General features: G+C 38.8%; 4 protein-coding genes across 4 annotated transcripts; 3 read left to right on the forward strand and 1 right to left on the reverse strand.

The window, feature by feature from the left end:
* The first annotated feature begins 3,676 nt into the window (after positions 1-3,676).
* LOC140231497 (NF-kappa-B inhibitor epsilon-like) lies at positions 3,677-7,242 on the forward strand. Its single transcript, XM_072311634.1, has 4 exons — positions 3,677-4,191; positions 4,759-4,864; positions 5,194-5,449; positions 6,312-7,242. The coding sequence occupies exons 1-4, from the start codon at positions 3,761-3,763 to the stop codon at positions 6,704-6,706; spliced, it is 1,188 nt and encodes a 395-aa protein (XP_072167735.1). The 5' UTR covers positions 3,677-3,760; the 3' UTR covers positions 6,707-7,242.
* A 7,517-nt stretch (positions 7,243-14,759) lies between these two features.
* On the forward strand, positions 14,760-29,271 carry LOC140231507 (DNA polymerase alpha subunit B-like). The gene is made up of 14 exons (XM_072311645.1): positions 14,760-14,925; positions 17,846-17,970; positions 18,594-18,667; positions 19,116-19,289; positions 19,786-19,985; positions 20,431-20,519; positions 21,852-22,070; positions 22,524-22,688; positions 23,598-23,636; positions 23,871-23,944; positions 24,468-24,567; positions 25,444-25,550; positions 25,753-25,939; positions 26,569-29,271. The coding sequence occupies exons 1-14, from the start codon at positions 14,841-14,843 to the stop codon at positions 26,728-26,730; spliced, it is 1,800 nt and encodes a 599-aa protein (XP_072167746.1). The 5' UTR covers positions 14,760-14,840; the 3' UTR covers positions 26,731-29,271.
* A 982-nt stretch (positions 29,272-30,253) lies between these two features.
* Positions 30,254-51,018, reverse strand: LOC140231518 (uncharacterized). Its single transcript, XM_072311656.1, has 20 exons — positions 50,457-51,018; positions 49,715-49,919; positions 48,954-49,120; positions 48,038-48,164; positions 47,125-47,295; positions 46,481-46,566; positions 46,131-46,247; positions 45,324-45,438; positions 44,795-44,970; positions 43,072-43,317; positions 42,119-42,327; positions 40,578-40,715; positions 39,783-39,920; positions 39,010-39,238; positions 36,925-37,129; positions 36,163-36,363; positions 35,236-35,493; positions 34,088-34,242; positions 32,553-32,769; positions 30,254-31,592 (listed from the first exon to the last, which is right to left on the reverse strand). The coding sequence occupies exons 1-20, from the start codon at positions 50,616-50,618 to the stop codon at positions 31,453-31,455; spliced, it is 3,462 nt and encodes a 1,153-aa protein (XP_072167757.1). The 5' UTR covers positions 50,619-51,018; the 3' UTR covers positions 30,254-31,452.
* Positions 51,019-51,551: 533 nt separating this feature from the next.
* LOC140231530 (splicing regulator SDE2-like) lies at positions 51,552-60,579 on the forward strand. The gene is made up of 7 exons (XM_072311667.1): positions 51,552-51,697; positions 55,943-56,060; positions 56,546-56,657; positions 57,035-57,204; positions 58,491-58,608; positions 59,200-59,521; positions 60,237-60,579. The coding sequence occupies exons 1-7, from the start codon at positions 51,593-51,595 to the stop codon at positions 60,462-60,464; spliced, it is 1,173 nt and encodes a 390-aa protein (XP_072167768.1). The 5' UTR covers positions 51,552-51,592; the 3' UTR covers positions 60,465-60,579.
* The last annotated feature ends 369 nt before the right edge of the window (positions 60,580-60,948 follow it).

Consider the following 60,948-nt stretch of genomic DNA (forward strand, 5'->3'; position numbering starts at 1 on the left):
ACAAGCAAAGACACAAAACAAAACCCCCGAACAATCCTGCGCCATCTATATCAGGCGATGACTTCGTGGATTGGTCTGCTGTTTTATGCCTACAAATTGCCAGTCACGACAAGCATAAACCAGCTTTTATTTTCCTTTGATATTTATGCCACTGAATTATTTGATTGGGAGGGGGGGGGGGTGTGCATACTTCATTATAGCATTGTCATAACATCTCGAATTCACGGTTACCTGTCCCGAGGCTTTATACTGCCAGCGAGGAGATTATCGATACCTCCTTAATTGCTACCGGCAACCTGGTGATTTCAGACAATAACAGACAAAGGAGGTACTATCCCGTTAATATGGGCTCACCTATAGGCCTACGTATACTTAGTAGCCTACCCCTTTGTTTACACATAATGTCACTGGAATTTTTAGAACGTGCTGAGTTACATCATATCGTGTGAGTGTGTGTTTGTGTAATCATTGCAGTTCCGTTCGTATCTACGTTTACTCCTCTATTGTCAAGATTTGCGGGAGTTGGGCACTTTTTCACCACACTGCAATACTTGTATTGAAATTAGATTTATAGTTGAGATCCCATTCTACACCCTAATCGTATAATTTTGTAGTACATTATGAGCAGTAATGACTTTTGTTGCTCTTCTTTCTTGTATCTTGTCGAAAGTTTGCGTGATATGAAATACAATAACAATGGAACGATTGCGTACACTTTTGTGCATGTTTTTTCGTTTGTTCAAATTCGTATTTGCTATAATGCATGGTGAAGTGAGTGCAGACATTTCATAAGATCAAAGTACATGTGTGATATATGGCAAGAGTTCTAAGGCGAATCATTGATGAACGCTATTAGCATGATGCAACGCAATTGTTAAAATGGATGAATCATGCCTTATCAAAATAGGCATGATAATTTCTTTGACAACATACACAGGAAATCTATGATTACACTTGTCATGTCAAAGAATTCCCTAATAGACATCAGAACATGGTTGGAATTAAGTGTATTTTGATTGCGCAATATCATGCAATTCAACTGGTAGAGGGGTATAAAAAAGTAACAGGTATACTGAACAACGGAAATTGCTCCTGGGTAAGATGAAATTTTGCGACGCCATATGTAATGATAATAATAGTAATGATGTGGAAAATTTATATAGCTCTTAAGATTAAAAAATGTTACGAGGCGCTTTACAATTAACAAAAGAGACGGTGTAAAACAATACAAAAATAAAAGAAAATTCGACATATTTTCACTTTTCTATAGCATAATGAAACAGCACTTGACTTCTCATTTAGAAAGAAGGGAGAATGACATTATCCCGTTAGTATAATGTAACAAGTCGATGGAATTAAAAAAAAAAATGAAATGTGTAATTCCTTTACTGAGTTTCTTCACATCGTTGTACAAACGTAACATCATTACCTGTATGGAAATATTCTTATCAAGCGATGGCATCACCGAAACTTAAAAAAAAAAATGCATAAATTTTAATCGGAATGTCCGATTTTGTACGATCTTCACTAAAAGTGCTCTAATAGTATTGTTATATTCACTCAATCCACGCGTACATTTGGTTCCATTTCTCTTTTAAGATTGCGATGGTTTACGGTATATCATGGACTAAAACAAGTGCAAAAATAGGCCTACCTTCACGTGCCCCGGTGTCACGCTCATTCATGATTGGATGTATGTTATGTACGCACATTATACGTCATACGCATTCACAAAGTCGAAATTCACATAATTCATGGACTGAATTTATCAAAAATATCTTTGTGAAAGTAAACCCTCTCAGGACCTCATCCCATAATGTTATTGGTATTACAAAGTGCACTTAAAGACGCATAAGGTACTAGTAACCTTCCCCCACGCTATATTTAGTTAACTCTCTCCTTTAAAAAGCACCACTTATGCATCTGAAAGAATAATTCCCAAGATAGTTTTAATGAAAACCTTGTCTTCTCAAACAAGCCATGCTGCATGTGCAATGCTCGGTAAGATTATATCACGGCTTTTGAAACTTTATCATTTAAAAAGAAAAGACCAAAATACGTAGAATATTTCTTCCATCACTCAACTCTGTCATATGGCGTATTTAGCCAGATATGTGCGTATATTGTGTGTATATCGTTGCCCTTATTATCGTACCTCGTCAGATGATTTCTGGAAAAGTAGGGAAAGTCTTTGATACATCCTATTTTTAATAAAGCAGGAAATACCATGGAGCATGAACATCAGTTATCGCCAAGAAGATGTCTTACCCTCCAATGGTGAAGTCTTAAAAATGATATCATATTCTGTGCCAAGGATTATTAAAAAAATCTTTAAATTCTTACGTTTACATGACTGTGTGAATTTTTTTTTTTTAAATTTCATGCAGAACTCCGACTCTGCTCCAGCACATACAAATCAGTTTCTAATTAATATTTTGTGACTTAATTCGTAAGTCCTTTGAAGCAATACCATGGTGAAGAATTATTTGAAGGCATTCAAAACTTCGAAATGCAAAAGTCGCGTCTATCAAAAACAAAACAAAACAAAACAAAACAAGAAATAATGAACATTTGTATTAACTGCTAAATGTGTGACTAGCGAGTTATCGTGACCCATGAATATTTGCATAGTAGGCAAAAACAAAGATTAATGATACATCTTGAATTTTGCAGCTTTCGTAAAGTATGTCAGATTTCTAATCAAAATATCCATAAAAATGCTATTAAAGCTGCAATGCAATGTGACTTCACGAGCTCACTTTCGCCCCTTAGCTCCTTGAGATAACAAGAAAAGAAAAAGAAAACGCGAATCGAAAAAGCTACACCACTGAAGTAGTACAATCTACCCGGTGGGAAATTATCAACAAAGCACTGATGATTTCAAGTCGTGGAGTTGATACTCACTAGCCAGTGCGAACAGTTCTTTTTTTTTTTTTTTTTTTTCCGGTGGTGTAATGTATCGCGTATCGAGAAACAGCTTGAAAGTTCCATGTCTACCAAAAAAAACCCCAAAAGCACTCGACTATGCAAAAACTCGGCTTGCCACGCCACAACGGCATTGTCAAAAAGGGGAATCCCCGAATCAAAAGCCTATGATTGGCCAGATTTAATCATGTGACTTGAATAGCCAATCCACATTCCGAACTTCAGCTGGAAATCCCCGTTTTGTTCCTTATAACCCAACATTTCCTAGACGACCAGACATTTGCTTCAAATTACGGATTATCGAAGACACATCTTCTGTAGATGTGTCATATGGTCACTCGGTAATTATAGAACGTGTCTGCATAAATTATTGAATATATTGTGTCGTTCCATTTTGTAAAACTGCTCCAAAAGAAGAATTCAAACTGACGTGGTGGACTGCTGCTGCGCTGGAAGAAGGCTCTGTGAGTGTACAATACAGTGCAGTGTAGGCAGTATACGGGCGGTACGTGTACGTGGTTCTGTGGATTGTAGCTATTGTTCAACGTTGCGAAGCAGAGCCGCTTGACTTGTGTAACACCTCTTCATGCGACGATCTCCTTCCCAGCCTGGATAATTGCAGTTCTCCAGAAGAAGGTTCTGAAGTCGTTGCATCAAAGCAGGCAGTAAGGGGAATTTTCTTTTGTAACAGTCTAACACTGTTGGATATTGAAATTGTTGCTGACATCAATCACAACTAGAATTCAATTCTAGTAAAATTTAGGGCGTAGTAGAGACCAGAGTCTTAACTGCATCTGCATTGATTCTGCTGAGCTGCAGTGTCAGTGACACCACAATGGAAGGATTCTCGTTAGACTCCAATACAGTGAAGGATTGCGCAGAGCCTCCTGCTGCTGTGACAGCATGGAATAGGCAGGTCCATGCTCGCCATGCTCCAAGTGTAAAACCAGGCATAACAAAAATCTTCATGGACTCAGAAGAGAGAGTTGATTCAGCATATGGCTCTGAATGTTGCAGTTCTTTTGCAAGTGCACTGGCCAGATCAGGAGACGTGTCGGAGAGATTACAAGGACTGTGTATCGACCATCACAATCAGTCAAGTTTGGGACAGCCATTACTCAAGGGTAATGCCAATTTGAGTCAAATCATAGACTGTGAAGGAAGGGAAAGGCTATCAGCGAGACCTCAGAAAAGAGCCGCTGAGGAACTTGATGATGACATCGTATTGACCCATGATGCCTATGACCAAGATGAAGAGGGAGATACGTAAGTGATTTTCTCACTCAATTGAACAACTTTGTTAGAGATATTTTGAAATGGCAAGTTTTGCATTTGGCCTGTTTCAAATTCTTCGAATGTTGGATGTTCTGCTTTCCAGTCTGGCTCTGTAAACCCCTTGCACAGAGTGTTTTGAGTTCATCATGTTCCAACAACCACAAACTTGTTAGTAGAATGACTAGAACATCTCTCAAAGTCAGACAGACGTTGAAGTTTGTTTGGTAATATAGGTCTCTCAAGGAGTAGAACTTAAAAACCATAGAAGAGCATCGTTTCTGTGTATTGAACCATTGCATTTCATGCTCTATTTAATTTTGTAGCATTCTTTTCTGTAAAAATAGAGCCTAATATCCTTTTTTTCATTTTGTTTGAATAGTGATAAAGTGAACAGTAAGAAATGAGTCTTGCATAGATTGAAATAAAAAACTCAAATCAGATTACTGTCAAAGTTCAGTCAACAAATCAAATATAGTCCCTCTGTACATTGTGATTATGTTGTTGGATCGGTATTAAAATGATCACCATAGTAATAGCTTTCCTACTTTTGTATTGCAGGCCTCTTGCCCAGGCAATTATCCATGAGAGTCCTGACGTTGCTCAGAAGTTCATCAGGTACACAACAGATCCATCGTTATTCAACTTGAGGAATTGTCTGGGGCAGGTAAGCTACATTTGTACCTCATCATTTCCACTGTTATCTTTTAGTTGTGGTAGTAATCATAGAGGCAGCTATTAAGAGATACACTTTTATGTGTCAAGTGCCAAAAAGGTGTGAATGTGTACAGAATTTGACAAAGCTTGAAATATGCCCTGCATGATTAATGTATATTCAATTGTTACTTAAGTTTCTTGCAACTTGAAATACAGTATGATGATTTAGTTTGTGTAGAGGAATGAATGCAGTGAACTTTGATTAGTGGCAAATATTACATGAGCAGATTTGTCTTTCATAATGATTGTTTTATTTTCATATCTCTGTGTTAACAACAGACTCCATTGATGCTGAGCGTCATGACAGATCAACCCAAAGTGTGCAGGGCATTAGTTGTGGCAGGTGCGTCACTTGACATCCAGGATCCTCATGGCAACACAGCTCTCCATCTGGCTTGCCAGCGTAGGAACACGGAGTGTGTCCAGGCTCTGACGACCAGGGTCAACCCCGTTGAGGTCAAGAACACTCTGAGAAGAGGGATGCACAGAGAGCATCCAAATCTCACGCAGCAATTCAGACTGAAAAATTATGACGGTAAATATGATTGTTTGTGGATATATTGTTGAGAAGTTTTTGTTTGGTAGCAATCTTGTTGCAGTGTCAAGTGCAGTATATTGAAAGAGGTTGCAAATTCAGAGTCTTTTTCATATTGTGCTTGAGGAAAGAAAACAAAAAAAAAAAAAAAAATGGCTAATTGTCCGAATTTGCAGGCTTTCACATTGTGCTGTAATTTTCATTACACAGAAATCCTTTTGTCTAGATTGACATTGTCACGTGAAATAAAAAAATAAAAAACCCAATAAAATGCTGTGAGATGCCCCAATGACAGGCATGATTTTGCAATACAGTGTATGTATAGGGATATGGTAGGTGGGGTTGCACTTTGGACCAGTGCACTGCACACGCCACTAACCTTTGTAAGCAAATATCAGGCTGCACATGAGGTGATGAATAATTCAGCATCATGCCATATATGGCATGCCAATTGTGGGCGTGTGTAGCAAGTATTTGCATGTGGGGATTCCCCAAACGTATGTAACTGGCACTGGCTGGGACAGTTGCATTCCAGTTCATTGACTGGTTGTTCGGGGAAAGAAGGATGTTGAATATGACTAATTATCACATCATTTCTTTTCTGAAAAAAAGATTCCCCATTTCTATTTTGTATCTGATTTTTCATGACTTACACAATAATGTGATGGTGATGATTTGTTTTGTCCTGTTTTGCACCATTGTATTGCTTTAATCATAATTTCTGTTTTTCTTGATATTTCACTATCATGATCGATATCAAATTTATTGATTTTATTATTCATGTTTTATTTCCCTTTTGATCTTTCAAGATACTTGTATGATTCTGAAGATGTTTTCAATTTTTCTGTGTTGCTTCCAACAGGTCTGACATGCATCCACTTGGCAACTTTGATGAACAATGTGCGTCTCCTCCAGTACCTCGCAGCGCTTGGTGCCGATGTGAATGAACCAGATGGAAAGAGTGGTCGCACTGCACTGCACTATGCTGTAGAGATGAACGAGTTCAATCTCGTCCAGGAACTGATCGCAAACTTGAAGGCAAATGTTGATGCTGTTACCTTTGACCGCTGCACACCCCTGCATCTGGCAGCAGGGCGGGGCCACGAGAACATCACATACTTGCTGCTCGGAGCAGGCGCCGACACGCAAGTCCAGAACTTTGAAGGGCAGTGTGCCTACGATCTGACGGACAATGCTGAGCTGATGTTGATGATGGAGCCGCAGCAACAGCCTGATTACACAAACCTTGCCTACTAATGACACTAAACAGTGAAATGGTCAAGGGAATACTGACGAAATGGTGCTGCTGGCAGGCATCTGTGTAGCTTCCAAGGCTGTAGAAGCCATGCACGCGTAGGCATCGATGCAATGCTGAGAGCATTGTAAAGCAAAGCCACATGTACACAGAGGATTGTTGGAAGACAGGTTGAAAGAGTCTGCTTTCAAGTGTATGTATTAAAGTGTGCAGCATCAGAGTGACGCAGGGCAAGTGTCTCAAACATGATATAGTCCATCCTTGCAATCGACATCAAGTCTCTGTTGCTCACAAAGATTGTGTGTATAGTGGGAAGTCTGGATGGTACAGTTAGCCTAGTTACTGTGAGTTAGTTAGTGACAGAGCAAAATAGTTTTGCAAGAAGGGTTTAACCTGTTTAAAAAAAAAAACACACACACACACATACATATTTTTTTTTTTTTTTGTAACAGGCACCAAAAGCACTGCTTATGAGCAAATGGGATGTAGTTATCACATTATTTTCTCTCTCTTTTTTTTTTTTTTATTTCAAAGCATTTTTCACAGTTTTTGTAAATATATATATATATATATATATATATATATATATATTTCGTCTTACTGTTCAAAGACAGTGACACACGGAAGACATCAGGTGTGGCAAACTGAACCAAAGGCAACAATGATGACACTCACTGTAAATAAGTTTCCAAACAGATGTTTGGTGAGAATTGTATATATGTAAATACTTCATGTATATATTTGCCGATATGCCATCAGGAGTGAATTTCAGAGCAAACCGGAATTGTATTCAAACTGACTCTATTACATTGTATGATGCTTATCATGCAGATGAATATATATAAGTATATGTTTTGAATATACAGTGTACCAGTATTTTAACTTACTCTAGTCTACCACCTCCCCAGCCGCTTACTGCAAAGGCAGGCAGCATCAATCTTCTCACCATTATTTTTCTTTAATGTATGTGTATATTTGACAAATCTGTTACAAGATTAAGTCAGACAATACATTTCTACCTGAAAGAGAACATAGTGGATCTTAGCGCTCAGCACAGGAGAAGTCTGTCTGTCTGCAGTTATAATGGAAAATTAGAAATGAAATGCTTGATGTGTCATGATTAGAAGATATATTTTTCATGATGTGTGTTGAATTAATTTGTATGTTTTCTCTTTGTTGCTGTAGGAAATGGGAAGATTCCCTTCCAACTGAAATAACCCAAGTAGCAAGCAAAAATGAAAAGAAAAAGAAACTGTTTACTTAAAAGAAGTAGGAAAAACGTGACAATAAACTTTTTTTCCGCGTTTCGTAAAGTTGCATCTGTCCGAGTGATAGGGAAGAATTTTTGAGCAGCATGACAGAAAAGCACATTTTATATTGATTTGTGGCATTACAAGAGTGATGTGTCGTGCTCTTGTAGTGTTGATATGCTTTACGTGAAAACCTAGGTTTGCATATACTGTGCGTGTACAGTACAAATCAAGAGATATCCTTGTTGAAGTTACCAAAATTTGAGAAAATTTGTGAAGTAGGAACTTCAAGTTGTAAAGCAGAGTATTTGTAAATACGAAATTCTCTTCTCATGTAACACCTGCACAGAAGTTCAAGTTTGTTTCATTCAGTGAAGAAGTGACACATTATTTTTAAAGAGTTATCCCAAAATTACCCTTCATGTTATAGAGATAATTACATACATTGAACATACTACCCTTAGTTATTTTCAATAAAATTTCATCATCAACCTCATGATCTTTTATTTGTGGGACATACATTGTCTCTTTGTTGATTGAGACCTTAATAAAACATGAATGATGAGTTGAAAATGTATCTCTGGTGTAGTAACTGTATTTATTTGTACAATTCTTGAGTTGTGCAAAAAGTTGTCCTCAATTATGGCAGTTTGATGTTTCTGTGTTTGAGTGCCTGTGTGGTATGATGTGTGATTGAAATTGCACTGTGTCTCTGTTCATACATATTTAATATGCTGAATTGCTGCAGATGATAGAGGAAATGAAAGAAAAGAGCGTGTGCTACATATTGTACAAAGGGAAATATACAACACATGCTGTCCAACCATGAGGTGTAGAATCATTTCTCATTGAATGATACACACATTGGCATGCCTACTACTTCTTATTTAATCACACCAAGAAACGGAGGAGAAAAAAAAAAAAAAAAAACCCAGCAACAAACAGGTACATACGCCATGTACATTCACGTTCTCAGATGAAAACACAGACATTAAAGATAACAATGAATGGAAATGGGCACCATCTACTTGCTCAATGAAAGTCAGTAAAGCGTTTTAGTATACGTGTCACCCCTAGGGCAAAGCAAGTACACTGTACATGCATATATATTGCGCGGGAAAGAAGGAACACGTGTGACAAGCACACGAGGCTTAAGAGATTCGAAGCATAATGCATGTATAAAGTACATGTATAATTAAACCGCCATATTTATGCGAACGGCAGAAGAAGGGAAATCCCCGCCACATGCCCAGCTACAGTGCAAACAAGGATGCGAAGCCAAAAATTGCCAAGTTGCTAAAGAATATGCGGCATGATTATACAGAACACCCCTTCAAAGTCTACAACCAGCCTCTCCCCCCCCCCCCTCTCTTCCTCTTTCTCTTTCTCTTATAGTACGTGCTAGTGTCTCTTCATCTGTTTCTTCCTTGTTCTTCTTTGTTTTGACTTAATTCATCTGGTTGGCGGTGGACTGTGGGGTATGTAAATTCTGATGATACACTTTGAATAATTAAAGGACAAGTTCACCTTCATATACATGTGGATTGAGATAATGCAGCAATATAAGTGGAACGCATCAGTGAAAGTTTGAGGAAAATCAGACAATCCGTTCAAAAGTTATGAATTTTTTTAAGTTTCTCCTCGCTCAAGGCTGGATGAGAAGACTACTATAGCTTGTGATGTCACATATTGTGTACAACGATAAAGAAAGAATGAAGAAAATTCAACATATTTTCACTTTTCTCACATAACAAAAGAACACATGACTTTTCTCTTTCAGAAGGTAGGGGGAATAATATTACCCTTAACATATGTCAGTAACAATTCGAAGAAATGTGCACTTTATTCAGAAAGTGAAGTTTTGTGAAATTCTCTTTTTATTTTCTTTATATCGTTTTACGCATAATTATGACATCATACACTGTGGTGGTCTTCTCATCCAGCAGTGACTGTGCAGATACTTTAAAAATTCATAACTCTTGAACGGATTGTCCGATTTCCCCCAAACTTTCTCTGATGTGTTCTACTAATATCGTTGCATTCACTCAATCCACGCTGAAGGTGGACTTGTCCTTTAACCTACAGATGGTTAATTGAAGGCGATACAGTAGGCCTACCTCCAAGTGACATACAAAACGAAGTGTCTGGATTTTCCCTATACATTTTTCCCCTCTCTCTCGTTATAGCAGGAAGTCAGGTAAGTAGTCATAACCTAGAATGATCAAACAAGAGATGATCTAAATCAAGCTCCAACGCGCCAGCACTCCAAGAGAGAAAAACAACAGCGCGAAAACGAAGTCCCAATCCTTAGTATGAAATAAGATACTGAGTACATGTAGTTATAATTATGTTTAACAATACACATTACACAGTAATAGTGGTCTCGTTGTATAGGCTGGAGCATCTGTATAATCTGAATCCAATATTACTGTGCATGTGTGCCTTTACTGCACTGCGGGTTAATACGAGATAATATAGCAGCTGCTATATACGTTGTCTGTAAGCGCCATTTTGATGCCCAAAAATGATAAAATTACATGGATTCTATGAACCGAAAATGCTTTCCAAAAAGACCTCGACGGTTGAGTACGCAATGGTCATAATGCCTTTCCGGGAACAGAGAAACATCCATTCATGCATGAACGATAGAACGGGAAGCGCATCTGCATGGGAAGGAGAAGGGAACTTTTGCAACAGAAGGTTGCAAAAAAGAATTTAGATAGGAAATTAAAATAAGATATATAAAGCAAAAACAGTGGATTATGCAATTACGTCCAGAAAAAAACCCAAAACAAAACAAAAACTTAAGTTGCTCTTTTTTTTTATTAATGCGAAAAAGTTCGTGCATACAAAAATTGGATATCTGTACACATTTTTGATTTATCAAACAGTTATAATTTTCCAAATGAAGCCATCTGGTTAAAGTATCAAATTATATGAATTACACATTATTCTCTCAGGTGTTTATGTAAGACTGATGATGAATAAGGTCGAATGGAATTCATGGAATACCGAGGAAACATCGAATAACGTAAAACATTAACAGTCATTTCGTTGTCTCACAATCAGGTCCGCAACATAATAATATAAACTTTTATTTATAGGGGGAGGGGGCGTCAAAATTGGAAAAAAAAAAGTGCTCCCTTACACATGCACATTTCTAAATCTTTAATTGATACTATTATTATCATTTTTTTTTTTTTTTGCGTATGAATCAGCCATGAAGAAAACTCTCGAGGATTATCTCAATTAGTGTCTTTATATTCAGTGATATTATAGTTCTATCATCTATTATGTACTGTATATCTATACCAAGTTCAGCATCGTGGATTCGTGTTGCGTGAACGTAGATGCCAATCACCTCTTTCAGGTTGACCACTTTCTGGTATTATGAATGTGAAAGAGTGCAAGAGACTTTCGTCATAATGGCCGTATCCGCAGAAATGTTCTTGTGGGGTGCAAAAAAAGAATTATTTTCAAAATCGGGGGAACAGGCGAGAGTTGGGACTGTGTGCAAGGGAAGAAGTATCCCCTCCCACGCGATGGGGCTTTTGAATGTACTTATCAAAATTCAACGAACTTTGGCACACACCTTTAATGGAATGTTTGGGACATTTTCAGTCAAAAAAGTACAATGGCGATATATACGTTGGTTAGTCATGCTTTGTGTGTGTGTGTGTGTGTGTGTTTGTTTGTCAGAGATCCGGAAGTGTTGCTTAGTAGCTGATGAAACCCGGAAGTGGAACCAGAAATATAAAAACGCACCCCCATGAAAAAATGTGTGCAGTACGGCCCTGCGCAGCGACCCATATTGGAGAGGTGTGTGTGCGTGTGTGTGCGTAGAGAGGAGGATACCCCTCTCCATGAGGGATCTTCTGCATTTTTAGAATTAAAAGGAAACCCAAACCCAAAGAAAAATGTGGATTGAGTGAAAGCAGCAACATTAGTAGAACATAATTATTTCTATTAGTGAACGTTTGAGGAAAATTGGACAATCGATGTAAACGTTATGAATTTTTAGAATTTTGGTGTTGGAACCGCTGGATCGGGAGACTATTAGAGGTTATGGAGTCAAGTGTGGACAACAATAAAACATAAAGAGAATTCCTCAAAAAAACCCTCATTTTTCATGAAAGTTACATATTCCATCAACTTGATACTGACATGACTATGTTGAGGGTAGCAATAAGATTTGTCGCCTGCTGAAAGCGGTTAGGCAAGTGCTCTTTCATGATGTTAAAGAAGTTAATTTTTGTCAGTGGAATTTTCTTTATTATTTTCATTATATTGTTGTCCACACTTACTCTCTAATTTCTTAGATTGGAAACCCATCTATGGGATTGTGATTAGGGACAAATCTAAAATTAGATTTAGAAAATAAATTGACTTATAAGTCTATTAGATTCAGATTTTCAATCTTATTTTTGATTTGTCCCTCATTCCAATAAGGAATTTAGAGAGTACGTCATAACCTCTAGTAGTCTCCTCATCCAGAGGTTCCAACACCAAAACTTTGAAAATTCATAACTTTTGCATCAATATTGTCCAATTTTTCCTCAAACTTTTACTGCTGTGTTCTACTAATTTTTGCTGCTTTTACTCAATCCACGTTGCTCTTTGGGTTTGTGTTCCCCTTAAATGAAACGATCCAAGTCGGTTATACAATACGATATTATTATCTAAAAAAGTTGCAATTAAAAAAGCACCAAACAAAGTAAATGCTGCATCTTTTTCATGATTTTTTTTTTTCGCAACAAGGGGGGGGGGGGTGGGTGGGTGCAGGATATGACTCATACACGAGGGAGCCTATGCATGTTCATTTATGGGAATTTCACCGATCTGTTGCATATTTTGGGTGCCCTGATTTTGGAAATTTCGAAAGAATAAGAAAATAAATATTCAGTGATCGGGGGAGTGTTGAGTTGAGTTATGTTCTCATTAATTAGGGCCTTCTGCATCTGATTGATCTTAGCGCACTTGGGGAATGAGTTGAAGGAGGGGGTATGCCCCCTCCCATACGAGGGAGCTTTTGAATCTTTATAGAATTGAAATTCGGCGATGTGGAGCAGACGTACATAGTATGGTGAAATATTTGGGAAATTTTCAACCAAAAAAGTGTGAAAATTAATACTAATGGAAAGTGCGAATAGTTAATCATTGTCGGTCTTTAGGCAGCACGATAGGCCTATTCTACCACCTGCAGTTAGTCTGGTCGTCTTCACTTATGTATAGGCCTAATATTACAGGCAATGGGTCTATTTTATAGTCCAAGGAGGTGCCGATGGGGCTCATTGGCAATGACAAAAATGCATGATAGTAAGTGGGCCTATGTAAACGGCAGTGAATGGATCACGATAATTAAGCTCCCTGTATATAAGGATAACAAGAAATGAGATTAGCGGATAGGGAAAAAATAGACTGTAGGATAGTTGCGTGTTTTATTATTATTATCATTATTATTATTATTATTATTATTATTATTATTATTATTATTATTATTATTATTATTATTATTATTATTATTATTATTGTCATTATTATTGTCATTATTATTATTATTATTATTATTATTATTTTTTTTTTTTTTTTTTTTTTTTTTTTTTTTTTTTAGGGGCGGGGGGTTCAAAATGATTTGCCCATTTCACATCGGAGTCCAAGGAAAAAAAAAAAGGGTTGTAAAAACTCCTTTCCCCGGGCAGCTGCGTACGGCCATGGTCGAGTTTGGAACATAGCTCTACTGCCTCTCAAGATATTTCTTAACACTTCTATAGCCAAGACGCTCAACTATATTATTTATGACGCCGATCACCGGGGGCTCAACCTGTTACTTACCAGTTTGTTATTTGTATGGATTTAGATTTGTTTGTTTATGTGTGTGAGTTTCTTTTCCCTTTTTAAATAAAAATACTGGATCTTGAGGAAGAAGTTTTCATCTTTATTTCTTGCAATTGATTAATCAATTAATCTTATTTAATCGATCGCGCTCGCCTGCTGGGGGTGGGGTGTACAAACCCCCGAATCCTTCCCCCTCCCCCGTTAATCAATATCATGCAGTTTTGATGCGAATCCACCAAGTTCTCTATCTCTACGGGGATCTGTGGAAAACGTTCATTCAAGATCCCTGATGTTTATTTCAAGCTTTGATCCTCCGTGAATATGTGGACTTAGAGAAACATTGATTTCTAGAATTTTAAGATACCACTACAATCTACAATACATGGTTCGTCTAACGGTTGATCCCGGTGGCTAGTTATTTTCGTCAAATTTTCTATGTGCTTGTAAATATCTGTAAATAAACTGTATTATAATGTAAATAGCACAGTCTGCAAGAATCTTCAGCCGACTGAAGGAGGCAGACTTAATCAGAAGAAGAAGAAGAAGATGATGATGAACCCAGGCTGTAAAGATCAAGAGCAGCCGAAAAACATACCCCACCCACTAACCCGTGCAAACATCTTTTTGCTTATAGGCAGTTAACGCGTAGACAGTTCCGCGGAATAACCCCGCACTTGCTGTACGTGCCACTGGGGAGATCAGTGGTACAGGTACGTGCCATTCTTCTGATGCTGTCTATTATCTTCTCGCCAATAATGTACGTGTGGCCGATTTCTGCATGACCCGGAAGTGCGCACTAGGCGATTCAAACGCGGGAAATAAGAAGAGCACTATTATGTGAGTGGGACAGCAATCCCCGTGCGTGGTACGTGACGTGGTGGCTCAGCTGGCTGGCTGAACCCGTCGCGGCCGTGGCGGCGTAACTATCCTGGTATCCTCCGTATCATATCAACTCGATGAGCCAGCGGAGCTCGCGGAGTTACGACCAATCCAGTCTGTACCCAACTTCATCTTTATAAATAGACTAGCTCAGTCACTTCACGAGTTCAACATGACAGACATTAGCGAAAATGAACTCTCTGAACAATTTGAGACATTTGGGGTGACGATTGACGACCCAGATGTTGTAGACAAACGTAAGTTTATGATGAATTCGTACATCGTTCAAAGCAAAAAGGCGCGGGTGCACTCGGGGCAATGCAATGCCAATGGCAATGCACTCACCAGCAGGCCAGGCAGGCCCAGTTTGTGCCTGATAATTTAGCTAGTCTAAACGTTCATGGATGGCACGGGTATTGTACCTTAGTCCTTGTCCTTACTTGTCCTTACTAAAATACCTATGTCTGCCTGTAAGTAGAATTTTTATAGAGTCTAGTTGGTAGTGGCATCATATCATATGGAAGCTAAAAATGGATAGGGCCTAGAGCTAGAGTAGAGTGTCTATTAACTTGTTAGAGTATGTAAAAATGTTGCCACTGGGCACTGAGCTGTATTTCTATCGGAATCATTTCATCAGCTATGTTGTAATATCCCCTGTGCCTATATTTACATTAATTTACTGTGTACTGTAAAAGAGATTGACTCAAGTGATACCAGGAATCAGTAATATTTTGATATGATAACGATATATCTTCTTTGTAAACTTCTTGTGACTTAGCCAATGCACGTAGAATCACCACAATCTTTATATCGTGTAAAAATAGATCTCTAACGTTAGATGTAACGTTAATACGATTTTCTGTTTGTATTCTACTCTATCGTATGTCCGCTTGTATTGTATGTTGAATTTCCAAATCAATTAAATGATGATAATGATGATCAGGGGCGGATCTAGCTTTTTATAAAGGGGGGGGGGGGGGTTGGGAGCAGTATGCGAGGGAGCGTAGCGACTGAGCCCGAGCGAGCGGAGCGAGCGAGGGGGGGAGGGTGTTGGAGGGGGGTGTCCCCCCTCCCACAGTAGGGAGAATTTTTGAAAATCTGTGTGTGAAACTGGCATTTTCTTGCATCTAAAACACCACTATTTTTGGTATAGAGGTCATCGCCAAATTAACCCCCCCATGAAAATTTGTAAAATTTAGTTGCATTTTCCTGCAATGTAAGGCCAGTTGACAACACAGATACAAAGAATTGGGGACCTTGGAATAAGCACTGTCAGCCTTATATTTATGAACAGCTTGTCACTGACACTCACTGGCAAACCTCAGTCGAATATGATGGACTGGCAGAAGAGACGTCGTGGATGTTTCTGCACAAATCGCTGAACTACTTTGTTGGAACTTTTTTTTTTGGGGGGGGTTGCAACCCCCCCAACCCCCCCTCTAGATCCACTTCTGATGATGATGATGATGATGATAATACTACTAATAATGATGATAATGATAATAGTAATAGTAATAATAATAATGAAAAATAATAATAATAATAATAATAATAATGATAATAATAATAATGATGATAGTAATAATAATAATAATGATAATAATGATAATAATAATAATAATAATAATGATAATAATAATAATAATAATAATAATAATAATAATAATAATAATAATAATAATGATGATGATAATAATAATAATATTAATAATAATAATAATGATGATGATAATAATAATAATAATAATGATAATAATAATGATAATGAAGTACTCTTAGTCGGTCAGCCAGGTGCCAGTGCCTGCCATAATCGCCTGATGAATGATGCAGACAGATATTCTCCAAAATAGCACAGCATGGCATGCTAGACACTCTACTACAGTAAGGATACCGGTTTTCGACACTTTAGCACATTTCCTTGTTTATCATCAATACTGCACCATTTTACCTCGGAATTTCGATATGAAGTTGAGCTACAAAGGCCAATAATAATATGCCTAGAACGAATTCCCATTTGAATGCACTCGTGTTCATTTTTAAGCGATTTCCGTCACGCCGTCGCTGGCATCAGATTTCGACACCCAGCATCATTTTTCAACACAATCATGCAGCGCGCATCACACAATAATCATGTGGCGCGTACAGCACGCTTACACTGCATTGTGGACGCAAACCAGCAATCATACCAGCGCAAGAACTTGTTGTTTTCTCTATAACATGTCTTAATGTGGGAATGTCGAAATCTGGTGCCACATTCTCAAAGCCAACTCTTTCTACAAGTTTGCTCATTTATCACGAATTCAGCCATGAAATTACTAAAGACGATTATGAAATCAAACATCAGGATTTGGCAAACAAACTGATACTAAAGTAAGATAACTGGCATGGGTGAATTTCATTTTACGGCGATGTATACAAAATGCGTCATATTGTTTGAACCCCTGAAAATGGCCGACATCAAAATTTCTGCTGACACTGTGTTGCTTTTCTCCTAAATATTCTACCGTCGGATTATGATGACAAGTGACAAACAGTGTTTATATAAGACTAGAAATGTGATTGATAACTGGGTTGATTGTTGAAGTCAGACGTTTGTATTGAGTATAAAATTTAATAAGAATTATCTGTTGGGTGTCGAAATCTGGGTCCTGTCGAAAACTGGTGCAGTAACGGTACTATGTCTCTAGTTCCAGTCTAGACACCTAGTGACCTAGTCTGGTCCTAGTGTTTGGCAATCTAAGTAAGTTTAAGCACCTTATTAAGATAGGGCTCTTGACTTCTTGGTAACATAACTTTTTTTAGACATGATGCCACTTGTGAAGCAGTGTTAGCTGAGTTGATAGATACCCTCACAATGTACACACAATCTCATCAGCAGTTAACACTCCCTACAGTATCTTGAAGATGTACAACCTTGTAAGAACACATTTCTCCGAGGTTTGGGTAGATCTAACCATATGTGTATTTTGGTAATAATTTAATGGAAAGAAAAAATAGCGAGGAGTACTTCTTTGGAGGAATGAAACAAACCCAATAATTGTCATATTTTTCTCCAAATAAATAGGCCAACGATGAAAACAGGACAAACTTATGGTTGGAGCTGAAGTGTAAGCAATGGCATTTTGCAATCTTAGTTAATTCTACTCACTGCATGCTCTTTTTTTACACTTTTCGCAGTGAAAGAGTTCTGTATTGTGTATAAACTGACGGTGGAAGATTGCGTAGCAGAATGGATCGCTTTCTCCACAACCCACAGTGGCCTACCAATCAATGCAGACACCTTGGATCAGTTAGAACGTGAGGTGAGTATAAAATATGTTTTTGCAAAATATGTTTTTGTTCAATCATAAAGCAAGTGTATCCCCCAGCTGTAAAATTCATCATTGCTGGGTTATTGCAACACATCATTTAATTCTTATCTGAAGGATATATCATGATTTTTTTTTTTTTAATGTTGATTTCAGAAAAATAAATTTGGTAAAGGTGTGTGTGTATGTGTGTGTGTGTGTGTATAAATGGGGGACGTGTAATGCAATACCATTATTTCCTCTTCTAAACTGAATATTTAGTATATGTGGCTGTGATTGATATCAATGTTTTGTGAAAATAAAAGACTTTAAAGTTTTATAATTATCACTAGAGGTCCAGATTTGGTGAAAGCTGTATCATGTCTGCCTTTGATTTTGTTCTTAAAATCAGTTTCTTCTGATAATCTGAGAAAATGCAATTACTGGTATTTGAATTCTGTGTGTGTGTGTGTGTGTGTGTGTGTGTGTGTGTGTGTATGTGTGTTTGAGTGTGTGTGTATGTTGTATGCGTAGACATATGAATCTACATTAATTTGCTTTTGTAACATCAAGCCGTCATCTTTTTATCTACATGAGCATTTATTTCTTATTTATTTTGACCCCATCCTGCCCACCAGTCATTAGGGAAGAGACTCAACCAGGTGAAGACTCCCTCCAGTCAGAAACCAACAACCCAGCAGAGCTATCAGATGTATCCTTTTCAGTTTCATCTTCATTTTGTTTTCTTTTTGATCACAAGGAGGATTTGCTGCGTTTTGTATGTTGCAGCAATCTGATGACAGTATTTTTTTTTCTTTGTCATTGGCAACATTTGTTTTGAGGAACAACATTTTCAGTGTACATGAATCTGACATCATGGTATATATACATGTAGGTATTATCTTTCATTTTGTATTTTGTTTGAGGATATTCTTTATGTGACAATTCTCCATGATCTTTTCTAAGAGCTTCTCTGACCTGATGCTGTAAATTCACGAAGAAGTATCATAAAGTGAAATCAAAATGCCAGAAATAAATGTCAAAATTATGCTTTGAAGAAGAGCATCTCATGTTTTCATATGACTAATTCAATCTATGGCACTAGTGAACTGTCCATCTTCTTCAAGATGTTGTTTCCATGACAACACCACCCTTTTAAGGCTGTTGGATGATGACGAGTCTGAGGATCTCCTGGATGCCTACACACCGGGGCCAAAGGCGCGGCAAAAGAGGGTCTTGACCACTCCAGACATGTCCAGTAATAAAAGGACTCCACTAAGAGAGCAGAACAAGATGGATGCCAGCCCAGCATCCTCCAGTGGTTCCATCTCTTTGTAAGTTGGCTGAAATATTTACTCCCCAGACCAATTGTTTCCCATTCACATTCTGCATCAAAAAGGATGGGATCTATCATGTTGATATCAAATATTTTCTTATTTTTCTGTTTGTTACAGTGATTGATTCTGCTTGAAATAAAAATAAATAAATAGCTTCAGTCTTGCCCCACATTTACTCTGTGCTGCAAAAAAAAAAAAAGGCAAAACAATGCTATAAACACCAGTGTCAACTTGTGGTTAGGCAAGGTTATGATTAAGAATGGAAAGAAATCTGATATTTATTTTTGAAGCAGGTTGAGGGAAATCGCAAGATTTGCAAAATCTATGAAATCAACAGTTTGGCAGTCTGGATGGAATAAATCTTTGGACCAGATTGAACTTGGTTCTACACATCTGACTCTTTTAAGATTGATCAATGAAGACGTGCTATTCATTTCTTCTCCCAATTCAAGTATGTCACATGGCAAAGATATCATGTTTTTTGTTTGATCAGATCGTCAACTCCCTCACAAAAGTACAGCAGCCGCAGCAAGTCTGGGGAGGTTGTGGCCAGTTTTGGACCGGTCACTACTGTGAACTGGGAGGGCTCTGGTCTTGGCCAGTGCTGCGTGACCCGTGGTGAGATGAGCCCCTGTGTGCAGAAGTCAGAGAAATATAAGTACATGATGCAGAAGATCAAACGCAAGGCTGAAGGTTTGTTTGTTTGTTTGTTTGTTTTATTTTATTTTGTTCACTCAGGCAATCAAATATTTTTCAGAGAGCAGTGAATACAAAATTTCAACAATAAAAACAACAACAATGAGCAAAGCTATCAATCAATCAAATCAAATATAGCCCCATACCCTGTGCTGCTTTACTGCCAGAAAGCAGCAATTGCTTGCAAGTAAAGAGACCTTGATTTTCAGAGTCGGGTTGTTTTCAGACATCTTTGTCCTGAGTGTCATCTTCTTTCCTGTGGAAGTATTGTCATTCTGTAGATTTCACACTTTAGGTGCATCACAGGCTCCCAATGTAATGTCATGTCATATTTTTGTGAAATGTCTCGTTTGTAATAACTTGTTAGTAATGTTTTGTGTTTAAGTGTACCTGAAAGACAGGAATCATCATTGAAGTTGTGCAACAATTCTTTTTTTTTCAGTGCTGAACGAGGTGATAGAGGACATGTCAAAAATGTTTCAAGAGAAATACAGCATTGAGAATGTGGCTCATCTAGCATTACCTATCCAGGTAAGTTTTTATTTTCTCTCTCTCTGTCTGAAAGCTTGTTTGGGCATTGAATTGATATATTGAATGACCTAAAAAGTATACCATGCAAACCATGGTTCATGGTTGGCATTGCATGTAGAGAGTGGATACGTCATGCATATCTATACTGATATTGGGAGTAAATCCATAAAGTCCCATAAACCACATCTCTGTTGTTTGATGTTGTATTTCTTTTTTTTTTAACTATTCATTTTGGATGTTTCTGAAGCATAGCATAAGCAAATTTCATGTCATTTGAGTCCTTTGGTGTTTACATATAATTGTTTCAATTCGAGAATTTTCAATAGCCGTCTAATCGCTAAATTTATAATTGATTCCTATATTGGCAACACAGGAGAAGTTCCAGCTTCTCCCCCAAATAGACAAAACATTTGTATGTTTTTTTTTTGTGTGTGTTTTTGTTTAGACTTAATGAATTGAACCAGTTCCATCAAAATTTTCTCCCATACACAATATGCAGTGAAGTTTAGAGTTGCCAACTCGATGATGACGAGATGGTAGTTCCTGCAAAAAAAAATCTCCTAAGATTTGATGGGCAAAATGAAATATTTAAAAGCTATAAAGCAATGGAAGGCATTTTTTTGATAATTCATACTTAAACAATTTGGCAGTGAATGGATGCATTTAAAATTAGTGGTCATCTTATGTACAAGTGAAGTGCATAAGTTGTTTGTTTGAATTCACTTCCTCCATGAATCATAATCACACCTCCACTGATGAGAAATGAGTGACTACATATGATAGTCTGTTAGATGTAAGCATTTGTGCCCATTCACTAAGCTTAAATCGCATGGCTATTGAGGGCTTTTGGTTCATTTCCTAACTCCTCCCTGGCTTAACTTGGTCATAATGTCAATAAATCCACACAGTTGCAACATATATATTACAACAGTACACAGATACCACAGAATTTGAAATGATCATGGAATCCGTAATTAATGGCAGTTATCTGATCAAGGTCCTGTTTAATGAAGAGTTTAAAATGATTATAATTATAGTTTTTGGTTTTTTTTTTCTTTAAGTCTTTATTGATCAAATCAACAAATCAATCATACATAATCAAAATATTTAACTGTAAGTCTATGGCAGCCAGTGTGGTAAGGAAATTTGAAATCGATTTTGTCTTTTGAGAAAACTGGGCCTGGATGTTTGTGTTGACAGGTGGGTGGAAAAATAATATCGACATGTTTGCTGATTGATACATCCATAAAACTCTAGGAGGACTGCTGTATGCCAGCTCAGCCATGAATTACTGGGGGAAGGTTTAACTGTTAGTTTGTTTCTGATGAATAGGAATCAGAGACTATCATTGGTAGGATCTGCTGTGACAGCAACGGGCGACTCAATGCCCAGTCCGTGATGATGGAGGGGTCGGTGGAGTCATCGGCGGGCAAACAGACAGCCATCAGCCTCACAGAGGTCAAGGCCTACTCGCTGTTTCCGGGTCAGGTCGTTGCCATGGACGGTGTCAACAGCGCAGGGGTGAAATTTGTGGCATCTAAAATCTACCCAGTAAGCTCTATTCCAGCTTTTACACGCAGACATCTGTTTCTGTGCATTCCTATAGGGAGGCCTGTTTACTGAGAGCACTGCTAGCTTCTGTATGTCGAGATTCCTGCAAAGGCACAGCAATGAAACTAAAAAATTGATTAAGATCAATGGTAGGGCAGCTTTCGAGCCTCCCTGTCTTAAAGTAAACTCAGAACATGCACTATGTCCATAATTTAGGTTGACAAACACTTTAAACATATATGTGCATATCTATGATTGAGCATGTGCTTTTGTATCTGTCATACATTACCCTCCAATGTAAACTCTTTGTTTGCATGGGTTCTTAATACCCATCATAATAAAAGTCTGTTTGTTTGATTGTTTCGATATGGGTTGGAGTGATGACATTTGAGATGTAACCATGAAGAAATGCTCTTTGATATTATGTAAACCTGCTACTGTTCTCTTTTCCAGGGGGTGATGGGCGACTTCCGGCCGATGAGCGAAAGTGATGGTCAGAGAGATGTTAATCTCCTCATAGCAGCTGGTCCTTTCAGCCCGTCGGACGCCATGAGTTTGGAACCACTGGAGGATCTGGTCCGGGTCATAAAGAAGACCAGGCCTGATGCCTGTATTCTGGTAAGTGGTCTCATTTGGACCAGTCTTCAGGAGTCACTTTTGACTGGAGTACCGATATATTGTTGATGCATTGTTAATTCATTACCGTAGGAGTGTATCTCCTCTTTATCAACTTATGGTGTATCAAATATTGAAGTTACTAGCATGTGCTATTTCCAACTTTATGGAGATGATTAGTTGTTTTTATCTAGGCAAAAGTCTGAGGTCATATTTCCCTGTTCATGAATTTATTTTTCACTGTGTAGATATTATTTGCTATTTTGTCGCTCTCAGCAATGATATCACTCTAAACCTGACCTTGTGGATACATCTCCTTCAAGTTCTCAGAAATTGCCAAGATTTGGAATATGAATGCTTTGAGAACATTTTTGACAACACTGGCTTTGTGAACAAAGACTGCAGTCAGAAATCATTTTTTTTTTCTTAACTGTTGACTACGCTGTTAACTGTTGTCAATGATGTCTATAGCAATGATTATGCAAAGTCGTCCATGCAGATTCAGTAATGAATTTGTTGGCTGATTTTACAGTCCCAAAAACATTAACCTTGTTTTATTTATTATCCATAATATGTCAATTCTTGTGGACAAAATAGCTTTAGTTGTTATTCTGGTATAAGAATTAATCAATTTGATATTTTTTTCATCAATGTAATGACCTATCATTCATGCTCATTGTAATGCAAAAATTGAATTCACATATCACATATTACAGATGTCTTCATCCGTTTGCCATTGTGCTTTCAGGTGAATATCTTTGACAGCCTGTTAGTATTCATCACTGTTTGATGTTGAAGCTCAAAAGATTTTATATTGAATAGTAGAATTGTTGAGAATTACAACTATTTGTCATTGAACTGATATGCCTCACTCTCATCACTTTCCTCTTTATATGTTTGCTGTTTCACCAGATTGGACCATTTGTGGACGTTGAACATAGCTTAGTCAAGGTGAGTTTTACTGCATAAAGGGATACTTTCTCTAACTCAATCCTCTCCCCCTTTCACATTTTATTATGTATTGGTGCTCCTCATACTTAAGTTTACATCTTTATTCTATTATGTCATGTATTTATAAATGTCACAGCCGTATGATTAGAAACATCAGTATTAAGCGCTATATAAATGTTATTCATTATCATTATCATTTAATGCAATCTCACAAATGTATCTGTGTCTCCCCAGGAGGGTTCCCTTGGAGAGAGTTATGACAGAATCTTCAATGACATCATACAGGCCATCGTGAAAAAAACTGAAAGGTAAATTTGTCATTCTTAGTGTCTTCAAGGATTTGTGATTTTATGAATCACCTTAGTACAGTTTCATTGATATGTCTGTACTGTTGTGAAGGCAAAGTGCAATCATCCCCAAAGCTGGCACAAGCTTTTTAGGGTGAAATACTTCAGTTCTTTTATCCTTGTGTATGCCCTGTATACACAGTGGATGTATTAATTATGCTACATTGGCAGGTAGACTAAAGATATCCTTTGTATCAACTCAAAGAAAATGTTTGATCATTGCTCTGCTCATTTTCTTTATGTGAAAGTAAGTGCAACCTACTGATGATCAGCAAAATCTATTCACTCCCAACTGGGGTTGCAGTAAGAAACCATGCTATGGTGAGACTCTGAAGCAGTACAATTGCCCAGAGCTGTGAAACTGTTGATACAACCATCAATCAAAGTATACTGTAGTTAAAAGAGAATGTTATCTTATTACAAATTTGTGGCTGCTTTGTCACTGACAGCTGCTTTATGTTGCACTATTTTGTTCCTCTGTTAGTATTGGATGTGAACTCGTTTTCCAGCCATCACTGCGAGATGCTCAACACCATTTTGTCTACCCCCAGCCCCCATACCCAGAGATGAAAAACCAGCCCAAGGTAAAACATGTCGTAATGCTCACATGTGCGGAATAAATTTTTCATCAGTTGTTTGTGTATGCATACACACATGTGCATGATCAATTTGATGCAGTTATGTAATATAAATTCATAAAAATGCAGCTTTATTTATCCATATGGGTCATTACACCTGATGCCTTAATAAGCTGAGATTCCATTCTCCACCATGATTATCAACAGCTAGCAAATGCATGGACTATTTTTTTTGGGGGGGGGGTGGGGAGGGTTAATTTTGTGAGGAGACTGGTATTTTCTAAACTGACAACATGCTAAAATATTGCCTCCCATGACACAAATGCAATGTATGTCAGTTTGCATGTGGGAAATTGCTAACTTTGCTCCTCTCGCAAATTCAGCCAACCACAAATTTTCGGGCATATTTCAACATATATACTGGTAGTTAAACTTGTACAATTGTCTAGCACACACTTTTTTGAGGCACTCTGTGACATCTTCTGGCCTGGGAATTTTGTATTCAGTGTCTAGAAAGATGTTTTATTGATGGAGACACACTTAGTATCTTTACCCCATGTAATGTAATCTTGTTATTACAGTTGGATAGTTCATATTTAAATCATTATTGTGTGAGTTTTTTTTTAATGTAAATAGTGAAGAAATGCAACCAACAGATGTATCACTTTGTTTACTACGTCCCAAACTTCTTAGCAGATACCTATATGATTTACGATATTTCCTTCATCTCCTGCCAATATCTTTATGATAAGAGTCTCAAATTGTTTTAATCACCAAATATGCATGAATTTAAGTAGTTGCAAAAGAAATGCATTGCTGCAATATTAAATATATCAACAGTGATTCTCTCATTTTTCTCTTCTCTTTGTTTTCTCCACAAAGCGGGTTCACTTTATTGCAGAGCCAGAGATGATCTCCATCAATGGTGTCACCATAGCAACAACGTCGACAGATATCCTCTTCCATCTTAGTAGGGAGGAGATATCCTGGTAATTATCACAATCCTCCTAATTATTGTCGACAGTTCTACAAATCATGCATAAAATGTATTTAATTCTTATGCACCCTAGACAAATTTGAACTTCTAAATGTGCATTTGGTAGTACCATAATTTTACATGTATGGGAGAGGTTTGTTGTAAAACTCACTGTTTTGTAAAGCCGAGTTTGCTCGCTTTCCCGATTTCTGCAGTCCGCCTGGATCGTCTGATCGTCTGGGTCGTCTAGTGAGACACATTCTCACCCAGCGCAACTTTTATCCTCTGTACCCTCCCGCTGAGGAGGTGCCGGTTGACTACGACAAATTCTCTCGCTTCGCAAAGATGGCTTGTGCTCCCCACCTCTTCATCTGCCCGTCTCGTTTACGCTTTTTTGTCAAGGTAACTGTCATGTTTATTTCCATCCACTCGAATATTTTTTTCTTTAAATGGGAATTATGTGTTCAAGAACTTAACAAGTTCAGCTGACCATATCATTCAAAGCCAGTGACAAAATTTGTCTTCATTCCACACGATCCCGTTGATCACTCTAAAAGTGGAATTTTTCGCGGTGGTGAAACCTAAGTTTTTGTGTATTTCACACAACCAGAAGCTAGTGCAAAGATAAAGACATGCAAATATTTTTGCTTGTTATGTGTACCACTACTAAATGTCTTGATTCTGCGAAATTAAAAACATGCTAAATTCATCTTACCCAGCCCAGCACAAAAATTACTTGTGTTAGAATATCCACTTTTACAGTATTTGTGACTTGTGTAAAGTACCTCTGTGGAGGGAAGTTATGGATAGGTCATGAACCTTTTGTTGTTTGTGCTTTTTTTTTGCCAAAAGACCATGGACAGAAAGAATAAATAAATGAATAACCGAAAGATTCAAAGGATTTTTCTTACTTCCCTTGTAGTTACAGACAATGAGTTCTGCATACCATGCACCAATGAAAATATAAAATTTTGGTTGTGTTTTGCTATTGTTACTATTTTTGTTGCATGTTTGCTGAAATTTTGATGCAGGAAATTGAGGGAGCTGTGTGCATCAACCCAGGCCTCTTGACCAGTGGTCAGGTGGGAGGAACCTATGCCAGGCTGGTCATCAAGAGCCAGGACTCTGTTCAGGACAGCAAGACCGACCACTCCGTAGCTGACCGGACGGCTGTGGAGATTGTCAGAATATGAAGCAAGAGCCACTACTCAACCTCCCACATACTGTATGTTAATTGGTACATGTATAAGTTAGCTGAAACATCATTACCATATGCCCCAAACATTGAATTGAAACATTGATTTATCACACTGTTATTTGCTACTTGTAGTCCGACTCTATAACCTAATGGTTGATTTTGTTTTGTTTGTTTTGTTTTGTTATTTTTTTTTAAATCAGAATCTCCCAATCTTCACACAAACTCTTGTAAAGATACTGTTGTCAGGATAGCTTTGGGTCAGTTTCAGCTCAAACTGCTTCCAAAACAAATGTTAGGTGTGGAAATGCTCATGCTTCCTTTGACCTTTTTTTTCACCATTCCTCTTTTCATTAGTTTGAAAAGTTTTGAATGGAAAAAAAAATCAGGCCATGTTTGAAGCACTTTTTAAAACATTTCTGCCTAGTTCAAGGGCTTCAGTATTATAATGTAAACAATCAGATCTGTCCGTGCTCACTGCGTTAGAGCATTTGTAGCCACATAGCTTTGGGTCGTAATGTTGAGCGCATTGACGTGCAGGGGATTCCCCACTGCTCTTGTGTATTTGCGCTCCGACAAACGTAACTTATGAAACAATAACAATGGCTGGCTTTTCTGAAGCTGAACACTCATTGGGCTGTGGTATACGGAACATTCTAGCAACATAGCTTTAGGATCTTAATGTTAAGTGCATTCACTTTCTGGGAATTCCCCTTCTTCGTTCTTGTGTATTTGCACTACGACAGACAAAACTTAGGAAACAATAATGGCTGGCTTGTCTGAAGCTGAACACTCCAGGGGGCTGTCATACAATTGGTCCTGCCTGTTTGGCACTGTGCTCAAACTTTGTCCGACATTGTTGGTGCCTTGAAAATACCCCTTGAGAATCTAAACTAGGCAGGAATTGGCCCATAAGGGGAAGGAATGACTCGAGTGGGCGAAGAGAGGTTTTGTTTCCTTGCTTCCTTTGGGAACACAAAGGAAGGGCCTCACATGACAACTGTAGAAAAGAAGGGCAAACAAATAAACCAACCTAACCGAACCCAAAACAAAACAAAACAAGAAAAGAGAGGAAAAACAAAACAAAACATGTATTATTTGAGTGCCTTTGGGGTGAGGTGAGGAACGATTCACAAGTGGGCTTGGGAGGAAAAAGGCAGCCCCCCCCCCCCCCCCCCCCCCAGGGTTGGAGCTGTTGAAAATTTGCTGGGAAACTTTATTCAATCTTGAGTGGACTCTGAGATTTCATGTAATAATCATCAGGAAGATATACAGTTTTGCATATCCCAATCAATATCTATGCCAGTTCCCAAAAGGTGGAAGTATTATGCTCTGGTGATCATTACGCTTACCATGTCTTGTATATCTTGTTATATTCAATGTACCTGTACATTAAGGCATTTTAGATTTGCTTTTGTCTTTATTTCTTTCCCTGGTGCAACACATAGGCCCGAATTCACGAAGGTGGTACAAAAACCATGGTTTAAACCATGGACAAAAACCATGGAGCGCCAAGTGTCGCATGGAATATTTCGTTACAAAATCAGTAATTTCGTCAATGAAATGATTATTTTGTAACGAAATAACAACATTTTGTAACGAAATGAGCATTTCGTCCACAAAATAATTTCGTTAACGAAACGGGCATTTTGTCGATGAAATGACCAATTTCGTAACGAAATTTTCCGTGCGACACTTGGCACTCCATGGTTTTTGTCCATGGTTTAAACCATGGTTTCATTTGTACCACCTTCGTGAATTCGGGCCATAATGAGAGAAAGAATTAATAATTGTCTGGAGACATAGTGTATGTACAAAGTAGTGTCAAAGTACCACTGTGTGTATTCACTAGTAGTTTAACTACACTAGTACATTGCTGTAGTATTAGGGTTACATTTGTGACCTGCTACAACAAAAGGATCCTAAAGTCGCTGACGGGCGAGCCAAGCATGGCCCAGAAAAATGCTATTGAAGGCCTTTCCTTTTGATCATTTAGCTTAGAAATTTCGGCAGATGATAGAAGATACATTAGACTACAAAATTATGTAAAAACAGAAATCCAAACGTTTTGACAGATTTTGGTGATCTGACTTCAAACTCAATTTTCTCGGCTCACCCGTCAGCGATTTTAGGGTCCTTTTGTTGTAGCAGGTCACATTTGTTATCAGCATAGATACTGCATTGACATTTGCATATCGTCGCTGGGGCGACAAGACCTCGTATCTACAAAATGTCAAATGTTCAGGAGATCCAAAAAACATGGCGGCCAAAGCACTGTAGCGAATGGGATAGCATTTCCTTTGACATGCCGTGGTGGCTTCATGTTTGGGGTAAGACAGTTAGGATTTGGACAGGACATCGCTTAACCAATTATCCGACCATTAATCCAAAAAAAGTCATATTCACCAAAATTGCAGATACAAGGTCTTGCCACCCCAGCGACGATATACATGTACAGCACTACATAGGCCTATGAAGTTGTATATTCCAAGTTTGCAGTATGATTATCACTACTTGTAATAAATGTCATGTCAAATAAGTGCCTGCTCTTATATTCATGGTGTAAGGACTGAGAGTTAGTTTTACTTCAGAAAGTCGGAACACATGTCTGAGAAGCCAGCACACAGACACACAGACACACACACACACACACAAACATATACCTTTATATGTTTATGTAGTTTACAGGTAGATAAGATATAGCAAGATATTTCATTTGATGTTTTTTTTTTTTTTTGTTCACGACAGTCCTCGATTAGAGTGTATTTTAGTATGTCTTTATCTTCGTACTGTCGTGTGTGTGTGCACGTGTGTGTCTATGTGCATGCTTGTGTTTGTGGGTTGGCCGTAGGTGTCACAGTGAGTTATTATAAATGATTAGAAAACAAAAATTTCACCCTCACAATTTAAACTGTGAGAGACTCCAACTCTCCCGTTTTCGACGGGAGATCTCCCGTCGAAAGCCCATTTTTGCAGAATCTCCCATTCTCCCGCTTGAGAATCAATTTCTCCCGCCCTGGCTCTGTGTCTCCCGTTTGGAATGATTTCTTACTTTTTGTCTTCGTCTGTTGAAAAATAAGCCTTAGATAGCACAAGAGAGCATCAAGAACCCTAATTATTAGAGCTTCCAGGGCCCAAACGGGCCCTGGACCCCGGCCGCAAGGAACTTCGCGCTCGTGATTATGTGCTTCGCGCACATCAAGTTGGAGTCTCCCGTTTGCTAGGGGCTGCAGGCGGGAGAATCTCCAGATTAGAAGGTGGCTTGGGGTTGGAGTCTCTGAACCAAGCATGCTGAAATGTCACATGTCTGCAATGTCTGTGAATGTGTAAAACATACCTTGACAACCCAAGGAATAACACAGACGCACAGACACACACAAACAGCCAAAGAGAGCTTTCTGATTAGGTCCAGTGGAGTGATGTTGGAAGGCATAAACAATAACAATTTTTTTGTTTGTTTTTTTGTTGAGGCAATGCAACATTTACATTCTACTTCATACAGAATAGTCCGAACACATCTCTTCAATGCAAACCATAAGACTTCAATACTTTAATAACAAGTTGTCCAAAGTATCATAATGGGCATTGAAATAAAAAAAAAATGCACACACACACAGCAAAACAAGTAGGCGAAAAGTGTAAAGCAATCACAGCATTGTGGCCATTTAGACGAATCAAAAGCGTTGAACCTAGTCATTCGATAAATATGATTCTGTAAACATGGCTACCAACATGACCATATTAAAATAAGGGAGGTTAGATCTAAAGAGGAACAAGAGATATCCTGTTTCACATATGCATGTATCTCTGTCGGCAAAAGTAATTCACAAATCTGGATTTTGGAATTTCTTTCTTTTATAATTCTCTTTGAACCATTAAAAACTGCCTGAGCAAGTCTTAGTCTGAATGAATCAAGGTTGACAAAATATGCAACCTGACCCACATCGATCCACAATATGGGAGTTGAATGGAGTGCAGGTGTTTATACATTCTAGCCACCTGCTGCCCATCCTAGAACCTGGGACATCCACAGCAGATGTAAACTGAAATCAGGGTCGAGCAAGCACGCAAGCCAAGAACCAGACTGACAAAATCTGATTACCAGGTTGTCACAGATACAAATTTCACACACCTAGAAAAAAAAATCTACATGTATATTGCAAACAATGCAATTTGGAATTATTGAAAATATTCAGCATATCATAGTAAAGTGTGCAAACCTCATTTACATAAACCAAACACACTTAAAATGCACTATATACATAATATATATTTATGCAAACAAACGGTTTTCTACACTTTCAGATTGACAAGGTGGCAAATCATGGACGGATGTCTACATGGAAGAACTTGGCAGATATGATTTCATTTCAGAATGTGACACAAAGTAGGCCTAAAGCTGTTTGTACAAGGCACACAATCATTCCCACTGCCACTGATTCTGAATAACGAAGGAAAAATAACATCTCACTAATAGAACAGGATACAAATTTTAGATTCTACTTCAAAGTGTCACACACTACAACTCTGTAATCTTAGGAGCTGAGGAGACCTTTATGTGTGTGTTTTTCCTCTACCACTTTGTGTGCTTTGAGTGCTAATTGGCACAGAAAACCACCTAGCATTGTACACACTGTCCAAAGTCCTTGGCACGGAAAAGGTTAATGCCTGGACAATTAACTGACATCCTGGGTAGGCATGATTTCCCTTGCTGATGTCACTACAGCCACATCTTGAACTTGAAGAAGGCCTGCATGTCTGGGTCATCCACTGACTTGTGATTGACGGCGGCGTAGACGTTCATCAGAAGCTGGTTCTTGAACTTTGCCTCCAGAATCTGCACATATTTCTCCAAGCAACCTGTCATTGATAAAACAGTAAATAACACAAAACAAAAAACATTACACAAATCACAATTATGTCCATATAAAGAACAATTTTGATCTCTTCATATTCATCAATGTCTGTGACCCACATGCAGGAATGCCAACCTTGTAAACAAAAAGCAATATTCTTGGCCCCCCCCCCCCCAAAAAAAAAAGTACCAAATATTGCAAAAAAGGAACAGTAGGCATCTCTGCACATGTTATTTCATGAGGGTTTATCCCCCCTCCCCGATGTCACAAAGTTTGTAACCACACTCTGAATTTGTGCCTTTCACGTATCAATTTTGATGATTTTGGGCAAGCCTGAGATGGAGCTTACAAACTTATTGTGAAAAAGGATGGAAAAGAAAACTGACTTATCCGCTTAGGTCATATTTGTCATACATGATAACATTTTGGAGAGCATGTATTCAAGAAATCTAACACATAAGTGAAACAGTATGATTCTTTTGACAACTATGCTAATCAGTACATCCAGTTTCACAACTGTACTCTTTTAAGTTTGGACTGTTCAATGCCTTATAAAGTCTTGATATACAGTGGACTCCTGTTATAACAAAGTCCTCGGGACTGGCAGTTCTGTTTCATTATATCGAAATTTCGTTATAACCAAACAAATAAACAATAAAAAACAAAGAGAGGATAATCTTGCGGCATGAATTTTTATTTCATTGTACATGTAATTGGAATTTTTTTATAACTGTGTTCGTTATAATGAAAGAGTGCACTATAATCTCCTTTTGAAGGCTTACTGCACTACAAAAAGAAAACAAAAATATGAGATGAATGAAAGAGAGTAAAAACATAAAGCACTTCAGTTTGCAATGACTGGAACATATGCAAATGAAGGGGTCTCTTTTGACCAACGTAGCTTGATATGACTACAAGTGGTCCACTGCCCTATATACTTTGCATACAGAAAGAGTACACCCACCCTTGCCGAGAATCCTCCCATAGGCGATCATGTGCTTCTCCAGTCTTGCGTCGTCAAACTGCTCGTGCTTCATCAGGAGACGGACGATCTCTCCATGGAGATAGGCGTCGTCATAAGACTCCTCCTCAGAGAAGGGGTAGCGTGCATAGACGTTCACAGCCTCGAGGGGCTCCATCTTAACCAGCAAGTCCGCTAGCTCTATGTAGGCATCATGAATCTAGGGAGGGAGATATGTTTCTGGATAACGGGTGCTTCATTGTATGCACACAGATACTGAATGTTTTGTTTTGTTTTGTTTTTGTTTGTTTCTTTTTCAAATCTTTATCACCTGGATCTTTCAAACTTGCAGCAACAACAACAACAAAACAAAAACAAATTGCTTCAGAACTGTAGATAAAGGCAATCATGTAATTGTTTGATACAACCAGTCTGAAATGAAAAGTGGCAGAAATGAAATCTAGAGTAAATAGTATTCATACAGTAGTAGTAGAATATATAATGCTGTACATGAGTATTTGCTATTTACAGGAACATACTTCTATAATTAGAGCCAATTCTGCCAGAATAAAAACACAATGTCACCCAGTCATAATTGGGAAATTGAGCAAAGAAAAATGGGATTCCATCGGGATTCGAACCGGAGACCTCCGGATTGCTAGCCCGGTGCTCTACCGACTGAGCTATAGAAAGCCTGAGTTCAGCGTTCGTCCCAGAAACCCTAAATTCTCAATGCTTGAATGGTCAGAAGCTATAGCAGTGTGTTTGTGTGTGACACACACACACACACACACACACTTGAACCTGGCATAAACGCGAAGGATACTGTACGAGCTGAAATTTTCGTGTACAGATATTTTCGCGAATTGCTACTTGGAGGACATTTTCGCGTGTTGTTAATTTCACGGTTGCAAGGGTCTAACTGAACTTACTTATTCGCACGTTGTTATTTTCGTGTGTTGTTATTTTTGCGGTTCAAAGGCAATTCGCGAAATTCGCGAAAATAAAACCAACGCGAAAATTTCAGCTCATACAGTAATTCAACTTGGGGATAAATGCCAGGGATCACTGAAGTGATGCAGCTTTTTGAGTATGTAACAAACAAAAACAGAAAAATTGACCAGAAATGAATATTATTTATTAGTGGAAAATTGAGCAAAGAAATTTTCCACTAATAAATGATATTCATATCTGCTCAGTTTCTCTGTTTTCGCCAGTCAAAATTGCTATAATTACATACCTGTCAACTGTTCAGTTTTAGTCTGAACATTCAGATTTTTCACTGAATGAAAATGCATTTATTTCAGTGTGTTCTGATTTCTTGGAAATATCTGTTATTAGCAAAGTATATGAAATTTATGAAAGTTCAGATTTTTAAATAAGTTTTCTTTGTTTGTTAAGATTTATCAGTCTCAAGTCTCAGGATTGGCAGGTATGAAATTAGTTCAGTTAACTACCATGTTCTTGCTCTTTAGAACCACATTATGTTATTCACATCCTTGCTCCTTCAAGCCCTATCTTCCCTTCTCTGGCTTTACCTGTGGTGCCATGGTGATGACGTCTTTGTACAGCATCTGGGACTCCTTTGGGTCCTCCGTCTCTTTGGCAAGCGCCCTCGCTAGGCCCAGTCTGGGAAGGTGACTCATGCGGTTCAGCGGAGCATTGGTGGGAACCGGGGCTGCTTTGGCTGGTTCTGGGTTCAGGACAGACAGAGATGCATATAACTGATACACTGTATGTGCCATTTATTTAACGAGTCTGAACTTTCGCAAATCGGGTCTTCTTGACAATTTTGTGAGAGGTTGAATTCGCGATCCTTGAGTACTGTATTGAACAGAGAAATGTATATACGTGTGCATCATATCCATATCAGGATCAGAGTAATTATTTTCATGTCTTTAATTTCGCGAATAGCACCTGACTCGTGAAATTTGCAAAAAATAAAAACCTCGCAAAATATTTGGCATATAGTGTATTGTCCTACCCCCTTTGACAAGCCATTACTTTAACCCGTTGAGGACGGTTTTTTTATTTAATTTTGCTACAACATGCATTTCCCATAGATACTTGCCCGAGTATACTCGGGACTCATCCTCAACGGGTTAAAGATCTGCACACTCACTACATTGGTGTTTGATATCCAATGATCGTATTCAAAAGGAAAAAAAAAAATCCAAGCTGAAACTTGGTTACTATTACACGCCACAGTCACAACAGCCATGATGCATTTATGCATCTTAAAATTTTCTCCTGTATATCGGATTCTCATCTGAAAGAAATTTGTAGAAACTATTTTTATTTCAGTATCAAGTTAGGGTTAGTTGGGGAGAGGGGTCATTTTGTGCCAGAATTTCTGTTGCTTGACTTGATGGCTTTATGAAGTGAGCATGCATTACTGTAATAACCAGTACACACTTAAAAAAAACCAAAAAACAAAAAACAAAAAACAAAAAACCTAAAACAAAACAAACAACTCTCACTCATTTCAAAAGGCTAGCTGTCTACAAGGGTCAACTGGCATTTTCCCTTGCATGCCTCTGAGACATTTCTAGGGACAAAAGCCTCCACCTGATCAGTCAATAAGCAGTGTGTGCTGTTTCATATATCAACACCTGGATTAATGGAGAAATAGAAATTTTGTCGATCAAAATCTACTGTTGAAGTAAAACACATCTGCTGAGCATACCAGGACTTGCTGCCTTGTCCTTGCTTGGCTCTGGAGATGTTGCCTTCTGCTGGGTAGCACTCCCTGACTTGCTGGGTTGGCCTGCCTTAGCTGGAGCTGCCTTAGCTGGAGCTGCCTTAGCTGGAGCTGGCTTGGCTGCATTGGTGGTGCTGCCCCCTCTGCCCCGGGCTGGGGTGGCCTTGGCTGGACCCGTGGTACCCCTCCCCCGGGCTGCACCTCCCCTTGGGGCTGCTGGGGCCTTGCTAGCACCACCCCTGGCTACAGATGAGTGGCGGTACACATGACATGGATCAGAAACAAACAAACAAACAAAAAACTGCCTTGGTAAATGATAAGATTGTGCAGAGCATGTCAAGATATTGGTATCATCATACATCATTCAATATTAAAAATGTTTCTGGCATAAAATGTCCTCTTATATTTGCTTCACTTGAGCAAGAGATTAAGAACAGTAGTTAAGCTGTGGTGCAGAAACAACAGGTTGACAGCAAGAAATGAGATAACATGTGGTTGGCATTACACGTAGATCCAAGACCAACTTAACCATCTTGCCAGCAGATTACCACTCCTTCCATCAAGAAGTCTACGGCATTGAATGTGCCAGTTGGTGTTTTTTGTTTGTTTGTATGCATTTAAAGCTTGTAAGGAAAAAGATAAATATAAATAACTGTAAAACCAAAAATTTGGGGGGCACAAAAACTTCCTGAATTTCACAAAGACTCCCGAAAGTAAAATGCATGCGGAAGTTTTTGTCTACACAATGTATTGAATGCCACTGACAATTCGCAAAAATTTCATGCCGTGAAAAAGGCTGTCAGCTCCAATTTGTAAATGTTTTTGGTTTTACAGTTGCTCAAGAGACAAGCTGCTCCCTTTCCATTAAAAAATCCCCTAAAGTTACATGGCAAGTCTGTATGTTTCACTCACTTGCTGCCCCACCCCTAGCTGCACCCCTGGCTGGTGTGGTGCCCCGCCCTGCAGTGGTCCCCCGTCCAGCAGGTGCACTCCTGCCTGCTGTGGCCCCCTTGCCTGGTGCTGCCTTGGCCACTGTCCCCTTGGCTGCCTTCTCCTCTGCTGCTTTCTTCGCCTCCTCCTCCTTCTTCGCCTTCTCCTGCCACCATCCTTGCTCTGTTGGTATCGTGAAAATGAGATGTAGACTTGAGGAGCTGTTGTGGTGGTTCAGTGGACAAGACCTTGGACTATCAATCATAAGGTCCCTGGTTCAAGTCCCATGGCTGAAGCAGTTGTGCCCATTCGTATGGCACTTTCTCCTCATTGCCTAGTCCTTTGGAAAGGACTTCAAGCTGTCATTCCTGCCCTGCTTTATGCATTCGAGCATTTGCTTCCATATAGCGGCCACACAAAATAAATTATAGTCTCATCCAATTCAATTCAAGAAATTCCATTTCATTCAACTTGAATCTAAAAGATGAACAGGTATGTGCTGCTTGAAGGTTTGCATGGTGAGGTAAATATGGTGGTAATCACCATATGGTGTTACCACAAACCTTTCTCCCTCATGAACAGATACTTTCTAATGTGAATGCAACTGCTTGTTCCATCAGTATTCATTACATTCACTGAAGAAATAACGGAAAACTTTTCTCACAGACAATATACCTAGTATCAATATTTAGGTGGTATATTGGTTACATTAGTTACAAGTTGATGTATTGTGTCAAGTCTTACCTTTGAGCTGGGGTGGCAGCTCCCCACCTATGCTGGGTTTCCCTTCCTTCTCAATGCTGGCCCGGAAGGAGAGCCTTGCATCGCTCAGTGCCTTCTTTCCGACATCTGACCCCGGGTCATTGTCATACGTGGCTAGCTGTGCCGTGCCAAGCTGACACAGGGATTGGCTATTGCATGGCTGGGCAATCACTCCCCTTTGACAGGTCTATGGTGTGGGGGAGCAAACACAGGAAATTACATCATTCAAATATCCCGTCATCTGTTTTTGTTTGATTGGTTTTACGGAATTTATTGATCAAAATGTCATAGGAGCATAATGATATGAACACTGGAAAGATAATGTAATGACTTATATCAAACTGAGCGATCTGTTTACCTTAATGATTCAAACAATATCAAACAAAGTAACCAGTGCTAAGTGACAGACAGACCCAAGTCATTTTTCCCCTTTATTTCCATCCTGCCTGATGCAATGAGACTGTTGCACAAATGAATATTGTTAGCTGCCATATCACTTCTTGGAGGACAAAACCTTGTATTTCCAAATTTTGGTGAAAACTAGAAATATCACTTAAGGTGATTAATACCCCCGCCCCGTGACGACAGTCTTACCCAAGGAATGATCTTTCCTTGATCTTCTGCCATTTAAATGCTGTTACCATGGCAACGCAGCTTCCGACACGTCCGAAAAATATGTCTTGCACATCTTCCCACCAAGACTATTGTGTGTGCCACATTTCATAAGCTTTTGTCTAAAACTGAGGAAGTAGTTCAATCCACAATATCTTTCCTTGATCTTCCGCCATTAATATGCCGTTACCATGGCAACGCAGCTTCCGACACGTCCCAAAAAATATGTCTTGCACATCTTCCCACCAAGACCAATGTGTGTGCCACATTTCATGAGCTTCAGTCGAATACAGAGGAAGTAGTTCAATCCGCAAGATCTTTCCTTGATATTCTGCCATTTATATGCCATTACCATGGCAACGCAGCTTCCGACACGTCCGAAAAATATGTCTTCCACATCTTCCCACCAAGATCAAGGTGTGTGCCACATTTCATAAGCTTTGGTCAAAAAACTGAGGAAGTAGTTAAATCCGCAAGATCTTTCCTTGATCTTCTGCCATTAATATGCCGTTACCATGGCAACGTACTGTAAAAAAATGCGTCTTGCACATCTACAACCAAAGGCACACATCTGTACCAAGTTTCATGGAAATTGGGCAAAAACTGAGGAAGTAGTTTGCAACACAAAATTTTCCATCATTTTGGCTCATAATATGTGAGCTCTTACCATGGCAACATACTTTTTGTCACTGTCAAGAAATGTGTCATGCTGACCTATATCCTAAGACAAACATTCAATATGAATTCCATTAGAATTGGAAGAACACTGATGAAGCAGTTTTGCCATGAAGCATTTTGCCTATATTTTACCAATAACATGCCGTTACCATGGCAACGCACTTTTTGCCACTGCGGAAATATGTGTCTTGCACATTAACATATTCAGATGAACATCTGTACCTAATTTCATAAAAATTGATCAAAAACTGTGGGAGGAGTTCGCGACGCAAGATTTGTACCCATTTTTGCCCATAATATGCCGTTACCATGGCAACGTACTTTTGGGTACTGTCAAAAAATATGTCTTGCACATCTACAACCCAAGGCACACATCTGTGCCAAGTTTTATGGGAATCGGTCGAAAACTGAGGAAGTAGTTCGCGACGCAAGATTTGCAACGGACCGACCGCCCGACCGACCGCCCGACCGTCCGCTGATTCCTATATACCCCCTTCAAACTTCGTTTGGCAGGGGTATAATTACTTTTTGGAGTAATCATCAGATAATCTTAGCTGTCTTTACAAAATAATGAAGTCACAACAGTATGTCCAAGGAACGGCATTCCCATATGTTAACATGCTCTGGCTGCCATGCTTTTTTGCTTTCCTGAGCATTTGAGAAGTTTTATCGCTCCAACAGCAATAAGGTTTTTCTTGAAAAGTCTTGTTGACTAGTTTCATTCATTCAAATGTTTTCGTTAATGCTGACTAGCTGTTTAGCAGTAAGATGCCCCACCTGTTCCTGCAGCTTGAGCACAGTTTGGCTCTGGGGTAAGGTGGAGCAGCCGATGAGGGCAGAGAGCCGGTGGCATCGCTGGGCGATCCAGGCTGCGTTCTCTGGCTCCTTCCCCATCAACATCTCCAGGAGGGCAGTGTGGGCATCCAGTAGGATCCATTCCATGGACTGGTAGGTGTCGCCTCGCGAGGGCAGCATGCACAGATTCTGGCCAGCCAAGATGGCAGCACTAGAGAGATGCAGATATAGAGTCCAACATTTTAGCTATTTTAATATTTGAATTTTGGGAATCCCATACATATAGGAAATAGATTTGGAGAGAGAGATTTACAGAAAGTGGTATTGCATACAGAGAAGAAAATATAGCCAATAATCACCTCCATTATTGGTTATTCGTATCGACCCTTCTCACACGTTACCTTTTAACCTAGAGCTGTAACTGAAAACAAACGCCAACAGACTTTCTTTTGACACATAACCAACTGCATGAGTTACCTGTCTTGAAGAGCATATGATAAAAACATCTATATTGTTCAAAGTAAAAGCACTATATTCACCAATTTATACCGCATGGAGTCATTAGAAAGTTCATATTTTATGTCAAAAATCCAAGCCCACAATAAGACAGGCATATTTGCCTCGGCAGACATACATGCAAAGTACACTTGTAACAAGTCATTGTATATTGATAACTTACACAAGGAAAAGAACAGTTACAAAAATCTACGGTGAAAAAGCTAAAGAAAAGAAGCATTGTAAAAAGCTGTCATTACCTGTGGAGGACATCTGAGGCAGTGAGTAAGCCAGCTGTTGGTATCTGTCTGAGGAGCTTGCCAAGCTCCATACATCCCCTGAGCAGCTGAGGGCTGGACACTCGCCACAGATCTTCAGCATGGAGCCCACTAGGGGCACTGCGAGATAAGCAGCGTTGGAAATGGGGGCAAAGATGAGTTTGCTGGTGCTTGAGTGAAATGTCACAGGGACAAAACTTGCTACAATACCATCACTAACTTTGGATCAAATTTCTTGCAGTAGTGTAAGGTAGAATACTTCAGTCACACATGTCTCTGTTTGAGGCAGAAAAGTGTATACACATCACTGCCATAAAGGTAATATTTGCACAACACACTCCAGTACTCCAGTGCTAGAGCTATAGAATACTGAAAACTCTCCAACACCAATACAAGTAATTTTCATACTCTGGCTTCATCATATCACACAACAGCATACTGTAATTTGGATAGTAGTTGGCATGTATAACTTGCAGGTACTATAGTTTAAAGCAGCAACCAGTTGAGGAAAAGTTTTGTTCATAACCATATCATATAATTCATGATAATGTGATTACCAAAAAACTTTCTTCACTTGGTAATCCAAATACGCAAAGGGATTAAAATATGCATAAACCACATAACAAATGAAAATTATATTCTGTATTCAAAATGCATCCTATACTCCAGTACTTGTAAGAGGCGCACAATACGAACCTTAATTAAAAAGTAAAATATCAGTCTTCTAGCTACAGGCCATTAACAGAGGAATCGAACGCAGGCTACAATGGAACAAACCTTTCAGCCCCCTTCTCAGCCTCTTGGGTTCTCAGTTCCAGCAAATACTGCACACCATCATTGAGGTAGACCATGGCTTCTTTGGCTCTGGGTCCAGGACCTCCTTTCTGCTGGACTAGGGCCAATCCTAGATAAAACCTGCAAGAACATGCACACATTGATGCGAAAGACAGGACATGAAGTTTGGCTGGCAAAATATGATCTGCGATGAATGTCACTACCACATGGCATGTATACCTGATAATAATAATAATAAGTACAGCATTTGTAATGCGCCTTCGATCTAGTAGCCTATTCTGAGGCGCAGAGGGACGTAATTATAAAAAGAATAGTATACATCGTAGTCATAATTGTACATAAGAAGGTTGAAAAAGAAGAGATAGATAGAGATACACACCCAATGAGCAATTCGTTGAAAATTCAATCAAAACAAGATGCGAACATATGTGATTTAAGAAACTTTTTATATGTTTCCATGGTCTCTGCTGATCGGATCCTCAGTGGAAGAGCGTTCCAGAGAGATGGGGCTGCAGAAACAAAGGATTTTTCTCCGAGAGTCGAGATTGTTCTTTTAACTGTTAATTGTTTATTATTACATGAACGGAGATTTCTGCCAGGGACCTATTCTGAAACAAGGTTTTGCAAATATTTTGGAGCTGAAGAATGTACTGCTTTCCATGTATGAAGAAGAATTTTAAACTCTATCCTCTTGGATACTGGTAGCCAGTGAAGATTTTTTAGAACTGGGGTAATGCTGGAGAAGCGAGATGTTCCACTGAGGACCCGAGTCGCAGAGTTCTGAGCACGCTGTAGTTTGGCCAGTTGGTAGTACCTGATAAAGGGGCTAGGCATTATATATCTATTTACATCCAAACAGACAGCTGTTTATGCTCAATGCATCCATTTCTGTATCTTATATTACAGTTTGATAATCTGCAGATTAAAAATAAATGCTGATAGTGATCATACAGCACATATATAATGAATGCAGACATATTCTGTGTGTTCTACATACACCTTTTAATATGCATCTAGACACTTTTTACCAGGTTATGAGTGATACAAACATGTCATCATTTTCCTCTTGTCTATATTCTCAGTGACATGTGGAAGGGTACATGAATAGTTACATCCTGTAAAGAAATTTTATACACAAATATATTCCTTTTAAGTGAGCAAGGCCAGTAAAGAAGAAATCTTGTCAGAGAATGATATTTCATGACCGTATCAGAGGGTGCCAAGGGATGCTAGTATGATGTGTCTATTCCAGGATAATATCACTAGTTTTGTGTCTCTGAAACAATGCTTTTTTTTTTTTTCAACAGAGGGGAATGCATTTACAATAATTACTTTCTCTTCACCATTCACTACCTTTGTAGTGGTATCATCAAAAGGGGTATTTTGGTGGATGCAAGAACAAAATACCATAGCCCCATAAACATCATCGACTCTCCCCGCTCCCCCCCCCCCCCCCGAAAAACCCACAACAACAACAACAAACAAGAACAAAAATATCATCTCTAATATATTTTTGGCCTTACCGTGCAATTTGCATGAGAGGCTTTAGTCCAACAGCCTGCTGGAGTCTGACCACCGCATCATCCACCCGGTCCTGTAGCAGCAGGAGTCGGCCAGTGTGGACATTGTAGAGGACGTTGTTCTGCTCAAGGGATAGGGCATCCATGAACTTGAGACAGGCCTGTCCAAGGGGGTTATTCTCGTCAGCCGCTGCCTGGGCAGTTTTGCCACCCTGCCGAGAATACAATGATTTGATGATTAAACTTCAGTCTGATATGGGCCAATATTACTCCACTGTAAAATGGAAATTTTTGTGGTGTAGAAATTTTTGCGCATTTCGTGCAACCAAAAGCTAGCACAAAGATAAAAGCATGCTAACATTTTTGCATGCTGTATGCTCCAATAGATAATGTCCTGATTCTGCTGAATAAAAAACAAGTGAAATTCATGTTACCTGGCAGAGCACAAAAAATTACTCGCGTGAAAATATCCACTTTTACAGTAGCTAGTTTATTGCTAGATGTACGATAAGCATTCATGGGTGATTCTTCCCCAGTGAGCACATTCAGAATACCTCACATGTGAGATAGTTTTGTAAATAGTACACGAAGAGATGTTCATGCAACCTGACAGAGTTCAAATAACAATCTGATACCACTATTATCAATGGATGTTGGTATTGATCATAAATATATAAATGGGTGTGAACTTATTTAGCATGTGTCAGATGGTTTCATTTAATTTCTTCAGCACTGTCGTTTGTGGCTACTGAAGGCAACACAGTGCATTTTCTATGAATGCTGATCCACTGCACAAAAACACCTGATGCATACTTCATTAATCACATGCATCATAAACAAATTATCATGAACAAACCATATGTTTCCATCTACAAACATTGCCAATTTAGAACCATCAAGTTTGAAACAAGTCAAGGCTGACCTTCTAAGGAATTGTGCTAGTGTTTATGCTGTACCTGGGTAGCCTGTTTGGATTTGAAGACGTACAGCTCCTGGACGTAGTCTGCCTTCTGAGACTGCCCGCTGTTCAGCAGGTGCTTGTACTCCTCATCAATGGCCTGAAGCTGGCGAGAGAGGGGGGCATTGGCCCCCGCACCCCTCTGCTGACAGATAGCTTGGATGTCATCCTCCTTGCTGCTATCCTTGGATTTGGTGCTGAGGCCCAAGGAGAGGGTAGCCATGCCATCATCAATGTCATCATCCTGGAAGGTAAACAGTGATATCATCTCCTTTATAAACAATAACTTTGAATCTCTACTGTTAAAAGCTGTTGGTTTCGCGGGGGTTTACTTTTGGTCAATTTCGCAAATCACACTTGGATTGCGAATTTAACAACACCTGAAAATGTCCCCATGCCCTAGAGTGATAATGCATTTACATTATAACGCCGGCATCAGTTTGGTAAAACAACATCCTCTGAAAAAGTCTCTGACCTCATTCGTGAAAATATCTGTACGGAAAAGAACAGCTTATACTGTATATTCTTCATGCATCAGAATACAATGTAACTTACCGTACTCAGGGAAAAACAAACCAGATCAAAAGAACATTCACACATGCATTTCTCAGAAGCAAGCATTCTTGCAAGCATGCTCATTTCTGCCTCACTACCACATTGAAACTTTAATACCTTACTCTATTAACCCTATTCTAACTGGGGGGGGGGGGGGGGTCAAATTGACCCCCCCCTCGACGTTTCGCGCCATGATTCCGCAACGCGCAAAGATTTTGCCGCGTCGTTTCATGACTTTTTTCATTCGAGTCTCCCGCATATTTTGAGACCAAATTTGCGACGTCCGGGTACACCGTTCTGAAGTTATGCAATGTTTTGCATATGCATGTCAACCCGAAAAACGCTCGAATTCATGATTTCGTGTGCAAATCCAATGCAAACTGTGTTTTTTTGTTTGATTGATATAAATTAGATTATTTCAACTTTTAATCATTGAAATAAATCAATTCTAATGTAGATAAGCTTGAAAAAGTGCCTCCAACAAATTTTGGCAAAAAAACAATAGAAAACAAAAGATCGAAAAAACAATAAAATACATTAGAAATTAACAAAACAATAAAAAACAAAAGAAAATGATTTTGATTGCGCTATTTTTTTTACCAGAAAATTGTTTGATGTGTCTTGAGGAACTCTGACACAAAAATTTAATAATTCTTCAGTCTTTTTGATGGAGTTATAGGTGAAAATATGATTTCATGCGTTAATTTGCATAATTAATTTATTAAAAAATATGAAATCAAAATTTTTCTATTGTATGACCATGTAATCTTGTAGTTGACATCCGGCTCTATGTTCAGGCAAAATTTTGCGGCGATCGCGCGATCAGCGGCCAAGATCTGAAGGGGGGTCAAATTGACCCCCCCCCCCAGTAAAAACTTGGTCTCAAATAGCCCAGTTAGAATAGGGTTAAGGTATCCAACTTCTGATATCAACAGCTAATTATCTACACACCCAAACATATATTTGAAGATATGATTATCTATTATTTATTCAATGCAACCATAAGTCATACCTTGCAATTTCGCATCATTTGGTTGCAAACATAACAAAATTATTTCATACCTCATACATAATGCAAATAATTCAAATGTCTAACCAACCAGATGCTGACTAATTAGGAAAAAGAGCTTTTATTTCATAGACCTCTGTATTGTAAGGCAACTTACATCTTTCTTCAGTCCAAACATATCCTGTGCATAGTAGGTCTCCTCCAGAACAAGGCCCAGCATGAAATGTAGGTTAGCTTGCTTTGGTTTCTGGTTAATGGCACAGGCTAAATTCACTGCAGCCGAATGCAAAATGTCTAGCGGTGAACTCCCTTCTTCAAAACGTGAAGATTGTCCTGGCAGAGAAAAGATAACCAACAAAATATCCATCAAGCAACCGTAAAATATCCACAGCAAAAAGAGTGAACAGAAAAAAAAAAAAGAGGAAAAAAAACTAAACATCTTTTTTTTTCCGACCACAAAAGTTACCTGTTTTGTATGTTTCATATTTGCTGACAACTTCTATCTATACCTGTTTGACACTCTGATACACTCTGACTGACCACAAGTTATATTAAACCTCTGCTACCTACAAGTAATCAATTTGTAATTATATGCTGTATCTTTGCTGACAAAAGCTTATATATTTCTCACTCTACATCATATCTTTACTGATTATATGTTATATATTTCTCTTTATATATCTCACCTTTCTTTGGTAGAGCATTCCTATATTTTTCGATCAGGCCCTCTGCTCTGGACACAAGTTGATCAACACTGCCCCTTTCCTCGGACATCTGCAGCTTCTTTTCCCATGCATGGCTCTAGTTAACCAACAATTACAGCCAGCTTTAATAATGCTCAACCATGGCATTTCTGTGCCAGGGAATTTTACTGGTGTTCAATACCATGACAGGTCTGCCAATATTCCCACCTCCAAATCAGGGAGATACATGTATATGTGTGTTACATGCATTTCAATGGGCGAAAATAATCTCCAAATCAAGGAGATTTTAATATTCTCTTATTCAGACATGAACAGATTTTGAAATTTTCAGGGAGACCCCTGCAGAATCAGGGACTTGGCAGCTCTGCCATGGCATTTTGTGTGCCAACAGGTTCTCAAAGCACACAAAGGGTAAACCACATGTGGAAAAAACAGCATCTTCAGACAAACTAATTTTATCAAATGTTGAATGTCATGCCCTCTCTACGACAACTAGCTATGATAGTCTATATTGATGTTCAAAAAAGGAGGAAAACAAATATGAATTTGATTGTTTGTTTGAAAGTTTCTGAAAGTGCATTGCCTGAAATTAACTGCAACACTCCTATTTCACAAAAATCATCTATTTCATTCCATAATAACACAAAAGCAGTTCATGTTGTCACATATTGCCTGATTTTTTTTCTTTCTTTGCTTAATATGACACAATCAACATGGCTAAATGTCAAGATATACTGGCATGCCATTTTCACCAAGACACAGGTGTAAATTCCAGCAGTAGCAGCATACCTTGATGGAATGTTTGAGCTCCCTGTTGGTGTGCTTGCTGGTACACAGGTTTGCCTTGTGCCATTCCCCTTCTTCCTTGTAGATCTTACGGCTACACTCTTTGCATGTCTCTGTATTCTGGTTCCGAGGACAACCGGGAAAGCAAAACAGGATTGGTAAACAGTAGTATCTGTGCATTGCTGTGAGCACTTGAAATTCAACAAATATTGGTCTTGACAGCACATATAACAGTAAGCATGTATTCAGTCTTGCAGAGTTTTAATACCTTGTCTAGTCATGATCAACAACGTAAAGAGATGAGAGTACATTTATAAGATATTCTCCTTTTAGTGTACTGAAAACTGACTTACCTCTGGGTCACTATCAAGCTTTGGTCGCTTCTCACAACACTTGACATGACCTCCAAGGAGGCTGTACTTAATCTTCTCGGCACACCCTGAGAATATAGATCATAAAAATTGGACTTAATACATGTATATATATCCATGTGGCAAATAAAAATTGATGTTTACATTTGTATCATTCACGAATTTGTCATCTCATTGACAGAAAAGAGAAAGAAGTAAACATACCCCAGTTGGAGTATTACCCATCAAATCTGTAAGGAAGTACATGAAGCTTAAAATCTGCTGTGTCTTGTAGTTGTTAACGAAGTTGATTGACCTTTTTTTTTTTTCTTTTTTTTTTTTTTTGGGGGGGGGGGTTAATAAGGGGAATACCAGTATGTGAAACAGAATGCTTTTGTTCAAATTTCTATCTAGCTTCCCCTCTAGTGATTCTATTCAGAGCACACCATTCACAGCATCAACAGAGACAGACAATACCTCATTGAATTATAGATCAAGTCAAAGACTGTTTCAAGCATTCAAACTCACATCAGATCCAAGATGGTTTTTCAGCACAACCCTATACAGGTCATGGGATAAATGAATAATGGGTATGACACAAAGAAAAGTATTCACACATTTTAAAAATAAAAATAAAATAAACTTACCTCTGTAAGAATAGATGCAAAAGATTATAGCATCAGACATTTTCTTTTCAAGTCCTGGTTCTGGAACCTTCCACTCATTGGCCAGGGGGGAACCATCCAGTGGATCCACTTTGGAGGTCCTGGTCAGCTCATCAATAAGCGGCTCGCTGAAGACATGCTTTGGCTCCGAGTCTGGAGATTAGGGTGGAGTGAGAGATAGATGTATGAATGTACTTGGAAAAAAAAGAAGAGATAGATATAATTCATACAGATGGGTACATAGAAGGCCAGGCAAACAAAGATAAATACATACATATAAGTATATAATTATACCAGGGCTCAACTCCAGTTCTTTTTATTTCTTTTATCTGGTACCACTAAAATCAATTGAATTGTATATGTTGGTTGCTTGAGAAAGAAATGTAGTGGCACCAGATTAAAGGAAACTTACAGTCTACTTGAATCTTAGTTGCCTAGGTTTGGCGGCCTGACAACAATGTGTCGTGGCCCTGGGCAACCGTGTCACTGCCAATGTCGAGCCCTGGCTGTATATGCATACATACACGCATATTGCACATAAAAAAGAGATATAAATATATGGCTTTAATGTCCTTCAAAAAGAGACAGAGAGAGAAAGAGAGCATGAGACTGAGGTGAGGTTATCTGAAGGACTGCAATTAATTGCAAGTTCGCTAAAGGAATAGCCAACAAGAGCTTCAAGATTGATACCAACCATACAAATCAGTGCATCTCTTTGCATTGATGGAAAGGAATGTGCATATTTGTAAGTGTTATACACAGAATATGCAATGAATGCAAACAAAACTAGATTGATGTTTTCAAATACAGATGCATATCTAGTCTGGATTGACCAAGAGAAGAGATTGGGTAAGGAACATAAGCATTTATGACGATACTGGAAACACACGCTTACCTTTAACACTGCAGGGCTTGTAGCAGGGACCAACGGTGATCGGACATTCAAACTGCATGGTGTCCTTGGAGTCAGCAAAATGTACAGCTCTGCCCAGCCATTTCTTGATAGCACCCAATGTGTATATCTGGACACAGTGAACGAATTTCGAAAGCACAATGTCACAAGTAGTTTAAATATGATAATATTGTCACTTGCACCAATTAGATATTTCAACCAATTCTTCTAATATCTGTAATTATGAATGTGCAACAGGAGGACCATAAACTTATACACAGAGCCCTTGCAATATCATCCATCCTTTCCTACAGTGATACAGAGTTAACATAGCACAGAACTTATATATATTTATACAACACCTATTTAGAATGTAGCTATCCGATTGGTCGATTGCCCATCACGTGACATTTAGTGAAAGGTTCTATTGCACGCTCTGGCTGTCTCAGCGTGCAATTTTGGTTCGATCAAAATGTTCTATTGCACGTTCGAGGTGTTGTATAAAACAAATAGTGTATGGTCTTTACTCGTGCAATGGAACGAGATTTCGCACTCGGTGAAAGATGAGGTGCACTATTCAACTCGGCTTCGCCTCGCTGAATAGAGCGCCTCTATCTTTCACCTCGTGCGAAATCTCGTACCATTGCACTCGTGACCATTCACTATTTGTATAATATATATATATTTTTTTTTGCTACATTGAATCAAACCCTATACATTTTCTGTGATGGCTTATCATTTGAATTTCCCAAGAAACAACAGACTTGGAATATGGAGGAAACTCTGACCACTGTCAATACAGGTTTCAACCTAGAAATAAGACATTTTTGCATATATACACTATGTATATTTGTTCACATCAAAACAATCAAATGTATAAGTATGGCATGTGAATAAGAGCAAATCAAAGAAGAATCACTTGTTTGTTTGAGCCATCAGCTGAGGTAACTTCAACTTCTATGATTGTCTCTCCAACTAAAAGGTTGACCTCTGATGTTGGGTCTTGACCATTGACCTTGACTACATTCTTCTTGTCAGGGGCAGATGGTGTAACTTTCAGGGTGCTTGCAGTGAATGGAAGAATACCTGGAAAAAAAACCAAACAAACACACAATTATAGCCCCCAAAAAATCTAATTGGAACTGAAATTTGCCTGAATGGATGAGCGTTTTACCTATATGCATAAATTGAAACAATTCTGTATTTAACCTGCATTCCTAGTCAATCAGATGTATTCATGAACAATGTTGGATAAGAAATGATTTTGTTTAAATACTGACAAAACCAGATGCTATACCTATGCAAATGGCAGTCAAACTGAAATCAGTCTTTGTTTTAAACATCAATTGATTAAAGCAGTGCAATTTTCATTCTCAATTATTGATTGCTCAAAATGTGTTATATAAGTGCCTAATGCCTTCTAAACAAGAACTTTAGAATCTGTCATATGAAAATGCAAAATCTGCTGTACTCACCATATCATAACAATTATCCCTGGGCTAAATACTGGTTAGTATTAAAGTAAAGATTAGGGCTAGGGTTAGGTTTAGGGTTAGAGTTTGGGTAAGGTTAGTATGAGGTTCAGGATTAGAATTAGGGTTAGGGTAAGGGTCAGGGTCAAGGGAAGGATGTGGGGTAATTGTCCAGGGGGTAGTTGTCCTTGATCCATATCATACTCACAGGTGTAGCTGAAAGTGTCTGGGCTGAAATCTGGAAGCAGGCTTCCTTCTGAAACCTTAATAGCAGTGAGGGAGGCATCCTTTGCCGACAGTCTTTTAGCATTGATGGTGTAGACCTTTGTGGTGCCATCTTCAGCAGACACCTCAATCTTGATGACCGTCACTTTGCCTTCTGGTAGGTCTATGGTTCGTCCGCCATCACCTCCCTTACAGCAGTCAAGAAATACAAGGGTAGAAAGACTGAAACAATGTTGATATATTCAAGCCATCACAAATCATTCATCAATACACAGGCAGGTTCTAACTACAAGGTTAGGCTGGCTTCAAGTTATTCATTCAATAACACTATCAATAGCTCAAGAAGAGGTGTGCAAGTTCAAGTGCAGAGTTTGTACTCTACAGATATCAAATTTGGAGGGGATTAGACTCTAGTGTTTATCACCATTCACTGCACAAATTCACTAGGGGGGTCTAGCGGCCAGTGCATCTAAAATAGCTTGAGAGCTCAATCTCTACCACCGAACAAAAGTGACAAGACAAGGACTAGTTCATACATACTTTCTCTTTGGACCAGAGACTGGGTAACGTTACCAGTATTTCAGTAATTGTTATTTAGTAGCCCGTCTAAATCATGACATGTCCAGCAGTAGTGAACTATTAACTTAAAAGTTTAACGTACATGATGAGGTATAACTAAATCTACAGTCTAACGTTACATGTAAATTTATAATAGAATTTCTTACCACAATTTGATAGCAGGCGTTGCTGTCACTGGTGAGGCAGTTCAGTGTCAGTTTGGTGACATCGCTAGCAACTGTAACATGATACTCTGTCGTATTCCTGTTGAATTTGGGGTTGAGGGACCCAGGTTTGACCGACAGTTTCTCTAAATCAGCGTCATCCATGGCTGCTTATTTGTGCTCTAAATATTGGGTACTGCCACTACTGGTAGCCTACTGTTTCTTTTAGTGTATTAAACACACGGTCATAGAGAAGGGCTCTTAGAAAATTATATTTTGACTACAGTACACTAGTCACTACATTGACACTTTCTCAATGACTCTCAATGACCATGCTGGGATGATGCGGTTTCCCATCGACATCGTCCATCCACAGTCCATGGAGGATGGATGATCCACCGACTCGAGCTGTTAGCTGCTTGCCTGCTAGCTGGTTATAATATGTGCCGTGTTCTAGACGTAGTTTTGGGATAGACTTTCTAGACCCTTCTTGTAAAAAAAAGTATCGCATGCGCTGGGTAGACAGGTCCCCCTCGACCCTCCTCGGCACACTATGCTCTTTATATCATCCGATCTCGTCCGCCCCGTGATACGTCAAGACTAGCCTTGGCTGGCCTTGCATGCAAAGAAAATTCTCCTCATCCGCGTTTCGTCGGTATCGGTCTGGCTCAGCCCGCGCCCGGGGATACTGCGGGGCTCGGGCACCACGAGTACTCGTAAGTACCCGGTGAGTTGATGAGGGAAGGCGTCCTTAGTGTCCCAGGTGTTTCCAGGGGCCACTATTATGTACGCTATACTTTATTTAGAAATAATAAATCCTCTAAATTTACACTGTAGCTCTCTTTTTTCACCAGAATTTAGTATTTAAAATTTTATTGATCATAAATATGAATAATGAAATAGATTTTTTAACCTTAAAATTTGAAATATTACAGATAAATATGCTAAATTTAAACAAAAATGTAATATGTCTATATCCAGCTAAATGAATACAACAGGCCCCCGTATCTAGCAGCCCAATCGATCGTCAGTCGGCCGCAGAGGGAGTAGTTCTATTTTTTTTTTCGTTGAGCTTTTTGCTTTCAAGCGATCCAGCGTTGTTTCGACGTATAAACACCTGAAACAAGTGGCTAGTCAAAATGTCAGTGTTTGTGAAAATATTCGATGGGACTCATTTTTGTTGTCCTCTTGAATTGTTTAGCTACAGTTCGACTGACCTTCGAGAGTTCATTTGTCATGAAAAGGTAGGTTAATAAGTTGAGTGAGGAAATAACGTGATTGCCCTCCATGAGCCGAGTCCCACATATAGATTTTCGTGTTAGTGGGGTTGTGATTTTTTGTGGCCTGTAAATATTTGGCTCTGTACGTTTAAAATTACTTTATCGAGGGAAGAAGAAGAAGGAGGAGGAGAAGAAGAAGAAGAACATGAAGAAGGAGGAGGAGAAGAAGAAAAAGAAGGAGAAGGAGAAGAGAGAAGAGGAGGAGAAATGATCATGTTCAGTCTAATTATTCTAACGTTAGTCGAGTTGTTGCTGAGATGTGACTCGGTGAGAGCTTGTTTAGATGTTTGCTGTTGCAGTGCAGTATCACTTCTGTTCCACATTTTCTACTCCAATATTAAATAGCTCTACACTGTACAGTCCTATGACTTGTTAGATGGATAAATCTGCCTCTTGTTTGATGGCTTATAAATGTTAACTGTATGGTCGGTAATGTACACGGTCGCGGCCCCTCACAACAGACAATTGACCGACAAGTAGACAGCTTCTAGATTCTATAATTCCGCGAAAAACTTCTCATTTATAGTAATGACATTTGCTGGGTCAGTTTTTTGCTTCTTTAGACAGACACCATTGATACATACGCCATGACGGTTTAAGCCGTTTTGGCTTAACGCAACTTCGATCCAGTTCCCCCTAGGACCTACATAAAAATGGTTATTATTATTTTTTCCAGCTTGGTTTTCAAACCAATCTGGAAAAAATACATACAGGATTAATCAGTCAACATTTTGACTCACCTCTTCCACTGTTTCCTCCCGTTTTCTGGTTGTTTTCTCCACTTCTTTGCAGTGCTCCCAAATTCATCGCCGCCTTCGTTTGAAAAATGACTGCACGAACGTCTACGGCAAGCCAAATGCTCCATACAATCACTATATTGCACTTGTCAATGTAATGACGCACCCCACTACCCCTGGACATGGGTGCGTCATGGTCATTTTTTGACTGACCACAGGGAGTTTTTGACTGACACCACAGTCACTTTTTTTGACGGACAACACGTTGAAAGTGACGCACACGGCGGTCACTTTTTTGACGGACATTCTCGGTACATTTGATGCGCCCCTGAAAATACTGAAACTTTTTTTGCATACGTTCTATTCAAGCAATTTCATTTTCTTTTGGTTCGTAAACACAATTTGTAAAAGTTTCGGCAAGTTTCCCTTACCCTGGCCCTGTATTGATGTAAGCACCGTACCGTCATTCACCGTACATCACGCTGCTGCTACGATATTCCGTACAGTAGTATGTATTCTGTGCATGCAATCCATACATGACAATGTGTGTGCAGATGCGCTGTGTGTGCGCGGCCACTGCTAGTCCGGTGGATGCATACTGCAGCGCAGGTATACACCACGCCACGGCATTCCCGCGAGTAACTATACACAGCCCATAGAGGTTCGAACCTCTTTGACACAGCCCAGTCACTGTACGTAGGGATTCGCACAGCGTACTAACAGTGTATGGTTGGTCGGTCTATCCCGTGAGCAGAAAATGGCATGCGGCAGGCAGCTTCTTCTGCTGCCGCTTCTTTTACTGTCAAAAATTCGCCTTTGTCACCACAGAACATTATTTAGACGCACATTGTATTGGAATATAAACGAACTTTCTTCGATAGCAACGTGTGTTGGTGTTGCATCGCAATATGCAATAGGCACTAGAAGTGTTCGACAGTAAGGTTGAAATTGTTACATCGCTGAACAGTCCCTGGTTTGAGATGAGTAGGCGTGATTTCATGGGTTTGTTGGAGGGAAAATGTGAGGAGAAAGGGTGGCTTTTAAATTATTTGCTTGCCAGATTCTGGCAAGCATTTTTCCCTCTTATTCCAAAACGCTTCCCGACTTTGATTTTCACTTGCTGCGGGAAAGCGCTCACTGTAATTTCACTCGCGGTACGTGTATCCGGTACTGGTAGCGTGCAAAAATGTGTGCAGTTTTCCATAGCCAAGTGACGTACCATGACGCACCCCTCGGTTCAGAATAATGCGTGTTATTTTCCATAGCCAAGTGACATACCATGACGCACCCCTCGGTTCAGAATAATGCGTGTTATTTTCCATAGCCAAGTGACGTACCATGACGCACCCCTCGGTCAAAAATTTGACGGACAAAGCTGGTAAAATGACGAACACCTGGGTCACAAATTTGACGGACCAAACGAGGAAATGACGCACCCATGTCCGGGGGTAGTTGGGCGAGTCATTACATTGACAAGTGCATATCGGTACACTTACATTTATTGACCAAAGTACTAGTAAGTTGTTCGAGCGCTAAATTTAACTTCGTAATATTGTGAATGAAAATGCTCATTCACAATATTACGAAGTTAAATTTAGAGCTTGAACAACTTACTAGTACTTTAGTCAATAAACGCAAGTGTACCAATATAGTGATTGTATGGAGCATTTGGCTTGCTGTAGACGTCCGTGCAGTCATTTTTCAAACGAAGGCGGTGATGAATTGGGGAGCGCTGCAAAGAAGTGGAGAAAACAACCAGAAAACAGGAGGAAACAGTGGAAGAGGTGAGTCAAAATGTTGACTGATTAATCCTGTATATATTTTTTCCAGATTGGTTTGAAAACCAAGCTGGAAAAAATAATAATAACCATTTTTATGGGGGGGGGGGGGAACTGGGTCGAAGTTGCGTTAAGCTAAAATGGCTTAAACCGTCGCAATGGCGTATGTATCAATGGTGTCTGTCTAAAGAAGCAAAAAACTGACCCAGCAAATGTCATTATTATAAATGAGAAGTTTTTCGCGGAATTAGACATACTTGTCGGTCAAAACAGACAGCTGCACAGATATCCTATGCTATTCACTTTGAAATTTGCTGTGTGATCTATCTGCGCACACGTGAGTTCAGCAGTTTGAACACAACATTTGCATCTTGTTGGCAAGCAGAGTTCAAATGCCGTTTTACCCGATAAAGCATGCAAACTGGTGTGTAAGAGGAATAGATTTTGAAATTGGTGAGCTTCACTCATTCCTCCAGTGTATAGATTCTAGAGATATGCATGCCAAGTTTTGTGATCACTTAGTCTTAATGATGGAAAAAGGGGAATTGTACCCTGTTTCCTACAGTACTTGCCCTAAGTCCACACACAGCAGAGTGAAAAAGATATCTCAGTTATAAATTACATGACAACAGTCAATGTCATATTGATTATGGTCTTGTAATCTGGGGCAGAAGTTCAAAGTGCAATATCAAGAAATTACAAAAATTGCAAAATAGATATGCTCGTTTGGTTTTAAATGCTGATTGTTCAATATCCAGTACTACTATTTTAAGACAATTAAACTGGCAAAAGATTATACAAACGAGGCAATACCAAACGTATCTTATTATGTATAAATTGATCAATGATATGGTGCCAGTGTATTTAAAAGAAATAGTTGTTTTTCGTCATGTCAATTTGCGAACTCGATATGCACTCTCTTGCCCACTAAAAATCAATACACCCCGTACGGAATATTATAAGAGATCTCTGCATTATCAAGGGTCAAACCTTTGGAGCGACTTACCTCATTTTATGCAAGTTTTGTCATCTTTTTCTATATTTAAAAAGCAGAGTAGAATCTTATCTCTCAAGTTTTAACCCTATTGTGATATTTTACGAGGAAGAACAGAGTGCAATACATATTATGTTTATTTCTATGACACCGGGAACTGAGATATCATTTGTTTTGTTGTTGTTGTTATAGTTGTTTGTTAACTCGCATTATATTCTCTCGGTTTCTTTCATTCTTATTCATGTTGTATTTTTATCATAGTATAATTTTGTAACACACCCCTTTTTTCTATCTGGTTGATATGTTTACGTTTGTTTTGATTGATTGTAACGTTGTGCATTTGAATATATGTTTTGTATCTTTTAATTGTGCAGGGCCCCTTGGTAGAGCAGTTTTTTAACTGAAAGGGCTACCCTGTTGAAATAAAACGGAAATAAATAAATAAATAAATGTCAGACATACTTGTAATGTGTTGGCAAGGCATTTGGGGGCTGCGATGTTCAGCTTACTGCACTTGTTCTTCATTCAACACTGTTGTTACAAGTGTAGTTTGACACTGCAATAGAAGTTCTCTACAATTGTGTCAGATTGATATTGCAGTGAAACATTGTGTTGTGCTTGATTTCAAGTCATTATTTTGATACCCAGTGAATATTGTACCTAATCATCTGTTTTTGTTTTTGATTTGTCCAATTTTTAGCACTTGCCATCTGAAGACATTCATGTGCTGCATAATGGCAAGCCACTGCTGGATGGTGAGAGGCTTGAGCAGGATGCCACCTATCAAGTCATCCTGGGACTGAAGGGAGGAAAAGGAGGTAAGTCACCTTTTCATTTACCATAGTGCCTGCTTAACCTTTGATTACTTTGACTCGGAATTGATTTATAAAAACTTTACATTCTTGCGTGATACCATTTTGTGTGCCTTAAACGTGACATCCACCGCTTTGAACAAAGAAAAAGTTTAGCCTTTTATGGTATCCTCCTCCTGTATCAGGCAGTCACCGATTCATGGCCACAACAACTGCTTGCTTTCATTCTTTTTAAGCCCAATTTTTTATGCATTTCATTGTGTCCTTTATTTGAAACACCTATTTTTGTGTCATTGATCAGTGAATAAGATGACAACAACGTGTATGTCTGTTGCTGAAATTAGTGATGCACAAACGTCACCTGTAAATATTATGGTTAACATACTATTTCAAAACTGTAAAGTGTGATGCCTCACTCCTTTGGACTGGAATTTGGTGATTAAATGAGCTTAGCCATCAGTTTGTTACATTTCCTTCCCTTTATATTTCAGGATTTGGTGCTATGCTTCGAATGATTGGTGCCCAGATTGAGAAGACAACGAACAGAGAAGCCTGTCGTGATTTGAGTGGAAGAAGAATGAGAGATGTCAACAATGAGAAAAAGTAGGTAGTGAATTTTAAGATTTATGCTTCTTTCTGATCACATTTACTGTGTAATCTATCAGTCTACACCATTAGCATCTGAACAAGGAATTCATGCCAGGAGGCTTGTCGTCCTTTTTTTCTCTCTTTCTCTCCTTTTCCAGACAGCCTGCATGATTATCTTGCAAAATATAGTAAGAGTGTTAGATGAAACTTGTGTGAATGTACAATATAAAGAAAGAAAGTGAATTTCAGTCACTAAGGGGAAATGACTACTGAATGACAACATTTGAACTCTGAAAGACACTAATGCAAAACCCTAATGGATGACTGTATCATTATGCCTCTGACACTCTAAATTAAGATAACTTCTGATTATCACTTCTTTATCCCAATAGTCTTCAGACATGGATCGAGAAGAAAAAGCAGCAAGAGGAAGAGCGTGAAAGGAAGAGGAGAGAAAAACTGGAGAGGATGCGATCTCGACCAAAACATTTCTTTGTTGATCCAAGCTACGACAAACAGAAAGAAGCTGTAACAGAAAGCCTGGAGGAGGCAGTCTCTAAAGGTAATGTGATCTCCATTGTTTGCTAACTGTTGCTCGCAAAAAAGGAGAGAATGATCCTCTTTTCTGATCATTTTGTACCACTCTTATCTTTCACTATGTTGGCAGTCATTTCTGTCACAGTTGTTACCCGCCCTGCTGTCTTAAGGGACAAGTTCACCTTCATTAACATAAGGATTGAGCTCATTATTATATGAGATAATATTAAGTAGAACACATCAGTGAAAGTTTGAGGAAAATTGGACAATCGATGCAACAGTTATGAATTTTTAAAACTTTTGTGTTGGAACCGCTGGATGAGGAGACTACTAAGGCTCGTGATGTCATATGAGCACAACAGTACAAAGAAAATGTAAAGAAAATTCAACATATTTTAACTTTTTCACATAATAAAAGAGCACTTGACTTGCCTCTTTCTAAAGGCAATGGGAATAATATCACCCATAACATATGTCAGTAACGAGTCAAGGGAATGTGTACTTTTTTCAAAAGATGAAATTTTGTGAAATTCTCTTTATATTTTCCTTATATTGTTGTACGCATGTGACATCATACACTACAGTAGTCTTCTCATCCAGCGGTGACTGCACAAAAACTTCAAAAATTCATAACTTTTGAACGGATTGTCCGATTTTCCTCAAACATTCAATGATGTGTTCTACTAATATTGCTACATTCTCTCAATCCTTATGTTAATGAAGTTGAACTTGTCCTTTAAAAACAAACAAACAAACAAACCATGTACCTTTTTAGTTCAAAAATTCTTATTGTCAGTTAGGCAAATTTGTATCATACATCTTCTATAGCCTCCTTTGGACACTTCTCTCACTATTCAACTTGTTAAGATCTTAATATGCCTGAAGAGTTTTATATGTGGAACAATATACTCATCGTGATAGCACCTTGTCTTTAAAATCTTTAAAGCAGGAACTGTCACCTGACTTAAAATCATCTCCCTTGTACCTCTTCCTGTGTGAGAATTGCAATAAAAAGCAAGTCTCAGTCATTCAAATTCATAAAATTTTTCCGTCGAGATGTTTTCATTTCAACTGATTGACAAATTGCCCTACATCGACGTCAATCAGTTGCAAAGTCTCAGTCATGTGTACATAATGTAATTGTCACGTGACTGGAGACACAGATCATTTGTTTGACTGTTACAGATGTACACAAGTGTGATTTCTTAATTTCAGCAAGTGTACATGGACTTGACACTCTCCTGTGTGTATGTTTTCATGAATGTTGTACACTAAGGCTCACATTAAAACAGAATCTGTTTTATGGCTCAGGTATTGAGGCAGCTGGATCCAGTGGTGCATCAGCTTCAGGAGTGAAAAGAGCTGTGCCAGAAGATTCTGATTCAGATGATGATGTTGAGGATGTTACCATCAAGAAGCAGTGCATGTGGTAAGGACTTCTCTATTTTTTATGTGTGTTCACAACATTAGTACCGAAGGAAAAAAAAAAAGTACCATTTGATTGCACTGATTACTTGACTGAATGATTACTAATATTTTTATAGTGTTTTTTTTTTTTTTTTTTTTTTTTTGCTTTTTGTATATTTGTCTTGAATTTATCTAGTGGAATAAGTGTTATACAGTTGTCTTCTCATGGAAAGTATTCAACTCTGCGTAAGTCGATCTTGACAGGACTGAGGAAAATGCATTGGCTTAGGCAATATTTGATTTCTGCGTGTACAGAGGAATAACACACATTAGGCTATGAATGCATATTGGGACTTAATACAAAGTTCATAGACTTAGCTGATTATTTTACTTACTGTAGGCACCATCAGCCTACACTGAGTCGACTGCATGTGTTGGTCATACTCTAGGCCTACTGTATCAATTTATGCTGTATTTGTTGAATGTGTTTGTACAATGTAGTTAACAAACTGGACATCTAACCCAAACAACTTCTGATGTGTTCTACCAGTAGACGAGTCCATACCCCACACAGAATTTGACACTTTGGTTATTTTGTGTGCTTCATTTATAGGCTCGGTGTTGATGGCATTGATGAAGATGGTAGTGATAATGAAGATGATGATGATGATAATGACGATGTGAGAACAGAAGGAGCAATAGAACCAAGGGAAGGAGGAGAATCAAAGAAAGAAGCCATGGAGGAATCATCATCTTCACCATTGCCTGTAACATCAGAATCCAGACCAGAGGAGCAAACAAGCAGTGAAACTTCTCCGGAGGTGTCATCTGTGGAGGAGGTCACAAAAGGGCACTGCTCAACCCCTTCTGCAAATGATGCTGCACAAAATTCATCTTCATCAGTTACCACTGAAGCAGGAACATGCAACATACCAGTAAGTAGCCTATTGGTATGTTATACTGGTCGTTACCTTTCAAAATCAGACTCGACTATTCATTCCCTGATTCAGGTATAAAATGCTCAAGTACAAGTGTAGTTCTTTGAACAAAATCATTGCTTCAGAACAAACTTAGGAAAAGTTATAACTGTATGCAATAGATTTTGTTGGAAAATGAAAGAGAGAAACATTATTTTTTAGTTTAGTCTGTTGTGTTTGTATTGGAGATGTGTATGCATTTGCGTGGTTTGCTAGATCAGCCAGGTTACTGTAAACACAGAATATTCCATGATGTGGACATTTAGCATTGTTCATGCTTGATTAACTCTTGCAAAATGATATCAATATGACATAGTTTCGAACAATTTGGAAATACACGTGTATTAATTTTTGTAAATATGTAGACTGTCATCCACAAAATCATAAGGTAGCAAAGTTTACTGAAATTGGCCCAGTATGAAACCTTAATTCAGTGAGTTATACTTTTACACTATTTTACATGATCTAATGGTTTGTGCATGTTTCATGATATCTGTGCATTATGCATTTATGAGCATTTTTGCTGTTTGTGGATTACCATGTAATTTACATTAAATGCCACATGCTAATATTCAAATCCTTAGTTCGTGTGATGGTGCGCATCAAGACCAGATTATGAAAAATTGTAGGCCCTGATGTTGTGATCAATCTCTTTTTTTCTCGCTCTCTCTAGCCGAGTTCTGGACAAGTAGACCTAGAGAGCATCTCGTCGGTGGCTGAGCTGGAAGAGCTTGGGTTGGATTGCCTGAAAAACATGCTGATGGAGAAAGGAATGAAGTGTGGTGGAACGCTGCAGGAACGGGCCCAGAGGCTCTTCTCTGTCCAAGGACTTGATCCCTCCCAGATTGATCCATCATTGCTTGCCAAGCCAGGAAAGAAAGGGAAGAAGGGGAAGAAGTAGAACCTCAGGATCATGGAGTTATCGTGTAAACCTAAAGAAGCTGTAATGCCTGTCAGAGTATGTTTACAATATATTTTGAAATATTTTCATGAGCTACTTTGTAATATGTAGATGAAGCGGGATGCAGTTTTTAGCTCACCTGAGCCAAAGGCTCAAGTGAGCTATTGCGATTGCCCTTCGTCCGACGTCCGTTGTGCGTCGTGCGTCGTGCGTAAACTTTTTACATTTTCATCTTCTTCTTGAAAACCCCAAGACCGATTTTCATCAAACTTGGCAGGTAGCATCCCTAGGGGGTTAGGAACTCAATTTGTTAAAATGGGCACCATGCCCCGCCCCCAGGGGGCCCCCAGGGGGGCCCAAACCCCCCAAAATTAAGGAATCTGTAAAAATCTTCTTCTCTAGAACCACAAGTGATAGAGCTAAGTTAATACTATGAGTTAGTACATTGATGACTGTAGTTTCAAGTTTGTTCATGGCAGAATCA

Source organism: Diadema setosum, chromosome 1 (genome assembly GCF_964275005.1).
Source record: "Diadema setosum chromosome 1, eeDiaSeto1, whole genome shotgun sequence".
Taxonomy (NCBI): Eukaryota; Metazoa; Echinodermata; class Echinoidea; order Diadematoida; family Diadematidae; genus Diadema; species Diadema setosum.

Bases quoted from the DNA above. Each gene is read 5' to 3' on its own strand.
- LOC140231530 (XM_072311667.1), top strand. From the start codon at position 51,593: ATGTCAGTGTTTGTGAAAATATTCGATGGGACTCATTTTTGTTGTCCT. The intron at 51,698-55,942 runs GTAGGTTAATAA...TCCAATTTTTAG, and splicing joins AGTTCATTTGTCATGAAAAG to CACTTGCCATCTGAAGACAT. The intron at 59,522-60,236 runs GTAAGTAGCCTA...CGCTCTCTCTAG, and splicing joins CAGGAACATGCAACATACCA to CCGAGTTCTGGACAAGTAGA.
- LOC140231497 (XM_072311634.1), top strand. From the start codon at position 3,761: ATGGAAGGATTCTCGTTAGACTCCAATACAGTGAAGGATTGCGCAGAG. The intron at 4,192-4,758 runs GTAAGTGATTTT...TTTGTATTGCAG, and splicing joins CAAGATGAAGAGGGAGATAC to GCCTCTTGCCCAGGCAATTA. The intron at 4,865-5,193 runs GTAAGCTACATT...TGTTAACAACAG, and splicing joins TGAGGAATTGTCTGGGGCAG to ACTCCATTGATGCTGAGCGT.
- LOC140231507 (XM_072311645.1), top strand. From the start codon at position 14,841: ATGACAGACATTAGCGAAAATGAACTCTCTGAACAATTTGAGACATTT. The intron at 18,668-19,115 runs GTATCCTTTTCA...CACCCTTTTAAG, and splicing joins ACCCAGCAGAGCTATCAGAT to GCTGTTGGATGATGACGAGT. The intron at 25,940-26,568 runs GTAACTGTCATG...ATTTTGATGCAG, and splicing joins GTTTACGCTTTTTTGTCAAG to GAAATTGAGGGAGCTGTGTG.
- LOC140231518 (XM_072311656.1), bottom strand. From the start codon at position 50,618: ATGGATGACGCTGATTTAGAGAAACTGTCGGTCAAACCTGGGTCCCTC. The intron at 47,296-48,037 runs GTAAGCGTGTGT...CCTAATCTCCAG, and splicing joins CAAGCCCTGCAGTGTTAAAG to ACTCGGAGCCAAAGCATGTC. The intron at 44,971-45,323 runs GTGAGATATATA...TTTCTCTGCCAG, and splicing joins GAATGCTCTACCAAAGAAAG to GACAATCTTCACGTTTTGAA.